At 43.1% G+C, this 60,329-nt stretch overlaps 1 protein-coding gene across 1 annotated transcript; it reads left to right on the forward strand.

The window, feature by feature from the left end:
* Window positions 1–9,086: 9,086 nt before the first annotated feature.
* Window positions 9,087–47,120, forward strand: C3H1orf198 (chromosome 3 C1orf198 homolog). The gene is made up of 4 exons (XM_030556851.1): window positions 9,087–9,557; window positions 17,113–17,163; window positions 39,462–40,004; window positions 44,301–47,120. Exons 1-4 carry the CDS (start codon window positions 9,213–9,215, stop codon window positions 44,355–44,357), a joined length of 996 nt encoding a protein of 331 aa, XP_030412711.1. The 5' UTR covers window positions 9,087–9,212; the 3' UTR covers window positions 44,358–47,120.
* The last annotated feature ends 13,209 nt before the right edge of the window (window positions 47,121–60,329 follow it).

Genomic DNA, 60,329 nt, shown 5'->3' on the forward strand with positions numbered 1-60,329 from the left:
CGCCTAGACAAAGACAGGACTTTGGCAGGCGGTGCGGCCGAGGTGGTCGTAGACGACAATCAGGACCCCAAGGGGGCCAAAATCAAGGTCCCTCGAAACCACCAGCTGGACCAAAGATGAACTTTTTGAAGGTGCGCCCGAGAGCGGTGTACCAGTTACAGGCCAGGATCCTTCTCCCTTCTCCAACCGTCTCTTCTACTTCCTCCTGGCGTGGTCCCAGTTAACTTCAGATCGCTGGGTCCTATACACAGTGGAGTATGGGTACCACCTCCAATTTATTTCAACCTCACCCTCCCACCCTCCAACCCTGTCCCTCTTCAGGGACCCCTCTCACGAGCAATTCCTCTGGCAAGAGGTGGGGACACTCCTCGCCATGGGAGCTATAGAAGAGGTACCAAAGGATGAAAGGGGCAAAGGGTTTTACTCCTGTTATTTCCTAATCCCCAAGTCGAAGGGAGGTCTCAGACCTATCCTAGACCTGCGAGGACTCAACTAGTTTATGACAAAGTTAAAGTTCTGCATGGTATCCCTGGGGACCATTATCCTGTCCTTGGATCCTGGAGACTGGTTTGCTGCCCTCGATATGAAGGACGTGTACTTTCATATCGCCACTTTTCCTCCACACAGGAGGTACCTCCACTTCGTAGCCAACCGTCAGCACTTCCAGTTTACGATCCTGCCGTTTGACCTTTCTACAGCCCCAAGGGTATTTACAAAGTGTATGGCCGTAGTCGCCGCCTATCTCCGCCGACGTCAGATACACGTTTTTCCGTATCTGGACGATTTGCTTATCCGAGGGGCCTCCGAGACACAAGTCACCCAGCATGTGGGCATCGTCAAGGACCTATTCACATGTCTAGGCCTGATGATCAATATAGAAAAATCCACTCTGGTTCCCACGCAGAGGTTAGACTTCATAGGAGCTATCCTGGACTCCAGTCTAGCCAGGGCCTCCTTACCGCAGCTGCGGTTTCAGGCGATGGCAACAATCATCTGAGGTCTACGGAATTTCCCGACGACTTTGGCTCGCACTTGTCTCGGTCTCCTGGGTCACATGGCTGCCTGCACGTTCGTAACCAAATATGCCAGATTCCACCTCTGTCCTCTCCAAGCTTGGCTCAACTCAGTATACCGCCTGGGCAGGGACCCAATAGACATGATAGTCACCATTCCCCCGAGCACCCTAGGCTCCCTAGACTGGTGGCTAACTCCCTCCCTCGTGTGTACAGGGCTGTCGTTCCATCTGCCCCAGCCCGCAATGTCCCTGACAACGGATGCATCATCTCTCGGCTGGGGTGCTCACCTCAAACACCTTTGTACTCAAGGCTTCTGGTCATCTCAGGAGCTGGCATTACACACACATGTCCGAGAACTGAGAGCAGTCTGCCTGGTGTGCCAGGCGTTCCAGCAACATTTACAAGGCCGTTGTCTCTCAGTGTTCACAGACAACACAACGGCCATGTACTACATAAACAAGCAGGGAGGGACACGATCCTCCCCCCTTTGTCAGGAGGCCATCCAATTCTGGGACTTTTGCATAGCCTACTCGATAGACCTGGTAGCGTCCTTTCTCCCAGGGGTTCGGAACTCTCTGGCAGACCAACTCAGCAGGTCCATCCTGTCTCACGAGTGGTTGATCCGCCCGGACGTTATTCATTCTGTTTTCCAGAAGTGAGGATTTCCCCACATAGACCTGTTCGCTTCCCGCGTGAACAGGAAATGCCAGATGTTCTGCTCCTTCCAAGGTCTCTCCCCGGGATCAATCTCGGACGCTTTCCTGATGCCGTGGAAGAGCCAGCTGCTTTATGCCTTCTCACCATTCCCGCTGGTTCACAAGGTCCTGCTAAAACTCCGCAGGGACAGAGCGCACCTAATCATGATCGCTCCAGCATGGCCCAGATAGCACTGGTACACCACGTTGCTCGACCTGTCGATAGCCGACCCAATTACCCTGCTACTCCACCCAGACCTCATAACTCAGGACCACAGCAGGCTTCGCCACCCAGACCTGCAGGCCCTTCACCTCACAGCGTGGCTGCTGCATGGCTAAACCAGTCAGAGTTACGTTGCTGTGCATCAGTATGACAAGTTCTCCTGGGTAGCAGGAAACTTTCCACCCGGTCAACGTATCTGGCCAAGTGGAAGCGTTTCTCCTGCTGGTGTGAAACGCATAATCTTACTCCCACGGAGGTCTCGATTCCCTCTATTTTGGACTACCTCTGGTCTCTCAAACAGCAGGGCCTAGCAGTATCATCACTGAGGGTACACTTGGTAGCCATCTCTACCTTCCACACAGGGGAAGATGGACGTTCTGTGTTCTCACACCCTATTGTTTTGAGGTTCCTCAAGGGCTTGGAGCGCTTATACCTCCAAGTACGCTGCCCAGCCCCGACCTGGGACCTCAACCTGGTTTTAACCAGGCTTATGTATCCCCCATTCGAGCCGTTAGCAACCTGCTCACTACTCTACCTGTCTTGGAAGACAGCTTTCCTTGTAGCCATTACATCGGCCAGACGAGTCTCCGAGCTTAGGGCTCTTACGGTGGATCCGCCATACACTGTGTTCCACAGAGACAAGGTGCAGTTGCGGTCACACCTGGCATTCCTCCCTAAGGTGGCCTTTCATGTTAACCAGGATATCTTTCTCCCAGTCTTCTTCCCGAAGCCACACTCAACGCAACGGGAGCAACAGTTGCACTCCCTGGGTGTCCGTAGAGTGCTCACATTTTATATTGAGTGGACAAAACCCTTTCATAAAATGTCCCAACTCTTTGTCGCAGTAGCAGACCGAATGAAAGGCCTACCTATTTCCTCTCAGAGGATCTCATCTTGGGTGACGGTGTTATGATTTGGCTCATATTTCCCCAAGCCACATCACCGCACATTCTACCAGGGCTCAGGCTTTGTCTGCTGCCTTCCTGGCTCGTGTACCTATCCAGGAGATATGTCACGCAGCTACCTGGTGTTTGGTCCACACCTTTGCTTTGCATTATGCCCTGGTTCAACAGTCCAGAGATGATGCAGCCTTTAGCTCAGCAGTTTTGCATTCTGCAACATCTCACTCCGACCCCACCGCCTAGGTAAGGCTTGGGAATCACCTAATTGGAATCGATATGAGCAAGCACTCGAAGAAGAAAAGACGGTTACTCACCTTTGTAACTGTTGTTCTTCAAGATGTGTTGCTCATATCCATTCCAAACCCGCCCTTCTTCCCCACTGTTGGAGTAGCCAGCAAGAAGGAACTGAGGGGCGGTTGGGTTGGCAGGGGTATATATCCGACGCCATAGCGGCGTCACTCCAGGGGGCGCCCAGCCGAGCCACTGAGTGTTGCTAGGGTAAAAAATCTTCTGGTGAACGTGCACACAGCGCGTGCACACCTAATTGGAATGGAATGGATATGAGCAACACATCTCGAAGAACAACAGTTACAAAGGTGAGTAACCGTCTTTTTTCCTTAGAGCTATGCTCTCCACCCATTCCTGCCTATGTGCAACAGGAACATTTCTGAGTTGGATATTCAAAGAGCAGAGCTCACTTGAGGGAGCTTATTTTTATAAAACAATTTTTGGGACTAGGTGTGACTTTAGAGTACTGAACTTCAGCATCCTAAACTCTAGAATCCCCCAGGAAGTCTACAATAATGGACAAATATGGAAATTCGGTGTATAGTATATTTACTAGGGAGTATTTGTCCATCTCACAAAATTATCACAGCATTTGGGATGATTGGCATTTCTTGCTCAAGAGAATGAAGTGAGAGATTGGAACAGCAGCAGAAGTTAAAGTGCAGACCTAGGTCCATTAGCAAAGCTTGTATTATGGGAAAATTTGCATACAGCCTTCCTGCACTGTCTGGCTCTAACTAGTATTAATGATCATTCTCTTCAAAGTCTTATGATCAAAAGGGAGTACGTTTAAAATCCTAAAATAAGTATAATGTTCCCCATAAGAGAGATGGGAGCTGTTACAGTAATTTGCTGCCAAATTGTGGTGTGGGGGGGTCTTATCTTGTTCACCCTCCTGCTTGAACGTATTTTTTACCTCTTCTTGTAAGTACGTACTACCCATTTCTATTGGACCTTCTATCTAAGGGTCTCAAACTTTTTCCAAACAATAATAAATTAAATAGAATATCCCTATGATAAAAGTAATTATCTTTAGCCTGGTGAAAAAACTGAGGTACAGCAGCTTTGCAGCTTTCAGGAGTAGAGCTCAGATCTCTGGACTGGCTTTATTATAGCCATAAAATATCTTTCCTTCCAGATTGTAAGTTTTCCTATGATTGTATCATTTAGGCAGAAGAGGGAAACATATACTAGGGCTGGCTGGCTGGGAAGTTACCTTTGTGCTTTCTCTTATTCTGTCCCTCATGCCTGGGAGAAACTCCTCATAAAACATCTGCAAAGCTACCTCAATATTCTTCAAATCCCTCTTAAAAACCCTTCTCTGTTTTGATGCCTACAAAAAGCTTGACAACTTGGTTGCTGGTGGGCTGACTAGTACTGTCTTAACATTTCCTTATATTCACGTGGCTGTTTTTCTGTGTCCATCAGTTGTCTCTTGGCTGATACTTAGTCCCTGCCCCCGAAGTGCTTAGTCTGTCTTTTTATTGTGTTTGTACAGTGCTTACCATAATGGGATCCTGGTCCTTGACTAGGGCTGCTAGGTGCTATGATGATGATAAAGTCAAAGGTAACTATAGCAGGACCACTTGGAAATAGTGACCATAATACAAGAGCATTCAACATCCCTGTGGTGGGAAGAACATCTCAACAGCCCAACACTGTGGCATTTAATTTCAAAAGGGGGAACTATACAAAAATGAGGGGGTTAGTTAAACAAAAGTTAAAAGGTACAGTGACTAAAGTGAAATTCCTGCAAGCTGCATGGGCGCTTTTTAAAGACACCATAATAGAGGCCCAACGTCAATGTATACCCCAAATTAAGAAACACAGTAAAAACTAAAAAAGAGCCACTGTGGCTTAACAACCATGTAAAAGAAGCAGTGAGAGATAACAAGACTTCCTTTAAAAAGTGGAAGTCAAATCCTAGTGAGGTAAATAGAAAGGAGCATAAACACTGCCAGCTTAAGTGCAAGAGTGTAATAAGAAAAGCCAAAGAGGAGTTTGAAGAACGGCTAGCCAAAAACTCCAAAGGTGGTAATAAAATGTTTTTTAAGTATATTAGAAGCAGGAAGCCTGCTGAACAACCAGTAGGGCCCCTTGACGATCGAAATACAAAAGGAACGCTTAAAGACAATAAAGTCATTGTGGAGAAACTAAATGGATTCTTTGCTTCAGTCTTCACGGCTGAGAGTGTTAGGGAGATTCCTAAACCTGAGCTGGCTTTTGTAGGTGACAAATCTGAGGAACTGTCACAGATTGAAGTGTCACTAGTGGAGGTTTTGGAATTAATTGATAAACTCAACATTAACAAGTCACTGGGACCAGATGACATTCGCCCAAGAGTTCTGAAAGAACTCAGACGTGAAGTTGCGGAACTATTAACTAAGGTTTGTACCCTGTCCTTTAAATCGGCTTCAGTACCCAATGACTGGAAGTTTAGCTAATGTAACTCCAATATTTAAAAAGGGCTCTAGAGGTGATCCTGGCAATTACAGACCAGTAAGTCTGACATCGATACCAGGCAAATTAGTCGAAACAATAGTTAATAAAATTGTCAGACACACATAAAAACAAAAACTGTTGAGCAATAGTCAACATGGTTTCTGTAAAGGGAAATCATGGCTTACTAATCTATTAGAGTTCTTTGAAGGGGTCAACAAACATGTGGATAAGGGGGATCCAGTGGACATAGTGTACTTAGATTTCCAGAAAGCCTTTGACAAGGTCCCTCACCAAAGGCTCTTACGTACATTAAGCTGTCATGGGATAAAAGGGAAGGTCCTTTCATGGATTGAGAACTGGTTAAAAGACAGGGAATAAAGGGTAGGAATTAATGGTAAATTCTCAGAATGGAGAGGGGTAACTAGTGGTGTTCCCCAAGGGTCAGTCCTAGGACCAATCCTATTCAATTTATTCATAAATGATCTGGAGAAAGGGGTAAACAGTGAGGTGGCAAAGTTTGCAGATGATACTAAACTACTCAAGATAGTTAAGACCAAAGCAGATTATGAAGAACTTCAAAAAGATCTCACAAAACTAAGTGATTAGGCAACAAAATGGCAAGTAATGCACATTGGAAAAAATAAACCCAACTATACATACAATATGATGTGGGCTAATTTAACAACAACAAGTCAGGAAAAAGATCATGGATAGTTCTCTTAAGATGTCCATGCAGTGTGCAGAGGCGGTCAAAAAAGCAAACAGGCTGTTAGGAATCATTTAAAAGGGGATAGAGAATAAGACTGAGAATATATTATTGCCCTTACATAAATCCATGGTATGCCCACATCTCGAATATTGTATACAGATGTGGTCTCCTCACCTCAAAAAACATATTCTAACACTAGAAAAGGTTCAGAAAAGGGCAACTAAAATGATTAGGGGCTTGGAGAGGGTCCCATATGAGGAAAGATTAAAGAGGCTAGGACTCTTCAGCTTGGAAAGAGGAGACTAAGGGGGGGAATATGATAGAGGTATATAAAATCATGAGTGATGTGGAGAAAGTGGGTAAGGAAAAGTTATTTACTTATTCCCATAATACAAGAACTAGGGGTCACCAAATGAAATTAATAGGCAGCAGGTTTAAAACAAATAAAAGGAAGTTCTTCACGCAGCACACAGTCAACTTGTGGAACTCCTTACCTGAGGAGGTTGTGAAGGCTGGGACTATAACAGTGTTTAAAAGAGAACTGGATAAGTTCATGGTGGTTAAGTCCATAAATGGCTATTAGCCAGGATGGGTAAAGAATGGTGTCCCTAGCCTCTGTTCATCAGAGGATGGAGATGGATGGCCGGAGAGAGATCACTTGATCATCGCCTGTTAGGTTCACTCCCTCTGGGACACCTGGCATTGGCCACTGTCGGTAGACAGATACAGGGCTAGATGGACCTTTGGTCTGACCTGGTATGGCCATTCTTATGTTAAAGGGAAAAAAAAAAACCTTTGAGGTGGGAGCGGGCAGGAACATTTCCCTGGCTGCCTCCACAAACAAATTCCTGCTGTTGATATTTTTATCTACCATTCTTTTTTCCACTCTTCTGACTTTATGCCCACCCTTTCTTTCAAAATAAAGGCATCTAGAAGAAAAATTATATTAATTGAAAATGAATAGGCAGGTGTGGTGTGTCAACTTCCTTCTCTGGGTGTGATATACAGAGGTAGATTAATGAAGAGTGAGCTTTAGTCAGATGCTTCCAAACTAGTTTAACAAACACAATGATTGGGCTAATGGAAGACACCTATTATATGGTAAGAAGTTAACCTCCCTCCTTTCCCCTATCAGTCCAGACAAGGTGGGTTTTGTGGCAATATCATTTTCAGCTCAGAGATTAGTACATTTGGAAATGACAGCACAAACCCTTGCAGCAGCAGAGAATCATCAGCCTGTAATCATCAACAATATGCATGAACCTATATGGATACTGATTAGAATTAACGTGTTTACCTTGCAATCAGTACCTATAGCAGATAGAGCTCTAGTGATGTGAGTTTCTGTGCTGGCAACTAGTACCTCTTTTATTTTTAATGAAACAGGATTCTCCTTGTGCACTTTTTAACCTGTAGGACTTTGTGCTATTGGAAACATTCCTCTTGAACCACACCAAACAGAGCAAAAGTTTTATTTATTGTATTTGTTTGTAGAAAAATCATTCATTCATCCATTGCTCTGGGTACTTTCACAATAATAGAAATACTTTCCAATATTTCTATATATTTATGTAATAAAATATAATTATTCTAATAGACTGCCCACTTACAGTCAAGCGACTGAACTTTCACTCATCTTAAAAAAAAAATCCAAACACTACGACTGAGCCTGTTTTAATATGTTGAAGTAACCAACTCCACACAGCATAACTCAACGAGTAAGCGCTTACTAAATCTCTCTACTGGTGGGGGGACAAAGTGAGAAGGGTAAATTGATTAGGAGGCAGGAGATCTGGATTCTATTTCTTGCTGTGTCACTGACCTGCTGGGTGACTCTAGGCAAGTAATTGCCCCATGCTTCAGTGTCCCCATCAGTAATTACCTCCTTTGGAAAGCACTGGGTATTATTAATAATTACTGTGGAAAAAGCAATAGCACTAAGACTACCTCCTCCATGAGTCATTGGGTTTCCTCCAATATGTTTCTTGCACTGAATAAAATAATACTGAAATAGAATCATGAAAAGTACATGAGACATGCCAGGAGTGCCTGACTAAAACCACACTCTTACAAGTCACTTTGGATGAAATTAAAAAAAAGGTTAGCTAGCCCCATATCCCTGAACACACTTCCAAAATGAAATGTGGAAAACTAATGTAAAATCACACCAAACAGAGAAGCAGAGGGTAAATTCTAAGGGTGGGGGGTGACCAGTGTGACAGAGAAGTAAAAAAAAGAGCAGCGTATACTCCAAAATACAAAGGATGTGCAAGAAACATTTCCTCAGATTATCAGAAATGGTCAAATTTACTAGTAACAAATAAGTGAAAAACTGCAGAAAAGAAAGGAAAGAGACCTGCCCTTGAACCAACCCAAGGGCAATGATGGCAAAGATGAATAGGCGCTAACACCCAAACAGACTGGGAAGTCCTGGGGTAGGGCTTGAAGCAACCATGCTCCGCCAGAGAGAGGAGACCAGAGATTTCTGCATTTTATTTTTGCAGGGCTTGTCATGCTGACACAAAACACTTTGACTTGGGAGTAGGGTGACCAGATGTCCCGATTTTATAGAGACAGTCCTGATTTTTGGGTCTTTTTCTTATATAGGCTCCTATTACTCCCCACCCCATGTCTCGTTTTTTCATATTTGCTGTCTGGTCACCCTACTTGGGAGCAACAGATAGGAGGTGAGCGAAGGGAGGAGCCAGGAAAAGGGGAGTGTACAGAGAGCGGAGGAGTGAGAGAAAGGGGGCGTGCAGAGAGAGGGAATAGACAATATGCAGGGAGGAGACGAGGAAAGGGGGAGTGGGTAGGGAGGAGTGAGGGACTAGACAGTGTGCAGGGAGCAGCGAAGGGTGCTGAGGGCGCTGCTCGGGCCGGAGGAGGCGGTTCTTCCCGGCGTCTCTCGGGGCTCGGTGTGTGTGGGGCAGGGGCACGATGGCCTCCATGGCTGCGGCGATCGCCGCCTCCCGCACCGCGGTGCTGAACGGGAACCGGCCGCTGGACGAGCGGGAGCGCAAGCGCTTCAGCTACTTCTCCTCGCTGAGCCCGATGGCGCGGAAGATCATGGCGGAGAAGGAGCGGATCCGCGAGCGCTACGGGCCCGACTGGGAGCGGCTGCCGCCCCGCCAGCAGGACGAGATCATCGACAAGTGCCTGGTGGAGCCGCACGTCCAGGCCCGCTACGCGGCGCATCGCGGGGCCGCCCGCGCCGCGCCCCCAGCCTGCTACCCCGGCCTGCGCCTCAACACCGGCCAGAAGGTGGTGCGCTTCGGGGACGAGGTATCGGCTTCGGCCCTGGAAGGGGGGGGGGCGGCGGCAAGGTGAGGGGGAGGAGAGCTGGGTGTGGGGGGTAAAGAGTGAGGGGCGGGGGCTGGGGGGGAAGGGCAGTGTGGAGGGTATGGGGAAGAGTGAGGGGAGGAGGCTGGGGGGAGGGGGCAGTGTGGAGGGTATGGGGGTGAAGAGTGAGGGGCGGGGGCTGGGGGGAAGGGCAGTGTGGAGGGTATGGGGTGAAGAGTGAGGGGAGGAGGCTGAGGGGAGGGGGTAGTGTGGAGGGTATGGGGGTGAAGAGTGAGGGGAGGAGGCTGGGGGGAGGGGCAGTGTGGAGGGTATGGGGTGAAGAGTGAGGGGAGGAGGCTGAGGGGAGGGGGTAGTGTGGAGGGTATGGGGGTGAAGAGTGAGGGGAGAAGGCTGGGGGGAGGGGGCAGTGTGGAGGGTATGGGGGAAGAGTGAGGGGCGGGGGCTGGGGGGGAAGGGCAGTGTGGAGGGTATGGGGGTGAAGAGTGAGGGGAGGAGGCTGGGGGGAGGGGCAGTGTGGAGGGTATGGGGTGAAGAGTGAGGGGAGGAGGCTGAGGGGAGGGGGTAGTGTGGAGGGTATGGGGGTGAAGAGTGAGGGGAGAAGGCTGGGGGGAGGGGGCAGTGTGGAGGGTATGGGGGAAGAGTGAGGGGCGGGGGCTGGGGGGAAGGGCAGTGTGGAGGGTATGGGGGTGAAGAGTGAGGGGAGGAGGCTGGGGGGAGGGGGCAGTGTGGAGGGTATGGGGGAAGAGTGAGGGGCGGGGGCTGGGGGGAAGGGCAGCGTGGAGGGTATGGGGGTGAAGAGTGAGGGGAGGAGGCTGAGGGGAGGGGGCAGTGTGGAGGGTATGGGGGTGAAGAGTGAGGGGAGGGGCGGGGACTGAGGGGAGAAGGGCAATGTTGAGGGCATTGAGGGTAGGGGGTAAAGAATGAGGAGCGGGGCACTATGGGGAGAATGGTGGTGTGGAGGAGAAAGGGTAGGGTAGAGTGGGGTGGGGTAGAACCGTGGTGTCGGGGAATGGGGGCAAAGAGTGAGGGCATTGTGGGGGAGAAGGATGGTGTGCAGGTATTGGAAGGTACAACAGGAGATAAGGTTGGGGACATTGGAAGCTATGGGAGTTGTGGAAAGGGGGCCCCAGGGGGAAGGAGCCTAGTGGGGATTATTAATAAAGAAATGTCTGCAGAGATGGTAGTGGCCAAAGCTGTGCTGTTGTTAATTTTGTCGTGATATCGTCTTTCAACACTTCATGCTGTTGCCAAATATGAAGACTGTGTTAAATGCAGTTATGAGTCCTCTCCCTATACTTCTGGGACCTGTGGTCTTGTCTGCTCTAAGAGAATGGAGACCTGTGATTCTCGGCTGGTGGCAGCAATGGTAGAAGGTGTGGAACTAGCCAGGGCACAGGTGTTCTTACCAGTGTGTTGTGCAGCAATGCACTGAATAGGGTTAGCCAACATAGTTGTGACAAATGCCTGATCCTTGTCAACACTATGGCTATCATCAGCAGAGTTGGTTGGTGGTGAGTTATGGATCCTAGTTTCCTAGTGTAGGTGCAGAATGGAGAGATGTCATAGTGTGAATGAATGAAAATTTGTGAATCAATTCACAAAATATGTGATTGCAGTTATTAATAACTCGAAATAAGGTGGTCAGTGGAAAAGTTCATCTGTGCAAGTAGTGTGGATTACAAAGAGGATTTTGTAGACACTAATTTTTAAAATAATTGAATAGTGGAGAAATAATCACTAAAAGTAGAATTGAGGCAGTGTTTACAGTGCATCAGATCTTTTCCTTTTTCTGCTCATAAGTACAGTGTTGAAAATATTCCCAAGTTCTGGTCCTTTTTTAGATACCTTTTTTAAAAAGTCTTAATCAGTCTTTTCCACAGCTATTGCAGTGCCAGGAAAAAGCAAGGCTGTGGAAAGTTAGACAGTTGAAAATATAGGTTTTGAAGCTTTTGCTGTTCTTGCCTTTAACACTAAAATGTGCTTGGAGAGACCCATAGGTACTTGGGTAGTGGAGTATGGAGTAGGTGCCTTTCAAATTAAAGTCCTGTAAACAAATGTGTGTAAACCTCTGAAGCCCCCCTTTTAGTTGACCACATTCTTTATCTCTGCTTGCATACAAGGTTCTATTCTATTTAGTTTTTAAATGAATGTAACAAATCACAGCCATCCAATTTTTTAAAAAAGTCTCAGGCTATGCAAGCACACACACTGCACAACATCAATATAATTTGTTATCCTGATTTAAATTCTTAAGGCAAACTACTGTCAAATTATTTTCCTGGTTCTCTAGTCACACAATTAATTAATCTGCTTCTGAACTTGTAACCACCAATTTAATTTGAAGTGGCTAGGGCTCGTGTTAACCCCCTACTAATATCCATACATAGGATTTGTAAGCACTGCTTGAAGACTTAAATAATCACCATAGTGTTTCAGAGCTGGTTGTGTTATAGAAGACCTTCATTCTGCATCCTCTGTGTAAGGGAAATGTCAGGTTAAGCAGCATACATGTTTCATACCTGGAGTTTGATCTGAAAACATAGGGTCAACTTGACTCTTAGATAGTGCTGATGAAATCCTGAACATTTAGTCTTCATCAGTAAATAGACCATCAGTTTTTGGAGGATGGTGGAGATGGTATCTAAATTGAAAACTGTTTATTTTGGGCATTTTAGCCTTCCCCATTCCTGAGACTACATGTTTTACTTTCACTGTTTTGAGATTGTGAGGGCTTGCTGTTCTGAATTGTTTTGGGGCCAGAAGGAAAGTGCCAGAGGTTGTTCTGTTGCAACATATGGACAATATCTTTTCCTGCTTCACAAAGTGACAGGCAAAATGCCTCTGAGGTTTGACAAATATTTGTTCCCTCATTTGGCAAAAAAAGCAACAAAGAGGAATGGTACTGTGTGTTCTTTAATTGATAAACACAGTTAATCAAATGACTTGGTATAGAGAGTTAAATTTAGATTATAAAGCATATGCATCAACTGACTTCCTTTTTCACTTTCCAGCCAAAGTTTATATAAACTATCTTCCTGAAAAAGAGGTCCTGCTCTCTTCTGGCATTCTCCTGTTCCACTTTAGTCTTTCAACTGCAGTACCAAGCCTTAGGGGCCTTTCCTGGCTCATCATTCCTTGGCTTTCTCTCCCAGCCTCTCTTTCTGGTGCCAAACTTGAGTCTTGGACCTTTTCCATGTCTCCCTAATTTCTCTTTCTTCTCCTATTGCAACAGAGCCACTTTGTTCTGCTTGGGCCAGTCTGTTGCTGTTGCAGTTCAACTTTCCAGGTCGGTGAAAGCCTCACCCTATTGGGCTTTCATGTTTTCTCTTGGTCTGACTCTTGCTCAGCTGTACTACTGCAACTCTGCATTGACAGCACAATAGATCCCTACTAGGCTTCACACTTGGCACCTCTCCTTCCCTTCGTCTCTCTCACTCCCTAACAGGCACAACATGAAGGGATTCTTCCCTTCCATTTGCTAGCTAGCATGCATCTGAGAACTCCATGACAGTTTTCAAGCGTGCAGAGGGAATGAATAGTGTGAATTTGCATAGCACAATTTTTCTAATAAGTCTCTTTTAAAGAAAAAAATGAAACAGGGCTATTGTTTTAATAAGTGCAACATTCAGTTCTGCTTCTTCCACAGTAGATAGGAAGATTTACTGCAATCATTTACACTTGGTGCTGAAGATTTTAATGGTGTTCTTATGTGAAAATGATGCTGTCTAGGTAACTGGAAAAAAACAAACCCCATCCTTATCACTTCTAAATTCATTGTCTCCCTTTTAGCTTTAGTACAAGGGTTGCATCTCTATCTATCTTCCCAAGCTAGCCCTTGTCTGTAGGAAAATAATAGGATAGTGAAATTTTCCTCTCTAGCACTTCATTTGAAGTTTTAATTTTAAATGAAACACAACATTTCTTTAGCTGTTTTCATAGTAATCCTGCAAAAAGACATTGTGCAATTCTAAGAGTGAGGAATTCTTCAGCGATTTATAGTGGCCTCAAAGATTTTAATTGTTTACATTCATTGTGAAATTTGCCCAAGAGTTAAATCATTAGCATTAAATCTCAGTTGAACTGCAAAAGTGTTTCTCCAATTATGGAAACTTTCTGTCTAAACAGGGCTAATATATTGCAGTAGGTTTTTGTTTAAAAAAAGCAAATTGTCCCTAAAAGGAGGCATTTTGTATGAAGAATCTAGTCTTCATTATTCCAGTTCCTTTTACTTACCATTCATTCCTGCCTCATATAAAAACAAATGAAACATTTTCCCTTTACAAATGGATGGTGGCTCTGTATGACCATTGTCGTCTCCCCCTACTCCCCCCTCCCCCCCCCCCCGGAGCGTGTACCTTGACCAACAGATTTGGACCTTGACAAAAAATAATCGACTTCCCCTGAGAATGTCACTTGTATTCTCTGTGGTTCAGTATCTCCATCTGTAAAATGGGAATAAATAATACCTCTAAGAGTGAATTAAGTAAAGCATAATTCATTAGTCTGGGATTTTCAAAAGAGCCTATAAGTGGAGTTAGGTTTCCAAATCACTTAGAATTTTCACAGAAGCCTTAATGTGGATAAGACCTTTGTGCTCCTCAAATGGAAATCACTATAGAAGCATATGTTAAACCAGCTCACATTGTACAATATATCACCAAAGCGAGAGTCGTTTGGAATTAACCAATGCAAGATGCATTATTTTTATTTTGGAATGAATTTAGATCAAGTTAAAGGAGAGCTGGCTTTCAGAAACGGCAATGTGTGGTGATGCTACCACACATTGGGGATGCCTTGATTTCTGCTAGGGTCATCTTGCGCTCTGCCAAATATTTAGGGCCTGCTCCAACTCCTGTGACATTAGCGGAATCTTTCAGTTTACTTCAATGGGAGTTGGTTTAGACTTTTTATTATAATTTTTTTAGGTGAAAACTTAGCTTAAAAAAAAAAGGCAAACAAAAATGTGACTCACTTAAGGCCTGATTTTTAAACAGGGTTGGACAGCTCCTGGGAGCTGAGAACCTTGCTGGATTGGACTCATAATAACCAAATGTATGTTTCAGATATATTATCACCATGTAACTTGGAAAATTGTTAAATTGGGGTTAAGGGGAACAGCTGAAATGTCCAGTTGGCTTGGTGATATGATGAGCGTTTAACATGGAGGATGTCTGACTTTTCCATAGATACCTGCAATATTTTCTGTTTTGTATCAGCCTTCAGTCTTTGGCTTGGTGACGTGAAGCAATTGACCACCTGACTTTTTTTTTTTTTCCTGCTTACAAGTAATTATTATAATCAAAATTTTATGCTTTAAAAGCTTTTTAAGTTGAACTGCTATAGATTTGTTATCAAGAGCCCTGAAAATGCACTGCAGATTTTCACTAGAGTTAACCCTGTCCTCCGACTCCAACCCTTTCCCCTCAATAGTACTTATAAAAGATGTAGTGTTGCTGTTCATTTTTGCTACAGTAAGATATTCAGTTACCAGTACAGGAGCCCTTTTGTTGTGGATTTGTGACTGGACAGTTGCTGTCAGATGCTCTGCACAATGTTTATATCATGTACAGAGAATAAGGAGCACAGAAGAAAGATACTAGTATGTCTTCCATTTTGAAAATCTGATGCCATTTTGCAACAAGCTGCCTGAATGTAACAACTTAGTTTCATGCTTCTCTTTTGTCTTTGATATTCTGCAGCTGGCTGCTGAAGTCAACTGTGTGACTGAGTTCTTGTTTGTTTTTAATTTTTTGTCTTGGGCCAAGAATTCCCACAAGCCAGAGTATCTGTCTCTTACATCAGTTCTTTAGTGGGAGGAACAAAAGGCTATTTACCTCTTTTTGGGAGAAAGCTCCATTTGTTGTTGCCTGTTGAAAACACAAGCTGATCAAATGTGGATCAATGCTCATTCATGTTGATGATGAATAACCTTAAAGCTTTTGTTCTGTGTTTAATATTTTTTAAAGCAGTATTATGAGCATAATTTTATTCCACTTTCCTTTTCCCTCTTGGGTGACGGACATGCAAGAATTTAGTGATCATATAGGAAAGACATGGTTACTTAACTGATGTATTTCCAGTATAGTAAGTAGCTTGGGGGCTGAGGACATATTTCAGAAAAATAGTTTCAGTTCTGAGATTGTCACAGAGCTTTGAGTTTATCAGTTAGCTTCTAAGCTTTCTTAGGTTTAAACCTCTGTTGTGGCTCTAAGCCAAAAATTATGTTGGCCTAGGGTGGGGTAAAAAGGGGATTGTGAGGAGAACATAGTGTGGTGAGTTTATAGCATAAAAGCCTCTGCCATGTGTTTACAGGAGAGTTTCCCAGACTTAAAAAGTACAAAATGTGAGGAGCATTATTTGTCTAGGACAGAAGCCATTCACTTTAATGTATTTAATATAAAATGGGACCGATCAGTTGCTAGCACCACATATGCCCAACATAAGGCTTGTTTGTCATTAATTTATTATTTGTAAATATTGTTTATTTTCCAAAACATCAAAGTGAATGAACGAATTTTGAAAATATTTTGTTTATGGTATAGGAAAAGCATACTTTCTCATTTTGCCCCTCCTGTCTTGGTGCATGTGGTACATGTTTGTGCTAGGTTTGCTAGCAATTGCATGTACAAATGTAGATTATGCAGGTAGCAACTTTATTAAAATGGAGTTATGCTCAGATAAGTAATTGTTTTAAAATGGCACGTTACTCTAGAAAGTATTTGTTTTGAGTGATTTCAGCTTTCTTTAAATAAATATAAGTGTGTGTACATATATATCCATTCCTGTTTGCACTGCAGAGCCAGCACAACTGTTGGAAAGGAAGACAGATTCTGCTGCATCAACATCAGGATTGATAATTAGCTTCCAAATGAAAAATATTTGTTGTTGGTGGTGGAGTGTGAGCCAGAATGAGCCTAGTTTGATTGTCAGACCCCAGGTTGAGTCTGCAGGACTGACGCTATTAAAAAACATTTTTCTTTCTAAACTGAGCCAATTAAAAATGGAGTTCCTAAGTAGCAATTAACTATGGAACCCCCCCTTTGCAGTTTTTGGTTTCATTTCTCAGAATATAATCGCCATTTAACTTTTGACCTTATATGGTTCCTTACGCTCCATAGGATATTGATTTCAGTCTGATAGCCATTCAAGTAGATATAAATATTTGGCTATTGTGTCTTAAATAACGTAATTGGTAAAGATCAGACATACGGTACATTTTTAATATTCTTCTTTGTATAGCAATGGCATGTAGAGGCCTAGACCAAGTTAATACCCCCATGTTGCTGGGCAGTGTATAAAAATTTAATAAATGACAGTCCTTGCCCCTAAGAATTTACATTCTAAAAGAGAGCTTTCATTCGCTCAGTGACCTCTGTCTGTCTGTCATTCTTTGGCTGGTTCAAAGTTGATATTGTTACTATTTTACTGTTTTGTTACACTTCAACTTCACTATGCAATATAAGCGCATCTCTTTGATATTTTTATTAAATAAGGCTGCTTTTTTGATTTTTAGAGAGATTCTTGAATTTCATTTCAGGACATAACTTGGCAAGATGAACACTCGGCTCCTTTCTCTTGGGAAACCAAGGTAAGTTTGCTACATTTTTGTTTTTATTTTAATGTCAGTTTCCCTTGGAATTGATCCTACTCCATTTGAGAATTGATACATTTAAGGTGTCTTTACACTATGAGAGCAGTGTAAAGTGACCCGTAGCATAAATAAAAAATAGACTAAGTATGTTTTCATTGACTTAAATAGAAGCAGGATCATATCCTTCCTGAGCTAATACTTAGCTTCCAAATGTACCAGATTTTCATAGTTTAGAAAATTTCTATTCAAATCGGGACAGAAAATCAAATTTCTCTGTTTAGTGAAGAAAAGAAACAATAGGATTAAATAAATGTGAATTATCTACCTTGTAGGTAAAGAGGTGGATCCCATTTAAAATATATTTCTATGGTGGATGCAAGTGGTTTGTGGTGAGGAGAGAAGCGTGCAAGTAGTTGGCAACCCCAGTTAATTTTATAAAGCCTCTTTAAGACTTTATCTGATGTCCAGTGCACCAGGCTGTGGTGAAACCTTCTGAACTTGCTGCTTCTGTATGAAGCCCAGGGGTTGTCTCCCTTCTTCCCCAAAAGAAGGAGTACATTGTTAAGTATCTTACACTCTGTTGGATTTATTCTGCTTATTGAAGATGTCAAAATTGTGGCAAAAGTACTAGCTACACTGTGGTTCCCACAATACTAAAATAAAGCTAGTGACCAACTTCTCTGTGCAACTGCAGCGTGAGGACACAATTCAGAAATATCATGTTTGTCAGGGTGTTTTAGTTTTAGTTTCTGATGGTGAACCCTAATGGCAAGCTATTTTAATTTCCCATCTTGGAAAATACAGGTACAAACACATTGACTGTGTATCTCTTTTATGCTTAAAAAACAAACAAACAAAAAAAGAAGCAAAGTTAGGCACAGATTCAGACTTCTGTCCTCTGGCTGCTGATAGATTGCAAGGGGAGTCCACATTTCACAAATGCTTGGGGTCTGGAGCTACCCAGACGGAAGCCATCATGCATAAACTTAAAATGCAATATTGATCAAGTACTGCAGAAGTTATACAGGGATGGCAGGGAACAGTTGCCTCAGATTAATTTACTCTAGTCGCCCCCCTCTAGGAAGGAACCACTAAGTTGTTGTTTGATTCAGAAAAGGCCTTTAGTTTGGATGGACCTAGTTGGTGGGTATTATGCATAAATTGGCGTGTGGCTGTCAAGAAAAGAGTAGCAATGATACAGAGAATGATGAACGCTTCTCTTTACTGTTAATCAGTAATAAATTGTACTGCCATTGACCTTTACTTTTGGTGGTACAGTCACAGACAGCAGAAATAAAGAGTGAATGTGGACTTCATGGAGGTATGTTACATTTACAGTTTCATAAGTTAATGTTTGTAGGCTCTATCTTGATACCTCTTAGTATATCTGTTTATATCTATGACCAGCTTCCTGAAATAAACTACATCTTGTGGTAGCTTGTCTGTTTTTAAAGTCAAGATAACTTATAAACCATGATGGTTGCACAGTAAATCTAGGGAAGAGAATCTCAGTTTAAAAGTAATTGACACTCTTTGTTTTGTTCTGAATGTTCCTGTATATCTAGTAATTAAAGTTTCGATTATCCACTGATGAAACTACTAAAATGTTGGGAGCAATAAACTAGTGAGTCTGGGTGAATGTGTCAACTTAACTAAAATAAAGTGTTTACCTAAGTTACTGTATCTGTTTACAGTGTTGTCTGTTAGCATCCTTCATCTTTTTCTTCAAGAAATTTCTATCTCTGGCAAAAGGAAGATCTGAGAATGAAGTGGAAATGCCTATTTTTGCTGGAGAGGAGTAAGAGAGGAGAGGTTGTCATCTACCAAATTTTAAGGAATATTAGTTTCCTTCAGTTAACCAGAGTGATGGCACATCAGTTGTCCTTTCTTGCACACTTATTTGCAGCATGTTAAAATGTTAGAATACTGTGTAGATTGGTCTCTTCCCCAAGGAGCTTACATCTTTTTGGTTTGTGTTTTATATAGCACCTAGCACGATGAGGGCCTGGTCTGTGACTAAGGATCCTAAGCACTATGATAATACAAGTTAAATAATTACTGGGCTACAAGTTGCTTTGAAAAAAATAATCTGAACTGATTCAAACTCCCCCCCACCCCCTTTGTAACAGCAGCTCCTCAACTGTTTTTGCTCGTCTGTTTTTTGAGTTTTATTAAAATTTGATTAAATTGTTATCAAAAAGAATTGGTTTACAAAAAAAAAGAGCAGGGGGAACTTGTTAAAATTTTCTAGAAAACTTGTTCTCTCTTTGCCCCCCTCCCATCAGCATTTTTCTAAATTCAAGATTTTTCGACCTACTCTATAACTGATCAAAAAAGGATGACTTTTACACACACATTTTCACAATTCATCCCACTTTTTAAAAAATAAATCCTTTTATCCACTATATATGAAATACTAAATTTATTTTTTAGTTGCCGAGGGAGAGCAGATTGCTCTTAAGTGAAAAATTGAATGAAGCATCAGATCAGAGTCCCTTTCTTCCAACTCTGGCATTTTTTGTTTTCCCCTCTTATGCAGCATTTTCCCCACACCTTGCATTTTGTCAGGTTTCTTCCTTCAGCTGACTCATTAGACTTTTTTGAGTCTGTTTGTTTAGTGTTCAGTCTTTCATCTGCAAATAGTTTATATTTAAAAACAGACATAAAAGGATATTTTTAATTCCATTAGAAGGATTTACATATAAAATTAAATAAGGACATAGGATTATCACTGTGTCCCTATGTACATCTAGAATCAGACACTATATGAATACGGTATTCTTGTTCCACTATGAGTAATAAATATAGGAAAATCAAATTAAAATCCACACGAGTGTCTGGCTCTTTCTTAGCCTGTAATACAATATAAAAGATACATAGTTTCTTGCCTCTGAATTTTAGGAGGCATCTTGAAGAACCAGCACTCCTACCATGTGTAATGAGTGAAATACTCCATTATTACCAAATCCTAGACATACACATTAAATTCTCTCCCCGCCCCCTAGAGTTTCGATTGTAAGGAGTCATTTTATTGCCTCTCTAACCAATCTCTTCATAATTTATTACTGAGATGAAATTTCTCTATTTTACTGTGTGGGTAACAATGTAACTGAAGAGGCTGTAAGTACCTTACTTATCTGTGCAGTAATGGAAGGTTTATACCTGGAGAGCAGAGTAACAGTGTGAGTTCCAATTCATATATATTTGAATCTCGCTTCTTGTGAATCAGTCCTGCTTTCTTAGCTGGTTTAAACTGTGACTTATTTATGTGATTAGTTCTGTCTCATTCTGAGTTGCTTGTGTTTAAAAAGAATAAAAAAAAATCCATATTTCATCTTGCATTCCTCATTTCTATTCAGTCGTCCCCCTGCCTGCTCATTCCTGTCGCAGTTATTTTTAGAGCTTTGTGGTGAATGGCATTCTTAAATCTTTTCTGCTTGATGTGAGTGGGCGTTGGTTTACATGAGGAGAATAATGTGATAAACTTAAAGTTTGATGTTTAAGGGGGGAAAGTACTGATTTTTTTCTTTAAGCATATGCTATAAAAATAATACAAACTGTGTGAGAGAAATTATAAAGTAGTCTTATCAACAGTCATCATAACCTTTATTAATAAACTTTGAATGATAAGATTTTTATCGGTAAATATTAATAACTGTCAAGTTTGTACACACAAACCGATGGAAAAAGTACTTCCATCAATGATGATAGAAATTTACAGATTGGTAAAGTAAGAAAAATGCTGCCTGACAATTTTAGAGTTAAGAATATTTATTTTGTATATTTTGATATGTGATGTAGACAATTTGTGTTGTAACAGTTATAAAGCTTTAACTCTTTGAGTCTCAACATCTCCTGTCACTAAATAATTAAGTGACCCTCACATAATTTCCTGCAGTAGTAAAAATTAAATCCATAAAAATAAAAAAATTAAACTAATATTATCAATTGAAATAATATTGTAAAAATTATTTTTCCCAAGCCTGTTTGTTATGAAGGATACTAAGTGTATGGCTACACTACGAAATTAGGTCAAATTTATAGAAGTCATTTTTTAGAAATCGTTTTTATACAATCAGTTGTGCGCATCCCCACACAAAATGCTCTAAGTGCATTAAGTTGGCAGACTGCGTCCACAGTACTGACGCTAGCGTCGACTTCCGGAGCCTTGCATTGTGGGTAGCTGTGAGTAGCTATCCCACAGTTCCTGCAGTCTCTCCTGTCCATTGGGATTCTGGGTTGAGATCCCAATGCCTGATGGGGCAAAAACAGTGTCGTGGGTGGTTCTGGGTACATGTTGTCAGGCCCTCTTCTCCCTCCCTACGGGAAAGCAATGGCAGACAATCGTTTTGCGCCTTTTTTCCTGGTTTACTTGAGCAGACGCCATATCACGGCAAGCATGGAGCCCGCTTAGCTCACCATCACCGTACGTCTCTTGGGTGCTGGTAGACGTGGGACTGCATTGCTACACAGCAGCAGCGCATTGCCTTTTGGCAGCAGACGATGCATTACGATTGGTAACCATCGTCGTAGTACTCCTGGGTGCTCTTTTAGCCAACCTCAGTGAGATTCGTCAGGGGTGCCTGGGCAGACATGGGAGTGACTTAGCCAGGTCATTCCCATCTTCTACCGAACGCCCAGGAGATGACGATGGCTACCAATCATAATGCAGCATCTTCTGCTGAGCACCCAGGAGATGACGATGGTTTGCAGTCATACTGCACCGTCTGCTGCCAGCCTAAGATGTAAAAGATAGATGGATCAAAACAAGAAATTGACCCGATTTGTTTTGTAAAATCAACAGCCTGCTAAACCCAGGCTTTTGAGTTCAATCCTTGAGAGGGCCATTCTGTGTGACAGTTGTTTGTGTTTCTCCTTGATGCAAAACCACCCTTTTGTTGATTTTAATTCCCTGTAAGCCATGTCATCAGTCGCCCCTCCCTCCATCAGAGCAATGGCAGACAATTGTTTCGCCAGGTAAGGAGGCGACGGCAGTGCGGTGATGAGAAGGACATGGTCATAGACTTCTCACAAAGTACGGGCTGGGCAATGTGCACATCATGCTGATGAGCTCTGCATGAGCTCTGCAAACACGCTGGCTAAACAGGAAGTGAAATTCATAAGTTTGCGAGCTTTTTCCTGTCTACTTGGCCAGAGCATCTGAGTTGAGAGCGCTATCCAGAGTGGTCACAGTGGAGCACTCTGGGATAGCTCCTGGAGGCCAATATCATCGAATTGCATCCACACTATTCCAAATTCGACCCGGCAAGGCTGATTTCAGCGCTAATCCCCTCGTCGGAGGTGGAGTAAAGAAATCAATTTAAAGAGCCCTTTAAGTCGAAAAAAGGGCTTCGTTGTGTGGACGAGTCCAGGCTTAAATCGAGGTAATGCCGCTAAATTCGACCTAAAGTCGTAGTGTAGACCAAGCCTAAGAGAGTAGGGAGAAAGTTGGAAGGAATTGCTTTATCTCAGAAGGAATTGGAGTAAATGGTGATTTCCCTCAGGCCTTAGGTTACAGTATGATGTTTCCAGTTTTGAAACATGGTTGTAGGCAAGCAAATACCATAATATCATTTAACTTTGAGGCCAGTGTATATAATGATTTGGAAACTTTTTAAGACCCTTTCTATTTCTAGATCTCTCTATCTAACTGCACCTAGTAATTTAGCAATCATTTTATAGGCTTAGCCCAGGAGGCTATGAGGATACTGTAGGTTGTGGTATGGTGGAACAAAAGTTTAGTCAGTATCCAGGCAAATTTCATTGTTAGCTACACTCTTGTTTGTGAAAACAGAAAGCTTTTTTTCCTGTCAGTTGTGTGGTCTGAATACAGGCTTGGGAAGTAGAAATTCATTAGATTAAATCCTGGCTCTGACTTTTTGGCTTCCTTTTGTGGTTTTGGGAAAGTGCCTATGCCAGTATTTTCAAACATGGGTGCTAAAACGGGTATCTGAATCCATATTTAGGCACTTAAATATGTAGCTTGATTTTTTTTTCCCACAGGCTTATGGCACAGCCAGTTGAAGTGCCCAAATATGGAGTTAGGTGCCTGTCTTTAGGAATTAAAGTTTGAAAATCTTGTCCTTCTGTTTTCTCAAAGGTTTTTGTGAGAATTGACTAATGCTTGTAAAGCAATTTGAAAATAAACAAACCCTTCTTAGAGCATGATGATTATTATCAAGACATTGGAAATGGTGAGGAAGTTTTTAATCATATAACCATCCTTTCCTGTCACTTATATTTTGCCTTTATATGATTTTTCTGGTTTTATAAAATTGTCTTTCAAAATTTCAGTAGAGGGTACCAAAATGGATTAAAAGTTCTCAGCATTTCAGCCTGTATTTGTATGATACACTGTTTGAATAGTTCTCTCTCCTGAGGTCTCAGGCTGGAAAAGGAGGATCATTGCATATTGGGAGCAAGTCATGTTCTAAGAGCTGAATAAGGGATACTTGTACAGCACTTGTCAATGTTATACCTCATAATAGCATAACTATTAATGCTATAATTCCATCAGTACTAATTTCAACCACAACAGCATTTATTAGGGTGACCAGATGTCCTGATTTCATAGGGATAGTCCTGATTTTTGGGTCTTTTTCTTAAATAGGTGCCTATTACCTCCCACTTGTCCTGATTTTTCACATTTGCTATCTGGTCACCCTAGCGTTTGTGAAGTGATACGCTTTTTGCTTTCATTTCAGAGAATTTTGTGAAAGACTTGATAGATCTACCTGTTTTCAAAAGTAAACTGGTGTGGGAGTGTGTGTGTTTAAAACTTTTTTCTTGTCAAGGCAAATGAATGTTAAGTATTAAACAGCTTCAGAAGTTGTTGAAGTTTGTGAAAGTGCCTGAGCCATTCTTAGGTATGTTTTTGATGTGTGTTTACCCAAAAACTAGTTAAGTTCTTGCCTTGTCTTTTAAAACTTCTATTGGGTTACCAAAGCGAAACTGCAATGTACATAGTAAAGAAGGTTGATCATAGCAACACTTGGAAGCTTTTATATAATAATCCTCTAGTAGTGTTATTGTTCTCTACTAAAAGAAGAAATGTGTGCTCCTATATAGTTTACCTGCTGTATCATTACAAACTATGTAGTGACACTTACAGGTGAAAATTGCCTGCTTTATGTGGGGTGAATTGAGTCATGGCCCATGTGAAACTTCAATATGCAACTTGAAATATTGGTTTTGTTACAAAACTGAAACTCAGGTCAAGTTTGTGAATTTGAGTCTGTGATGTTTCAGGAGGAATCCAGACAAAAATGTGAAGTTTTGACTGAGTTTGGCTTTGAGTTTTTTGCTTTGTCTGAACTAAAAATTCATAGTGAAATTCAGGGAGCAATAAACTCATGAGAATGTAAATAGAACAAGTTCATGTGAACCTCTGTAAAGTAACATTGTGTATTGTATTGTTTCTGAGCCCATAGGCCTCCTGATTTAACAATGTAGTTGTGGATAGAAAAGTGCCAACTTCGTAACTTCTTACCTTAATTGTGTGTTTTGAGTCATACTTGATTAGCTTACCGTCAAAAAAACATTTTTTACTTCGGTCTGCCATGTTGACTTAATACATTCCATCTTGTTCTTTCCATCCCAATATATTTGCCATCTGCATTGTCAGCTAAAAAAACAAGTTAGTCCATTTCCAGAATCGTTGCTGTTGGTGATAGGATGGTGCAAATTTGAAAGTGTTGCATGTAGACTAAACATCAGTGATGGATAATAAATGGAAGGACGTTGTCACTTTTTTGTACCCAAATTTGAGTCTTTCTTTCCTCTGTCATTCCCCTATTACTCTACATGCACATTCCAGACCTCTTCTTTATTTAAAAATAAACTGTTCTAGGTGTATAGAAGTAATATTAGCAATTTCAGTAGGATACATACCACTTTTCCTCCTCTGGAGGCAGTGTGGATCAGTGGCTAGAGCACTGACCTAGGAAATGGGAAATCCAAGTTCCATTCCTTACTCTGCCACAGACTTCCTATGTGACCTTGGGCAAGTCACTTAGTTTCTCTGTGCCTCCGTTCCCCATCTGTAAAAGAGGAGAAACATACATTAAATTAATTGTGAAGCACTTTGAGATCTGCTGATGAGAAGCACTATACAAGAAAGTTATTATTTATTATGTTATTATAAGGATCTCAAAGTATGTTAATACACAACTAGGCAATGACCTAATCCTAAAAAACAGTTTTAACCAAATTATTATTATTATTATTATTATTATTATGCATTTATCCACAAACTGTACTCTTGTACACTGGAGCTAAAACCAGACTGGCTGAAGTAATTTTTAAAAAAATAGATGATGAAGATGGTATTTTTGGTAGTGGTCGGGGCTGGCTTTGATCCTTTCCTGCTGGTATTAGAACAATGCCAGCTACAAACAATGTTTTACATATTGGTTAAGTATCAGAGGGGTAGCCGTGTTAGTCTGGATCTGTAAAAGCAGCAAAGAGTCCTGTGCCACAGATCCAGACTAACACGGCTACCCCTCTGATACTTGACACCATGCAGAGCACTGCATTTAACCTTATGGAGTGGAAATCCATCAACCTCATGATATCTGTCTGTATTTGTGTAAGTTTCTTCATCTTCCTTTCCAAATGCAAACGGATGGACATCATACCAAACGGACTAAAGATAAAAAATCCACTGCTATCTATATACTACACAGACCACAGTCAGAGATTATGCCATACTCTATCAAAGAAACTGAGGAACCACCTGATCAGCATCCTGTACAGCAAACAGGAAAACATCGAAAAAGAGCTCTCCAACCTGGAGACTCTCATAAATAACCAAACTTCCATACAAACGGACTTCACTAAAGTAAGACAGGAGATCAACATTACTCACTTCACCTCTCTACAAAGGAAAAATGACTGTAAGCTGTCTAAACTCCTACCTGCCACATGGGGCCACAACCGTCGTACGCCTAACCCACCCAGCTATATCGCCAATCTATCCAACCACGCACTCAGGACAGACTTTTCTTCTGGGCTATCTCGGGGACTCTTTCTGCCCTGCCACCCCCATAAACATGATACAGTTCTGCGGCGATCTGGAAGCCTACTTTCGCCATCTCTGACTCAAAGAATACTTTCAGGATGACACTGAACTGCCCACTGATACACAGTTACCTTCCCACCAACAGCACAAAAAGAAAAACTCCACGTGGACTCCTCCTGAGGGTTGTAATGACAGTCTGGACCTATACACAGAATGCTTCCGCTGACGTGCACAGGCAGAAATTGTGGAAAAACAACATCGCTTGCCTCATAACCTAAGTCATGCAGAACGCAATGCCATCCACAGCCTCAGAAACCACCCTGACATTATAATCAAAGAGGCTGATAAAGAAGGTGCTGTTGTCGTCATGAACAGGTCTGACTACCAAAAGGAGGCCGCCAGACAACTCTCCAATACCAAATTCTACAGGCCACTTCCCTCAGATCCCGCTGAGGAATACACTCAGAAACTGCACCATCTACTGAGGACACTCCCTACACCAACACCGGAACAAATCAACATACCTTTAGAGCCCCGACCAGGGTTATTCTATCAACTACCCAAGATCCACAAATCTGGAAATCCTGGATCATCTCGGGCATTGGCACTCTCACTGAAGGACTGTCTGGATATGTGGACTCAGACCCTATGCCACCAGCACTCCCAGCTATCTCTGTGACACCACTGATTTCCTGAGGATACTACAATGCATTGGTGACCTTCCAGAAAACACCATCCTAGCCACCATGGATGTAGAGACTCTCTACACAAACATCCCACACACAGATGGAATACAAGCTGTCAGGAACAGTGTCCCTGATGATGCCACTGCACAACTGGTTACTGAGCTCTGTGCCTTTATCCTCACACACAACTATTTCAAATTTGATGACAATATATATCTCCAGATCAGTGGCGCCGCTGTGGGCACCCACATGGCCCCACGATATACCAACATTTTTACGGCCAACCTGGAATGCTTCCTCAGCTCTCGTCCATTCATGCCCCTTCTCTACCTGCGCTACGTTGATGACATCATCATCATCTGGACCCATGGGAAGGAGACTCTGGAAAAATTCCACCACGATTTCAACAGCTTCCACCCCACCATCAATCTCAGCCTGGACCAATCCACATGGGAGGTCCGCTTCCTTGACACCACGGTGCAAATAAGTGATGGTCACATTAACACCACCCTATACTGAAAACCTACCAACCACTATACCTACTTTCATGCCTCCAGCTTCCATCCTGGGCACACCACAGGATCCATTGTCTACAGCCAAGCACTGAGGTACAGCCAAGCACTGAGGTACAACCGCATCTGCTCTAACCCCTCAGACAGAGACCAACACCTACAAAATCTCCACCAAGCATTCTCAGAACTAAAATACCCGCATGAGGAAATAAGGAAACAAATCAACAGAGCCAGACGAGTACCCAGAAGCCTCCTACTGCAAGACAAACCCAAGAAAGAAACCAACAGGACTCCACTGGCCATCACATACAGTCCCCAGCTAAACCCCCTTCAATGCATCATCAGGGATCTACAACCCATCCTGGACAACGATCCCACGCTTTCACAGGCCTTGGGTGGCAGGCCAGTCCTTGCCCACAGACAACCTGCCAATCTGAAGCATATTCTCACCAGTAACTGCACACCGCACCATAATAACTCTAACTCGGGAACCAATCCATGCAACAAACCTCGAGGCCAACTCTGCCCACATATCTACACCAGCAACACCATCACAGGACCTAAGCAGATCAGCCACACCATCACCGGTTCATTCACCTGCATGTCCACCAATGTAATATACGCCATCATATGCCAGCAATGCCCCTCTGCTATGTACATCGGCCAAACTGGACAGTCTCTATGGAAAAGGATAAATGGACACCTCCCCGGCCACACAATAGCAGATCTTAAGGTTGCCATCCTGCCACAAAAAAACTTCAGGACCAGACTTCAAAGAGAAACTGCTGAGCTTCAGTTCATCTGCAAATTTGACAGCATCAGCTCAGGATTAAACAAAGACTGTGAATGGCTTGCCAACTACAAAACCAGTTTGTCCTCCCTTGGTTTTCATACCTCAACTGCTAGAAGAGGGCCTCATCCTCCCTGATTGAACTAACTTCGTTATCTCCAGCCTGCTTCTTGCTTGCATATATATACCTGCCCCTGGAAATTTCCACTGCATGCATCCGACGAAGTGGGTATTCACCCATGAAAGCTCATGCTCCAAAACTTCTGTTAGTCTATAAGGTGCCACAGGACTATTTGCTGCTTTTAAATATTGTTGTTGCTAGTAAGTTATGAATAGCACTGTTTCCATGATCAATGTGGTAGCAACTTTGTTCCTATAAAACTTTACCATAGACTACTTAAAACAGTGCTATAAAGTCCTGCTATAGATTTAGACTAACAGTTCTTGGGCCAAAAAATTCCTGTCTGCGCTGGTGATGGAATTCATTCTCAGTACCTTGGTAGTGATAGCTGTATTCAAACTTGATTGTAAATAGCAATTTTAGTCTCAATGTAGTTAGGTCCTTTGATAGGCAGAATATAATTGTCCAAGTTAGATGTTGGCCAGATATTCTTTATTGCTAGGACTGTATTTTTACTAGATACTAGCAATATGGACATAAGACATATTTGGATTTAGATCATACTTGTAATTGATAAGTCAAAGACACATTTGTGCTGGTGACTTTGCTGTTTCATATTTTGCAATATCAACTATCTCTGAAGTTTATGTAATGTGCATCTCATGTGTTTTATTTTGGATATAGACTCAAAGTATTTTTAGTCTTGAATGACTGGTTGCTTGTTTTTTTTTTGTTTGTTTGTTTTTCCTGTGGAGTTTTTTTTAAAACCTGTTGATTCTTTGTTGGCTTAGAGGCTTTAATCCTTAACCTTTATATCATTGCTGTTGTGCACGGCTGTGCTATTTTGGTTCCATGTTTGTTCTGTTCCTTCAGCAAGTTGAAGTCCTTATTTTAATTAATTTAATTATTGTTGTCTTTTGAGTAAACTGAGCTTTATTATTTTGCTTCTTAATATACTAGGCACTGCTCAAAATGAGTTTTCTTTGACAGTGTTTCTGAAGCCTTTCTCTCAACAACTTAGATATCTTGAGACTGCTAAGGTAAACAGTTTATTTTGGCGATGTGCTCATCTGTTTAGTAAAATCCTACACATTTCTGGTAAGTGAATAAGATGTAAAAATAGCTCTTAGGTGTCTTTTAGTCTTTCCGGTTTTAGTATAGACTCTATGAACTAAGATCTAGTTTTATACAGTAAGATTATGTCAGGCTCTATAAGGGTATCGTGCACTTTTAACATGCACACTATGTGCCTGATAATCTCACCACCAAAACTGGTGTTTATCACCTTGTGCTTATGGCTGCATTGTGCTTATGTGGATTCTTGCCTCTCTTTTAAGGTCTGCTTGCTTCTTTCTTTCTTTATTTAAAATTCTGGAGAACTTTAATTTCACTTTCAACTTTTTTGGAAAACTCTGACTTAAAATCCAGGCATATTGTACTAATACTGAGCACTTTTATTGCCATTCATGCAAGGATTAAAAAATATTTTACAAGTATTAATATTTGCCAGACTCTTGAGAAACAAAAGGTGGTATTCAGTTGTACTGAGAAAATGAGGCCTGGATAGGTTGACTGGTATAAAATCGCATCATGATTTGGCGGTGGAAATAGGAATAAAGTGAAGGAATCTTGACTTCCAGTCTCTGCTCTAGCTGCTGTAAAGCCACTGCTTTCCATATGTGGCCATATTTTATACTTTGCTTTTTAATATGAATTAATTATAACATATTTGCTTCAGTCCATTTTCTTTTATTCTTACACTTGGTGACATTAAGCTTTCCATTGTCACATCTGTGCATGCATAAGATTATTTATTATTATTATTTGAATGATTATCGCATCCAGAGTCCCCAACTTGAGATTGGGATGCCATTGTGTTAGGCATGTACAAACATGTAACAAGAGACAGTCCCCAGGCAGAAGAGCTTACAAAAATAAGCAAAAAGACAAAGGATGGAAGAAAGGAAGTATTTTTTCAATTTTACTGATGAGGAACTGAGGCTCAGAGACTGACTTGCTCAAGGTCACACAGAATCTTTGGCAGAGCTGGGGAATGAATCCAGGCTTCCTGACTAGCCCTGTGCCTTAGGGCTGGTCTACACTGGGGGGGAAATCGATCTAAGATACGCAACTTCAGCTATGTGAATAGCGTAGTTGAAGTATCTTAGATCGAGTTACCTACCGTCCTCACGGTGCGGGATCGACTTCCGTGGCTCCCCCTGTCGACTCCGCTACCGCCGTTCGCATTGATGGAGTTCCGGAGTCGACAGGAGCTCGTTCGGGGATCGACATATCGTGTCTAGATGAGATGCTATATATCGATCCCTGAGAAATCGATTGCTACCCAACGGCCGGTAGTGAAGACGTAGCCTTAGGCATAAAACTTCCTTCTCTGAAGCCAAGTCTCCTAACATCCTGCATTGTTTACTAGAAGAAAGAAAGATGGCCATTAGCATAATGATTTTACATGTGCCAGTCCTTCATTGTAAAAACATCTTGTTGAGAATAGCTTGGCCTCCAAAGTGTTTAACACAAACCTAAATGCACAGTAGGTCTGTCTTGCAAAACTAAGAAAGGCAAACATAGAGTGTCCTCTTTTGCAGATGATCTACTACAGGAAACTTGATTGAATGTAATAAAGAGCCATCTCTCATGTCATTAAGGCTGTGATTCTTTCATGAAGGTTGCGGAAGTCACGGATTTCTGACTTCTACAACCTCCATGACTTCCACAGCAGCTGGTGTGGCTGACTTCAGGGCCCCCAGAGCAGCTGACCACAGGGCCAGCTGCTCGGGTGCCCCATGGCCAGCTGCACCAGCCGCTCCTGGAGCCACACAGGGCCAACCAGTGCTCAGGAGGCCATGGGCAACTGGCTCTGTGGACCACCCTAGCAGAGATCAGTGCAGCTGGTCCTGCGGACCACCCAAGCAGTGGTCGTGGGGGCACCCCCAAGGAGTGTCTGAGCGGATCACCCAGCTCCAGGGACCACCCAGAGGCCATCCGAGAGTGGTCCCTGGGAGCAGCAGCGAGGGGTCAACCGCCAGCACTGGAGTTGGGCGCTGTCCCAATAGGTGTCTCCCTGAGCAGTGGGACCCCAGAAGTAGAGTTTTAGTCACTGGTGTTTTTGGTAAAAGTCATGGGCAGGTCATGGGATGTAAATTTTTATTTATTGCCTGTGACCTGTCCCTGACTTTTACTAAAATACCAATGACTAAATCTTAGCCTTAGTCATGATTAGGGCCCTACCAAATTCACAGGTGTGAAGAATGCATCATGGACCGTGAAATCTGATCTACCCTGAGACCAGATTTTATAGAGTTGGGCAGCCAGAGAGCAGTGGCTGCTATAGGGAAGCCCAGCTCTGAAGGCAGCGTCACCGCCAGCAGCAGCACAGAAGTGAGGGTGGCATGGGATGGGGGCGGGGGAATGGCCTTAGATGTGGGCAACCGCCAGTGCCCCATGGTCAGGGCCCCTTTAATTATGAAGTGCTGGGTCTGGAGCTGAGGAGGGGCAGAGCTGGGGGTGCCCCAGCTGGGGGCTCCTACTGTGTGCCGGCCTCCAGCTGCTTGTCCCAGATGGGCTGGGGAGGGTTAGAACCACAGGTTGCTCCTGAGGCTGGATCAGACTCATTTCTGGGAACCTCTCTCAACTGCTGACTGGGAGCCCAGCTCTGAAGGCAGTGCTGCCACCAGCAGCAGCACAGAAGTGAGGGTGGCAGTATCACAGCCTCCCTACAATAGCCTTGCCCCCCCAACCCCATTTTGGGTCAGAACCCCCACAGTTACAATATCTGAAATTTATTATTTTTAAAATCCTGTGACCATGAAATTGTCCAAAATGGACCATGAATTTGGTAGGGGCCTAGTCATGATGTTTGCGTTACAGGATTGGCAGGGCTAAATTGCAAAAGATTTGAAAATGAAATGCATAGCTGGAAAATAGTCTTGGTTTTTTTGTTTGTTTTTAAAATCCTTCTATAACCTTTGTTCTGGTTTTCAAAGTGATGGGTTTTAAACCAGAAACCTGATCTCCTGAAACTTGAAAGAAGTTCTTGGGGTATGCAGGACTGTGTGTCATGTTGTTACCTCCTGCCTCCAGCATGAGGGGGTCTTGCCTGTGCATCAGCTTCCTAACACCACAATCCTTTTAGCCACTCAAGTACTCTCCTCTGGGCTATGCCCAGCTTAACAATAGGTGAAACCTAGTCCCCGAGTCTCATTGAATCATTCCCCTGTAGTATGCAGTCCCTGACATGGGTTACTCACTGATCTCTACTATCAGAGTAGTGTATCTCAGTTTACTAGTTTTACTTTAAATCACCAATCCTGTAAAAAGAACAAGAGTACTTGTAGCACCTTAGAGACTAACAAATTTATTTCAGCATGAGCTTTCGTGAGCTACAGCTCACTTCCTCAGATGCACAGAATGGAACACGCAGACAGGAGATATGCATCTGAAGAAGTGAGCTGTAGCTCACGAAAACTCATGCTGAAATAAATTTGTTAGTCTCTAAGGTGCTACAAGTACTCTTGTTCTTTTTGCAGATACAAACTAACACGGCTGCTACTCTGAAACCAATACTGTAAAGTCTCACACCGCTTGTGAGTACTCATGGTAAAACAAAAGTAGCTTTAGTTAAGAAAAGAATGGAGAGTTACCTGGAAACAAATGATTACTGTAGAAAACAAAATCATAAAACAGGAACCTGGGATTCAGGATTGTAGAATCTCTCCAGGACAGTATTCCTGGGGGCTTGTCTACATCAGAAAGTTGCAGCGCTGGTGAGGGAGTTACAGCGCTGCAACTTAGGAGGTGTACACATCTGCAGGGCATCACCAGCGCTGCAACTCCCTGTTTGCAGCGCTGGCCGTACTCCCGTTTTGTCTTGGGTGTAGAGGATCCAGCGCTGGTAATCCAGCGCTGGTAATCAAGTATAGACACTTACCAGCGCTTTTCTTGACCTCCATGGAATAAGCAGATATCCCAGCATACCTGAGGAAGCCTCTGGTAATCAAGCTGGTCTCCTTCCCCAGCTTGCTCTCGCGTTCCCCGAACCCCGAGCAAGCGGGTCTCCTTCCCTGAGGTTTGCTGGGTGGTTCCGGGAACGCGAGAGCAAACCGTGGCGAAGCTGGTCTCCTTTCCCGGTTTGCTCTCTCGTTCCCCGAACCCCCGAGCAAGCAGGTCTCCTTCCCTGCGGTTTGCAGGGTGGTTCGGGGAACGCGAGAGCAAACCGCGGCGAAGCTGGTCTCCTTCCCCGGTTTGCTCTCGCGTTCCCCGAACCCCCGAGCAAGCAGGTCTCCTTCCCTGCGGTTTGCAGGGTGGTTCAGGGAACGCGAGAGCAAACTGGGAAAGGAGACCAGCTTCGCCGCGGTTTGCTCTCGCGTTCCCCGAACAAGCAGGTCTCCTTCCCTGCGGTTTGCAGGGTGGTTCGGGGAACGCGAGAGCAAACCGCGGCGAAGCTGGTCTCCTTTCCCGGTTTGCTCTTGCGTTCCCCGAACCCCCCTTGAAGCCGCCCAACAGCGCTGCAATGTGGCCACATCTAACACCACTTGCAGCGCTGGTTGCTGTAAGTGTGGCCACTCTGCAGCGCCGGCCCTATACAGCTGTACTAATACAGCTGTAACAACCAGCGCTGCAAAATTTTAGATGTAGACATGGGCTAAGTGACTTTGTAGAGGCACACAAGGTGAATATCCTCAGTGCTATGTCAGTAACAATCTGCTTCTGCAGCTTTTACCTTTATTATTAATGGGGGGAAATCTTTTACTAATAACACAGTGATGTGCCTTTAAAAAAAACAACAACAACAACAACAAAACCTTTTGCAGCATTGTAAGTTTTTTTGTTTGTTCTTTTGCTTTTTCATTGAGATATTTGTTCAAGTGGCACGATCAGAGCCGTTTGTCATTTCACTCTTACCCATGGTAACTGTTCTATAGTTAGTCCCATGTTGATTGTGTTCTGCATTGTTTGTTTGATAAGACAGAGCGGTCCATTAATTAATCGTGGAACTACAAGACTGAGGCTATCAGTTGAGTGTTGCTCACCTGCATGTAAATTGTGTAGGATATGTAAAGCCACTAAATTGATCCAGTTCTCTGGAGAGTTCAGATGCTAATTCATGAATCAGTTCTGTATAGTAGACTGCTGACCAGTTCAAAGCAAAATGTGCACTATTGTGACAATTAGTTATCCCTAGTTAAAATTCACACTTTTAATTTTACAGATCTCTGAAAAATAGGAGTTGATCTTGCATTTCTTGCGCAAAACTAACACACTCTCCCTTTGACCTCCAGGGAAATTTCATGTGTACAAGGAGTGCAAAATTGCACCCCAGCACATTCCCTGTGAAAATGAGATCTTATGGGATTATATTTATGCCTGAGGACACCATCTCATGTATTTAAAAAAGATAGACTGACACATGACGTGCAATGGGAATAATGTTAATGCATATAATCTTTAGTTAGCCTCAAAAGTAAGACTTAAATGTAATTTGGAATAGCTGATCAGTGCTCTGGTACACCAAATCTTTAGGTCGGGGTGGGCAAACTTTGTGGCCTGAGGGCCACATTGGATTCTGAAACTGGAGGGCTGGGTAGGGAAGGCTGTGCCTGCCCCAGCAGCCTGACCCCTGCCCCCTATCCAAACCTTCCTACTTCCCATCCCCTTTACCCCTCCCCCCCCGGGACTCCACCCTCATCCAACCCCTCACTCCCTGTGCTCTGACTGCCCTGATCCCTAGCCACACCCCCACCCCCTGACAAGCCCCCTGCTCCCTGTCCCCTGACTGCCCCCTGGGACTCCCTGCGCCTTATCTAACCCCCCTGCTCTCTGCCCCCTTAGCATGCTGCTCAGAGCACCAGAACTGGCAGCCGCACTGCCCGGCCGGCAGCTCTCACAGCTGTGCTCCCCAGCAGGAGCTCGCAGCCCAATCACCCAAAGCGCTGGCGGCATGGCAAGCTGAGGCTGTGGGGGAGGGGCCGGGGCTAGCCTCCCTAGCTGGGAGCTCAAGGGCTAGGCAGGACAGTTCCGCGGGCCAGATGTGGCCCGCGGGGCGTAGTTAACCTAAAGCAGAGATGGGCAATCAGTAATGTGACAGGTGTAAAGGGCTGAAGGCACTTCAGCTGCTAGACATTGTAGGCACTAGCCCTAATGGGTCACAGTAAGCAATAGCAGTTCTTGTTTTGGCCTCTGGGGCAGTCCAGTCGAGGTTAGGGCTCTTCAGGGCTAGTGCCTAGGGTGTCCTCTCCAGTCCAGTCTCTATTCAGAGCAAATAGGAGCTTGCACGTTTCCAGGCCAGGATCAGTTGTTTGTGCATCCTCATTGAGAGATCTCTGTACCAGCTTCTTGCCCAGCCTCTGCTCTTGCCCATATATCCCACACAGACATGGTCCTGGCTACATTTTCAACACCCTGCTTCACAGCAGTTCCCTGTCTTCTGATGCAGCCTCGGCCATATCTACACTACAGACTTTGGTCGACGCAAGTTACGTTGGCATAAAGCCACTGCAGTTAGTATATCGCTCATGCATGTGCATTCTTGGCATGTTGCGCTGATGCCGTGCATATTCACCAGGAGTGCTTGTGTCAATGCACAGTGCAATGTACCATCAGTGTGCAACTTTCCAAAATTTCCCAGAATACAGTGCGCTTGATGATGGCAATTTGTGGTGGGACAGAAATGAGTCATGCAAGTATGACTGGCAGCAAGGGGTCAACTTGTCTCCACCCCATAATTTGTGTGTTTTGTTGTTTTTTTTTAAATCCCACAAACCTGCATGGCACTGTCTGCTGTCTGCCATCTCTGACAGAAGCATTGAGCCCACACAGCTCTGCACTATTGTCATGAGTGTTGCAAACACAGGACACGTGATCCTCCAGTATTTGCAAAGCAGTAGAAAGAGCCACAGGACGATTTTGTGGAGGACAGATGGCTGTGGAACATAGTGAGAACCAGTTCAAGGTGGTTGTTAGTGTTCACGGAGCAGCTTCAGGTGATGGAGCACCACTTCTGGGCCCAAGAAATAAGCATTGACTGGTGGGATCGCATTGTAATTCAGGGTTGAGATGAAGAGCAGCAGCTGTAGAACTTCTGGATGTGCAAGGTTACATTCCTGGATCTGTATACTTAGCTCCCCCCAGCTGTTCAGGGCAGGGACACAAGAATGAGAGCTACACTGATGGTTGAAAAGTGAGGGGAGATTACTCTGTGGGAACTTGCAGTGTTGGATTGTTACCTGTCAGTGGGAAATCATTTTGGAGTTGAAAAATCCATTGTGTAGTCCATTTGTCATGCAAGTGTGCAGAGCCTTAATCGTCTCCTGCTATGTAGGACTGTGACTCTCAGCAACGCATAGGATGGTGGATGGATTTACAGCAACTGCAATGGAGTAGTTGATGCCCTATTATTTGAAATCACTTGAATCCTACTTTTTATAATCACTTTTTTGTTTGTTAATGAACCTAGAGTGATTAATACCTGGGGGAACAAACAGCTGTGCATATCTCCCTCTGTGTTTTAGAGGGGCGGACAATTTGAGTTTACCCTGTATAAGCTTTATACAGAGTAAAACAGATTTATTTGTGGTTTGGATCCCATTGGGAGCTTGGTGTCTGGGTGCTGGAGTCAGGTAGACAGAGCTGTTTTCACTTAAAGCCTGCAGCTTTGGGGGCGTGGCCCAGGCCCTGGGTCTGTGTTGCAGCAGGCTAGTGTGCCTGGCTTAACAAGTCAAGGTTCTGGAAGTCCCAAGCTGGCAGGAAAAACAGGTTCGGGGTAATTTCAGCGTGTCAGGTGACCATCCCAAGGGGATCTCTGTGACCGAACCCATCACGGCCACAAATATTCCTATTTTTACACCAGCTCACCTTGCCACAGTACATCAGTAGAAAGAGCTACTTTTCTATGGTTATGCAAGTATGGCTCATGGGGGACACTTCACCAACATCAGTGCTGGCTCGTCAGGGAAGGTGCATGACGCTCACATCTTTAAGAACACAGGACTGTTTAGAAAGCTGCAAGCAAGGACTTTCTTTCCTGACCAGTGGATTACCATTGGCGATGTTGAAATGCCAATAGTGAAACTGGGGAACCCTGGCTACCCCTTGCTCTCCTGGGTCATGAAGCCATATGCCAGCCACTTCAACAGCGCCAAGGAGAGATTCAACTACCAGCTCAGCAGTGTAGAATAACAGTTGAATACTCTTTTGGTAGATAAGATTGAAGGGAGGCTGGTGTTTGCTTACAAGATTGGATCTCAGTGAGAAAAATACCCCAGTAGTTATAGCTGCCTGCTGTGTCCTGTATCATATCTGTGAGGCAAAGGAGAAAAAGCTGCTGCCGGAGTGGAAGGCAGAGGTCCAGTGGCTGTCTGAGTTCAAACAACCAGACCAGGCCTTACTCTGGCTTCAGCTCCCTCTATGTTTCACCCTGCACCTCCATTCCCTGCAGCTCCTGGATAACCATGCTGCTGCTGCTTCCCAAAAGTGTCCAGTCACTTCCTGGTTCATGGTCTTTTCTTGGAGTTTCTGAATCTGCTTTCTTTACTTATCTGGCCAGAAGACAACAAATGTGCAGTGGGGTAGGGGTTGGTGGAAATGTTAGTCTAATGCTTAGCAGATTTGTCACAGAAGGTTCGTGTTGGAAGAGGGATACCATCCATGCTTTTCTAAAAACTCATTTTACAAAACTCCTTACTTTTTCCATTAAGACGATGTAGTGTTAGGTTTGTAATGATTTTATAAATCTAATTTACTTTTCACTTTTTTTGCTGTTTGTTTACTGTTGCGTTGGACAATATAACTAGACTTGTTTCTCTTCCTGGCACTCATTACAGTACTGTTGTGTTCTGGATCATAGCACTGCAAAGAAATATTTAAGTAAAAACATGTTCACTGAAACATGACATGAAAGCATTTTAATGTGTAAGTTTTGTAAAACCAGTTTTTTACAAAATCTAAATTGTCTCTCTCAAATTATTTGTGCCCTCTGGAGTACTGTCGGGGTACCAGCAACATATTACAGTAATAAACTACTCATAAGTAAAGTAACTAATGCGATTGTTGCTTTTCAAAGTCAGATCACTGCTGACAATCTACATTATTTTTGAAAGATTACTGGTCACACCAACTATAGCTGTGTTTTCTTTATCCATTGATAAAATTAGATCTCTTGGTAATTAATTATACTGAGGGTAGTAGTACAAAACAATATAACTACAAAGTTACAAAATGTTGTAACTGAAATAAGTGTACATTTGTTGCTTTTTATAAAGCTGTTGCTCTTAATTGTAAAAACAATGAACTGATAAAATGCCTGTTACTATACATGCTCATTAAATAGTTAAATATGTTCCACTATTTCAGAATTAGATGAAGTTGTAATGTCTAACCCATTATTGGACCTTCAGCGAAGGTAATGGAAACTTGTTTGCCTGATACACAGAATTATAAAGTTTCTCAGCTTAGAAGTCGTATTAAAGGTACATCCCTACCTTGATATAACATGACCCGATATAACACAAATTCAGATATAACGCGTAAAGCGGTGCTCGGGGGGCAGGGGAGAGGGCTGTGGATCTCAAAGCAAGTTCAATATAACGTGGTTTCACCTATAACGCAGTATGATTTTTTTGGCTCCTGAGGACAGTGTTCTATCACGAAAGAGGTGTACTTTCTGTGCCTTTCTAAACATATCCATTATCCTTTAAATAGTTTTATGTGGATTTATAACACTTTTTTTCATTGGACTATACTGTCTGCATATGCCACTGTCTATTCTTGAACAGAATCAGATTATTCAAATGTATGTGATTACTTCCCCTCTAGTGTGTGTCCTGCAAAGGGGTTCTAAGACTTAATTTTGTCAGTTTCTTCATTCAGTAGTTTAGGGGGGGTAGAGGCTTGGAAGAAAACTGCCTTTTGTTGGTTGATCCTGTTCTAAAAGCCCTTTGGCACGGGTGCAAATGTTACACACACACACACACACACACACACACACACACACACACACACACACACACACACACACACACACACACACACACACACACCATCCTTGTAGTAACTTATATAGCCAATTACACGCCTCTGATCTCAAACATAATGTAATTATTTTTGCCTTTCTAAAGAGATTTGAAATACATTTTTTTTCCTTTAATCCCTACAGAGTCAAATGGAGTTCAGTGTTGCATCTCTGTCTATACAAGAACAAGGTTCACAAAATGAACAGAGGCAACTAGTCAAAGCAGCTCCCAGTGTCCAGGCCCCCAAATCTTCTCAGGGTAATAAGGCACCTAGCTCTGACGGGCTAATACCACCCAGGAAGGAAGAAGAGTCATCTTTCTGGAAGATAAATGCAGAGCGCTCAAAGGTTGAAGGTGAACAGTCTGAGTTCCAGTCCTTAACCCCGAGCCAGATCAAATCTATGGAGAAAGGAGAGAAGTCCCTTCCAACATATTACAGGCAAGAGTCTGCTCCAAAACTGACAACTAAAGCTGAGAAGTCCGGCATAGCTAAACAAGAAAATTTTGTCACCCCAAGCCTTCCTGCCACATCCCTGGAATGGGAGAAACCTCAACCCCATCAGCCCTCTACTAGCACTCCAGATGACATCTTTCTTCCTGAGCAACCGGAACAACTGGCATCTGCAGGGTCAAGAAATGATGATGCCGATGGCACGATGCTTTCAGACCCACAGACATTTGGACAGGTAAGGACAACTTGTGACGATGCGGTTTTGGCGGGACCCAACTGAGAGTGCCAATTCAGGACCAATTGCTTAAACAGGGCAGTCACAGCCCAAGGCTGGGGTTTTTCCACCTCTAAGGCAAACAAAACCAGCCAGACAAAAATGACTTCAGTTTTACCCCACTGGCTAACCACAAGTCTCACAAGCAATTTCCTTAGACACTCTAGTCTCCCAGTGTCACTACCAGTGCCACTCATTCTGGGGATGAATGGTTATGAAAACCAACACCCCAGTAAAAGAGAGAGGTTCTCTCGATCCCAAAGGACCAAGCCCCAGACCCAGGTCAATATACACATCAGATCTTACCCACAAATCACGCTTTTGCCAGTCCTTTAGAATCTAAAATCTAAAGGTTTATTCATAAAAGGAAAAAGATAGAGATGAGAGCTAGAATTGGTTAAATGGAATCAATTACATACAGTAATGGCAAAGTTCTTAGTTCAGGCTTGTAGCAGTGATGGAGTAAAATGCAGGTTCAAATCAAGTCTCTGGAGAACATCCCCAGCTGGGATGGGTCATTCAGTCCTTTGTGCAGAGCTTCTGTTTGTAGCAAAGTTCCTCCAGAGGTAAGAAGCAGGATTGAAGACAAGATGGAGATGAGGCATCAGCCTTATATAGGCACTTCCAGGTGTAAGAACACTTCTTTGTTCTTACTGTGGAAAATTACAGCAAAATGGAGTTTGGAGTCACATGGGCCAGTTTCTGCACACCCTGCTGAGTCACAAGGCATATCTGCCTCCTCTCAATGAGTCAGTTGTGTAGCTGATGGTCCTTAATGGGCCATCAAGCAGGCTAAGCAGAGCTAACACCCACTTGTCTGGGATCTCTCCCAGTAACACAGCACAAGTTTGAAATATAGACAGTATACAGCCAATATTCATAACTTCAACTACAAAATGATACAGACATACAGACAGCATAATCATAATCAGTAACTCATAACTTGGTCTTGGACACCTTATATGACCCCCTTTACATAAGATTTGGTGCCACTACAGGACCTTGGTTGCAACCCATTTTCTATATGGTCCCAGTTTATATCAATAACGTCACACCACTATTTAATCCATTATCTTTAATTTTTGAGAGTATGTAACATAAGTCTAATGAGGTCATTCAAGAAGATTAGGGATTCTATGGAGCACTAAACCCTAGCTAAGCTTGTTGTCTTTTTTTATTTTTTTATTTTTTTAATGCTGTGGATTGAAGAAATCCATTCAACTAATGCACTAATTTGTCTGTTTCTGTAATGGGTATTTTTAATATAGTAATACCTAATATCGTATAGTTACATATGCCTCTTATCCAGTAAACACTCAAAACCAATTCACCTCTGAAATGGCAACCCTTTCTGAATAGCACACAGCAGCTGATTAAAGACAAACTACACAACAGTTAGGACAGTAAATGAGAGTTTACCATAACCAGTTGAAACTAAGGAACATTTAGGGTTATTTTTCACTTGGAATAGCAAGTCTCAAACTCATTTGATACTCCTGTAATTTAAAGCTTTTCCAAGTGAAACTAGGAGTTAGAGGTACTTGAGTGAACAAGGCAAGTTCTCTAAACTATAGACAATATAATAGAGAGATGAGTTGCAGCTGCTGGGAAGCAGCTAGGTTTGTTTTTAAAACTTTCCCCCTCCCTGTGCTGCCCAGCCATCACTTCCTCAGTGGGGCTGCTTCCGAATGCATTCTGTTGAAAAGGCTAAAGCAGGAATAGAGCAAGTTCGTGATAGCCTTTTCAACTCAAAAACCATCTTGAAAGCAACTCAGCTGCCTGCTAGGAACTATTCAAAAAGCAGCTGCTCGTCTGAGAAAAGGAAAGGCACAGCAGGATATGATTTTGGTTAGCATCCAACCTAAGTAATGGGGAGAGGAAGGAAAGAAAATAAGAAGCTTAAAAACCAAAGACTAGGAAAGATGCCTCCCCTTTTTCACTGTTACCTCTTCCTGCTTTGTGTAGTGTGTGGTGATGTCCCCTGGAGGTGGCTACTTTACAAACAGGTATACAAGTTCTACTATACAGGAATCACTTCAACTACCATTGTAATGAATTTTGTATCCTTCAAGGCAGAAGGCCCTCAGATTAATATTACATATATAAAATTTTATATAACAAATACTGTAACAAATTATTTTGGCACTGAACAGTTTTCTTTAAAAACCACACTTAAGGAGATGTTAGTAACAATTCAGTAATTAAGGTTGCATTGAGATTTGCACTTAAAGCAAGATTAAAACCCCAATTTTGCATTTGTAATTTTTGAATGTAGACTCTAAATTTGACACAATAATTCTTCAGAAGACAATTGAATTTTCTATGTAAAAACCCTCACTTGAAATTTCACCCTGTTTTCTCTCATTTCTTTAGGTTTTTTTAGCTAAACAGCCACAGTTCCCACAAACTCCAAACTTCATAACCTTACATTCTGATAATAGCTCAGATGTAGGCCACTTTTGAAGCGTTACATTTAAACAGCTATTTCGGAGAGCCAAAATTAGATAACTGCTCAGGTCTATCAGCTAGTGCAGTTTTTTGATGCAACCAGCCTGGCTCACTGACTTAAAGCAAGTCTGAAAAATGAGATGGGGAAATTCATGAATTTTTGGGGAGGCCTGTTTGCCAAACATGACTCACTTGCTGTGCTCTGCATCTGAGGCTGGAGAGCCAGGGAGGCAGGTTGGGCAAAGAGGAGATATGGGGGTATTCTGTGGGGAAGAAATGGGGTTTTAAGAGGTCATGGGGGGCATGCAGGGAGGTTGGGAGGGAAGAAGCTCATGGGCAAATGCCAGGGTGATGAGAACCAGGGCTGTGGTCAGAAGCTGGTTTGAGAGAGGAGCCTATTGTGTTTGCATCAAGGTATTGGAAGAGGTCCTCTGACACTGTTTCCTTTTCTCCTGGGTGCACAAAGGCAGCAGTGTTGGGAAAGCCAAGTGTCTCTACTGAGCTGTCTGCATTAAGGGCTCTTCGTGGCACAGTTGGTGTTGAAGCACCGGGTTCTGAGGCATTTCACATGGCCTAAATCCTTTTTCACCCCATCCCCTGCTCTTCCAGATGGCCATCCACCATCTGTCTGTAATCCCAAAGTTTTGTGTGTGCTATGGGTGGCAGAGGAGACTTACATGAAGTTGAGAAGGCAAACTGGAGTGTAGATGTGGTAATGAATGTCTTAACTGCTTATTTCATTGCTTGCTACAGCTTGCCTCAAGGGGGTATGCACTAATACACTCTAGTATTTGTTTGTGGTGCATCACTATACGCCTCAGGTAGTGAAGGTACTTGGTTTACAGCCTCATTCCTTACAACAGATCAGAGATAAGCCATTTTATTTGTGAAATTTATAGGGAGGTGATATGAGGCCACAAAAGTCAAGGTTGCACCCCCTGCTCAATATTTATCCAACTGCCAAAAGTTATGAAAAATGTTTAGGAAGCTATTTCTTCTTTTGAAAAGGGAGGCATGGGAGTTTCTTGGAGTCTCCTTGCAGATAAATACTGGCAAAAGTGTGTAGTAATGGCCAGTTATAATGTACCCCGTCATAGTAACTTGTGTTGGATTTTTTTTTTCCCCTAATTGGTTCAAATATGATTGTCTTGACCCCAAAGTGATTCTTCTTGGTCGAAATTTCAGTGCATCAACAGGGAAGTCAGTGTGGGGAATCTTGTGTTGCACTGGTTTTGAAAAAAGATGACATCTCCAGAGTAATTGACTTTCATAAACCCTAAATTCATTTTAAAATGGCAGCAAATCTTAGGGGTACAAAAATGTAATACTCACACATTTTCACACTGCAGAAGATTTCAATTAAATGTAATAGTAGTGGCCTTCTGAACTTGGACACAGGTCGGTAGATAATGTTTGTTCTTACATAAGTAATCTGTTGATGGGTTATGTATGTTTTCACCTCCCCCACCCTTCTGTCCTGAAAAATAATCATCATGTGAATTAGCAAGAAGGAATAAAGAAATCCTTTGACCAATAGAACACACAGTATTACTCTGATGATTGGAAATACCTTTTTGCTCCTCATTCATATGTGGGTTGCATATGTCTAGTATTTTCCAGTGCAGATGCTTTTCAAGCATGCAGGAATACATGGGAAGAAAGTGAAATGGTGGTAAACTCTCTGCCTTAATTTATGGGCTTTAAAAATTGTATTTACACTCTTGTAGATCTAAGGGACAGTCAGTTCATTAGATCTTGTTAATTGCAGCATTTTCTTTAAATCATCTAATTTTTGTGTTTCTCTTACAGATTAATACAAGCAATGTTATCTTGAAGACTGGCTTTGATTTTCTAGACAACTGGTAAAGATACTCCAAAATAGTTCAGATCAATTTTTGGAAAGAAAAACTCTTTGTATGTTAAGTTACTAGCATCTGTGTTTTTTTTAAAAAAAGTTTCAAACTCATGTTGGCTTTGTATAAACATTTTTATAAGACCAGATGCAATTTTGTATTTTAAAATGATTCAGTGATAGAAGTGTGGTCTCATTTTGGATATTTTTAATGTCTGTTACAAGTTGAATAGTTATTGTATTTGGAAGGGGAATAATTTTCTACCAATTTGTGTATTAGGGACCAAAAAAAAACCCTAATCAAAACCTCGATATTTAAAAGAGTGAATCTACGAAGAACAGGTTTCTGTTTTCAGTAGCAACCTAGCAAGCATGGCTCAAACAATTCCATAGGTCAATACAAAAATCAAAATGTGATATTACTCTAAATAAGCTACCAAAACAACAGTCATGCCTCCTTTAGGTAACTGTATAATGAAAAAAGCATGGAAAAATAAGCATATTAAACACTGTATTAACTTTGTATATTTTATATTTAGCTTGTCAGTAATTTCTGTACCACTAATTTTTGAGAAGCGGGAAGGGTTTTGCCACAAGAATTTGTCTAAAATAGCACTGCAGCTGTACTCTGGAGGTGCAATAAAGTCTGTTTTGGGGGAGATATTTGTAAAACATGGGAATATTACTTGGTTTGGGTTACAGAGTGGAAAAAAAAATCTTCAGGGAAATGCAAACCTACAAACGTCACTGCTTCCCTTGGTTCGGTACATAACTCCTGCTAGCAGAAATGTTGGTATCTCCAGAGTGACACTCCCACCTAAGTTTGTTCGGTAAACTGATATAAGTTGTGGCAAAGCTGAGCAGTAAGGCTCTTTGTACTCTTTTAAAGCAGCCATTCTGCTTCAGGACAAATCAGTCTAGTTTCTGGTGCTCTTTCCCCTTGTGGATACATACCATCTCTGATGTCCAACATCCAGATGATATTTGCTCCTAAGATAGAAATAGAATTGGGGCGGGAGGAGATGGGGCACTTGGCAAGCTGGTTTCCGTTCTATTTTTGAATGATTTTCAGCTGGTGTTGAGTATAGAAAACAGACTATAGCTTTCATTTGAACTGCCATCTCTGAAATGCAGCATAATTTACACACTGACTCTCACTGTGTTTACCTTGCCTTGAAGCCTTAATTCCCCTTACGCACAACCAGTGAATGGTCTCTCTGATGCCCAAGGCTTAACGACCTTTCACTTTTACCTCAGTAAGTGGTTCCCAGAATGTTTGTTTGCGGTAGCTGGCAAAACCTGACTCATTTTATTTACTGAGTACATGCCAAAACTATATCAAGGCTAATTGATGGGTAGTCTCTACCAGATAGATTATAACTCCCCTAAGCCTCCCTTGGGCTGACATTTGACAGTTTGTAATCTTTAACAGTGGCAGTTAGACTGAAATGTACTGGTTCTTTCTGGGAATGTTGTCCTATATGATCTAAGTGTTTTAAAAAAAAAATTCCAACTCTTCCAGTACCTAGTCTACAAATTAATGTACTCCTGTATTGCTTGCTTTGTAGACAGACATATGTTGGTATCAACAGCAATAAAAAGTTATTCAGTACAACCTAATGGAAGACTAATTTCAAAATCTAGCCTTGTTCAAAACAATTACCCACTTCTAGTAATAAAATGAACTAAAGATGAAACCTCATTCAATTTTGTTTAAGAGGCAAATTGCCATACATACTTAGGTTAAGTGTATTTAGTAGCATAGCCTTATAATAGTTCAGAAGTTTATTTACTTTCTTTCATTCCTCTCTGATATGTACCCCAACCCCCAAAAAAGCTATAAAATGGGTCTTGTATTAGTACTCTGCAGTTCCTTTTATTTTTGCCAGATTCCTATGATCCTGGATTATACTTACATTTGCTGTTCAGTTTAATGTTTCTAAATGACTTTTGTTGGAGCTGTTACAGTAATCTGGCATTAAAATTATGACGAGCACAAATTCTACAGATGTTTAAAATAGTGCAGATTTGTACTTTTTTTTTTTTTTGTAGACTAAGTTCTTGGAATTTTTTTTAAACTGCTGAATGACACTAACATGCATTTCACAGGTTTTAATAGAACTTCAAGTCTAAGTGTTTTCTATTCATTGAAATATTTAGCTACACAATATGTGCTTTAAATCCAAGCAGGAGGCATAAACTTTAACTTTACTTCAATAGTTGTAGCTCTTTAAGAAATTTTCCACAATGTTGGGAGGAGCATTCTTATACATCTCTGCTAAAACGATGAAAAATATATAATCTGCTTTGATCTGTGCTCTTTCTTCCCCTCCTTTGGTGTACTGCATATTGTATATTTTGGGACCAGCCGGTAGAACATACTGCAAAAAATTTGCTCATCCCAATAGGTTTTTCCTTGCTGTGCTCTGATGAGAGTTAATGCTCCTCCCTTTCTTTGATATGTTTTTTTATTAAAAATTCTTACAGAAAAAATTGTACTTGGTCACATTTTATATTAATAAACCTTTAATAAATCCACTTTAAACAATGTTTTTATTGCTTGTTTTACTGTACCTTGCTGGCTCCTTACCTCCCCTCCAGCAGAATAGTAGAATGTATTTGGTAACTGTACATTGTATTGTAGGGGGAAGATGACTTAGAATTAGCAGACTTGAAAAATTCTGAACTTTCAAAATATGGGTATTTTATCCTGCCATCCTTCTGATTGTTGTATGTATTTAATACTACACAAATGTAATAAAAATTTAGAAAAAGCAGTAAAGTGTTTTTTTTAACTTTAGAATGATGCCTCTTTTTAGGAACAGCTGTGATGTTCTCCAGTAGGATGAGGGAGGAAGATAATTAAATGCAGAGTTTAGTACAGATCTTGTTTAATTATAATGTGGACTGAAATACTAATGGAAATTATTAGAATTTGCTACTTACACAGCCTTCCGAAGCAAGTTTAAAAAAAAACCCAAAACCTGCAGCTATTCTATCCATTTAAATCAGCAGTCTGAATGAAGATACTGCAGCTGCATTATGCAAAAAGAGAAAATATATTTGTATTAAAAAATAACTTACTTTATCCATAAGCATCACTATTATGAATGGCTAAATACAGATCTCAAGCATGTCCCATTAAAACAGAGATATCACTTATGCCCCTTAATTGTTTTCATTATGAGCAGTAGCAATGAAATGCAGTATAGCATTTTGGACACACAATTATGTCTGCAGCTGCTGCTTTAACATGTCAGCAACTCCTTTACCAGAAATATGCCTATTCGGAGCTAGATTACTTAATTACAAAACAAATGAATGTCTGAATTTTTACCAACATCAGGAGGGTTCTAGAAATCATTGAGGAAACCGAGGGAGCTGGCAGGTTCTTTCCACAGTTACAGGGAGGCAGAGCCTCAGCTGGCATAAATTGTCCTAGGTCCAGTGCAATCAGTGGGTCTAGGACAATTTACACCTGCTGAAGATCTGACCCCTGACAGAGAAGAGAATAACTTTGTATTTGATAGGATGGATGTCAGTACGTGAGTATGAGGGTGGTTCCATTTTTAAAAAAATTTTTAATATAAAGGAAAAAAGGGATAAATACTTGCTGGTACCTCATCGTAGTCTCTCAAAGTCCTACTTAGCTTTTACAGAGGGCATGATGGCTGTACCAGTCAGAAAGGAGACAGATTTGTCAAACAGATTCTTGGCCACATAGAATAATACAGTAGAAAGTTTGTGGTCTAAGCTATCGGGTTAAATAAACCCCCTATTTCAGAACACATGGGATTCAAATTTGGGGAGATGTATGCCAAGGACCAGGGTAGTTTGCATGGAAGTCCTGTGGCTTGGCTCAGTTTATCACATTGGTGAGGCCTCTTAATGCTGTCTCAAAAGGCCACCTTGGGGTTCCAGAGCATGGGGCAAGTACTATACAAAAATGAGTGCTGGGGTGATCAGTATTAATGTGGGGAGGAGAGAGAGTGATGTGTTGGTTCATTCCTTGTTCATCTGTAGATCTCAAGCCACAGAGGGACCACTGCAGAAGCCAAGAGGACAATGGGCTGTTATTCCCCTTAGGCTTTGTTTACACCGGCACTTTGTCGGCAAAACTTTTATCGTTCAGGGATGTTTAAAAAAAACAACCCCAAATAAGAGTTTTACCAATGAAAAGTGCTGATGTGAGCAGCGCTCTGTTGGCAGGAGAGCTCTCTCTCCTGCTGACAGACAGCAGCTACACTGTGTGCCTTTTAGTGGCCATAGCCTTAGTGTTTGAGGTTACGCCTCCCTCTTCTCATGTGGGCTGCCCAGCTGGGCTATTTCATGTCCCCCTTTTTTCAAAGAGATGCCAGGATCAAGAGTACAGATACATACCCCCCCCCCAAAAAAAAAATACAGGATAAGCACAAATGACACAGCTACCTTTGAGTCCTGCATAGAATTACCAACTTATTCCCTAACCCTACTTCCCCTTCACTGAGCACAAAGAGAGAGGTGTAGCAGGAATTAGTGGCTACTGATCTCTGCTGTGTAACAGGTATTAACTGTTTGTAACCTTGGCCCAGCTCATGTGCCTGGGGCAGGAAATAAAGTTTAGTGGCTTACTACTGCATTGCCCCTACATTATAGAAAGATCAGAGCCCACATTTCTCCTGACTTCCCTCCACTAACCATCTAATGCAACAAAATAAGACCATTCCTGTGTAACAGCCTGAACAACTTCCCACTCAGGGCAGTCATCACTGAAGCATCTGGCTGAGCATAAGGTAGTGTTGAATGCACATGTCATGGTATAATTCCCCATCTGAACCTTAGCGTCCAAAAGATGGGGTACCAGCATGAATTCCCCTAAGCTCAATTACCAGCTTAGTACTTGTAGCGCTGCCACCAACCAGGAATTCCAGTGCCTGGTACACTCTGGTCCCCCCAAAACCTCATTTCTCCCCACCAATTCCCTGGCGGCTCTAGACCCAGTCCCCTGGGATCTCACTAGAATTACAAAACAAAAAAATCAGGTTCTTAAACAAGAAAAGCTTTTAATTAAAGAGGGAAAAACAGTAAAAATTATCTTTGTAAATTTAAGATGGAATATGTTACAGGGTCTTTCAGCTATAGACACTGGGAATACCCTCCCATCCTAAGTATTCAAGTACAAATTAAAATCTTTCCAGCCAAATACACATTTGCAAATAAAGAAAACAAACATAAGCCTAACTCACCTTATCACCTAGTACTTACTATTCTGGACATAGAAGAGACTGTATCAGAGAGATTGGAGAGAAACCTGGTTGCACATCTGGTCACTCTCAGAACCCAGAGAGAACAACAACCAAAAACTAACAGCACACACAAAAACTTCCCTCCCTCAAGATTTGAAAGTATCCTGTCCCCTGATTGGTCCTCTGGTCAGGTGATAGCCAGGCTCACTGAACTTGTTAACCCTTTACAGGCAAAAGAGACATGAAGTACTCCTGTTCTATTAACCCTTAACTATCTGTTTATGACAGCACATAATCATCTCTGTTCAGTCTGACACAATGTTTTATATAAAGACCTTTGAGATTCCTGCAGAGCAAAAGGTACTAAGCTAAACCTAAAAGAAGCAAAACTGAAAGAATTTACAGAACACATTTAAAATTTAATGCTACCACAGCTTAGTAGCTGTAAACCCAAGACATATTTTGCAGCAAAGGTGAATGGAAACAAAAACAGAAACCTAAAGTGAATGCCCTCAAGGGATCATAGAGGAGAAGTACAGGTGCAGTTGCCCTGAAATAGGCAGAACCGTGAAAGTTGGTAAATCTGCACAGCTATACCCAGATGAGGCAAAGACATCTGTACACATACACTGTTGTCTTTTACATTATTTTGACAACAGATGATCAAAGGTAAAAGCCTGGCCTATTGATAGCAAAGGAAGTTTTTCCATTAACTTCAAAAGGGCTGTGATTTCACCCCTTGTAATTCAGAATGCTCACTTAAGAGAAAAATCTTTCTTAACTTTCCCCGCTCTACTTTAAAAAAAAAATCCCCAGCTTTTCTCACCTTAAATATTGTTCCAAAAGGAAAACACCTCTTACTGTATTTTGTTACAGTTTTCATAACATTATATTTGTATTGCTGTAAAGTACAAAAACTTTTAATATTGCTTACAACTATCTGTATTAATACTTTTGGCAGAATTTCAGAGTCTGGTCTCCCTATTCACATATACAATTCTATGCAGGCACAGTTGAGATAATTATCACGTCTCAGGCCAGTCTACTCTAAGAAGTTAAGTTAACATTGAGCCTCCAATTTAAGCAAGTCCATCTTGGGTGTCCGCACGATGCTCATTGTGTTGGTAGAGTGCATCCTCACTAGCAGAGCTTGCATCAATGCACAGAGCACCGCACTGTGGGTAGCTATCCCATAGTGCATTTAGCGAGTGGAATGTTGAGTTGGGCTTGCAATGCCTTAGGGACCAAAGCATTGGCACAGGTGGTTATGGGAACATTGCATTAGCCTCCCATGATGCATTTACCTACCTTCCTCCCTGAAATCAACAGCAAACAAACCAAGCTTTTTCCATGCCTTATTTCATAAACCTGGGTTACCTGTGAAGATGCCATAGCACGATAAGCATGGACTCTGCTCTGCTGTACACTGACCTCATGCCTTATCTTGCAGTATTTACACAGCCGATACAGGAGCTGCTGCATGGAACATTGTGATGCCACGCAAGCAACCCTGCTAGAAGACAGAGTTGCTGGCAACAGCTGACGTGGTTAAGCTCCATTTCTGGGCCCGGGAAATAAGTATTGACTGGTGGGACTGCATCATTATGCAGCTGTGGGATGATGAGTGGTGGCTGCAGAACTTTTGAATGCATAAGGCCACTTTCCAGGAACTGTGTGAAGAGCTTTTCCCAGCCCTGAAGTGCAGTAATACTAAAATGAGAGCTGCTCTGACAGTGGAGAAGCAAAGTGGCAATAGCTCTGTGGAAGCTTGCAATGCCAGACAGCTACGGGTCAGTGGGGCATCAATTTGGAGTGGGCAAATCCACCATGGTATCTATTGTGATCCAACAGGGCCATTAACAGACTTCTGCTAAGAAGGGTAGTGACTCTGGGTAACATCCAGGACATAGTGGGTGGCTTTGATGCGATGGGATTCCCTACGTGCGATGGGGCGATAGATAGACCACACATCTCTATCTTGGCACCAGACCACCTTGCCAAAGAGTACATAAACTGAAAGGGGTACTTCTCAATGGTCTTGCAAGCGTTGGTGGATAACAGAGGCTGTTTCATCAACATCAACACGGGATGGTCGGGCAAGGTGCATGACGCACGCATCTTTAGGAACACACGTGTTCAGAAAGCTGCTTTCCAGACTGCAAAATAACTGTTGGGGATGTTGAAATGCTAATTGTGATCCTGAGAGACCCAGCCGACCCCTTGCTCCCATGGCTCATGAAGCCGTACACAGGCAGCCTGGACAGTAGTAAGGAGCAGTTCAACCATAGGCTGACTAAGTGCAGAATGGTGGTGGAACATGTCTTTAGACATTTAAAAGGTCACTGGCATTGTTTGATTACTAGCTTAGATCTCAGTGAAAGCAATATCCCCACTGTTATTGCAGCCTGTTGTGTGTGCCATAATATCTGTGAAACAAAGGGAGAAAAGTTTCTGCCAGGGTGTGGGGTTGAGGCCGATTGCCTGGCAGCCAATTTTGAGCAGCCAGACACCAGGGCAATAACAAGAGCACATCAAGGGGCTCTGCGTCTCCATGAGACTTTGAAAACCAGTTTCAGCAATGAGCCAGAGTAATGTGATTCTTATCTGTGTTGTTCCTTATAAAACTGTCCCCTCCATTGCATTTTCTCCACTGTAAACTCCACCCCCACCAACCACAATATCTTGAATGAATAAAAAGCCTTTTCTCCTCAATCCGTTAAGTTTTATTATGCAAAGAAAAACACAAAGACAGCAAAGAAAAGTATGATAACCTGGGGCAAAAGGGCTGATAACACCGTGGGCGGAGGGGGGGGAGGAGGGAGAAACAAGGAAAGCTTGCTTACAGATGCACTGCAGTAACAATCATAGGTGTGGAAATGGGCGCCTTCTGGTCCCTGAATCCTCCCCTGGTGTTGAGTGCAAGTGATACCGAACTTCTCTTCCCCTTCCCTATGCCCCTCCCCCCGCCTCATAGGATGTTTGGGGGAAGAGAATGTAGAACTGGGTGATGATGGCAGCAGGGACTCTAGCATCCAGCTGCCTTTCTCAAACCTCAACCATACAAACATGTCTGATTGCTCCATCATAATCCACAGCATCTCACCTTGCGTGTCACGCTCATGTTCCCTGCATGATCTCCTGTCCTCCCTGACCAGATTCTCGGACAGTGTGATCCTCCATGCTTTAAGCTCCATCTTAGTCACTCTTGGAGGCCACACGATCTCATTGAACATGTCCTCCCGAGTCTTCTTTTTCCACCTTCTAATCTGGGAAAGTCTCTGTCCTGGTGTGGACGATCTGCTGACAAACAAGGTTTCAGCTGCAAGGAATGCAAAGCACAAGGGTAGCATTGACAGTGCATACATTGTTTCTGGTGCAAGGTTAATTTTTTTTTAATTAACAAACACCCCTCAGTACACTTCACTGCAAGCCACAATGTGAGCACAACTGCTGACTATTGCAGAGATCAGTTTTCTGCCCCAGGATCCCACGCTGTCTGTCTCCCCATACCCCCTGTCTCCTGACCTGGCCTGACAGGTGCTGTGAAGAAGGCAAGCTCTCTCTCTTTCCTAGCTGGCTGGGAGCTGCTGCTGTTTTCTATCACCACAGCACACTCTGGTGGGCAAAAGGTGGAACTGAAGCAACATTTTGGCAGAATTTTTTTTCTGGAGAAAAAAAATTAAAAATATGCACAGCTTATTAATTATGCATGCACACAGTAGAACAGATTTTCCCCTGGAGTAGATAAGATGTTGGAACTTGAGAAAACCCCCTTTCTCCTAATAACCTGGATGGTGCTTGAGGACAGTCACTAGTGTAAAGCACCCCAAATAGTTTGGTTTTTTACAAAAGCAGGACCAGTTTGAGCAGGAAGGGAGACAAACAGGAAGCTACCACACACTCCCCTACTTTTCCTCCTCCCCCAGTGCTGCTTGCAATACATGGTGATCCCTTCCAACCACAACCACGGCACGTTTGGGAAAACGTGATTGTGTGACCCAGATTTCACCAAACAGGGGGCAGATTACTTCTTTAACTGTTGGTAGATAAAGGGCTAGCACTGAAAATGTCCCCATTTCCCCTAGGTGACTCTATGTGATATCACTCTCCTGAGGGTAACAGAGGCTGCAAGATGCTGCAAGTGTCTGGGTATTGAGCTGGTCCTTATGCTGAAATACTGTGTTTGCAATGATGCTAGCAGAGTTAGTAGAGTGGCACAAGAAAGTGTCCTACTGGACTGGATGAAATAAGGCAGCCCTTCCCAGGACTGTAAAGTACCTTCATGAAAGCTTCCTAGAGATCGCCATAGAGGATTCCCAGGCCATCCCCGGGCACATAAACAGTCTTTTTCGGAGAGTGCCGTCTGCGTAGCTGGAGTAGCCACTGATACCCACTACACCTTTTTTGTTCATATTGAACATAAAAAAATAATAGCATGTAACCCCTACAGTTTGATTGGAAATGTGTGCTCACCAAAGGTGCCTTCCCCGGCATCCTACTCTCTGCTGCCAACTAGTCCTGTGAAGGGATGGGCTCCAGGGTTAAAAACAGTTTCCTCCACTTGCCTGCCTCACATTCTCCTCCTTGTCAACAATGTTGCTTGGGGTCACCCGGGGCTCCTGGGAAGTATCCATGGAGTGTTTTGGGGTAGTGGTTGGGTCACCGCCTAGACTCGCATGCAGCTCTTCATAAGAGCAGCATGTCTGTGGGGCAGAACCAGAAAGATTGTTCACTTCCCTTGTCTTTAAATAAATTAAATTAACAGAGATATCCTATCTCTTAGAACTGGAAGGGATCTTGAAAGATCTTCAAGTCCAACCCTCTGCCTTCACTAGTAGGACCAAGTACTGATTTTGCCCCAAATCCCTAAGGGGCCCCCTCAAGGACTGAGCTCACAAACCCTGGATTTAGCAGGCCAATACTCAAACCACTGAGCTATCCCTCTGGTAGACTTGCTGAAGTGTCTTTATTTTCACATGGTACTGCTGTGTGTCCCTGGTATAGCACTTCTCCCCCATGCCCCACATGATCTTGCCATAGATGTCAGCATTTCTTCTGCTGGATTGGAGGCAGGGCCGGCTCCAGGCACCAGCACAGGAAGCAAGTGCTTGGGGTGAGCAATGGAAAGAGGCGGCACGTCCAGATGTTCAGTGGCAATTCAGCAGCAGGTCCCTCAGTTCCTCTCAGAAGGAAGGACCGGCCACTGAAATGGCAGCAGTAGAGCAGCCGCCGAAGTGCTGCCAATCTCGGCTTTTTTTTTTTTTCCTTCCTCTTCAACACTTGGGGTGGCAAAAAAGCTGGAGCCAACCCTGATCGGAGGTGTGCCTGCACAGACGTCTCCTCCCCCACAGCACTAAGATCCATAGACTCATAGACTCATAGGTCTGAAGGGACCAATCTGATCATCTAGTCTGACCTCCTGCACAAGGCAGGCCACAGAACCCCACCCATCCACCACCATGCTGGGGCGCATTTGTGGCCTTGAGTCTCCATGATCAGCTGTGCTGATGAGCTCTCCACACTGATCAAACCGGAAATGAAAATTCAAAAGTTCCAAGGGCTTTAACAGGGGAGCAGCTGTTTCCTATGTACCTGGCTGACATACAGTGGAGTTGAAAGTGCTCTCCAGAGAGGTCACAGCAGAGCACTGTGGGACACCTTCTGGAAACCAATTCATTTGAATTACACAAGGCAGTGTCTACACTATCCCTGTGTTGACCCATGGATGTCAATGCACCCATCCACACAACAAAGCCCTTTATATCAATATAAAGGGCTCTTTAAACTGATTTCTGTACTCCTCCCCGATGAGGGGAGTAGCGCTCAAATCGGTATTGCAATGTTGGCTTAGGGTTAGTGTGACCGCAATTCAATGGTATTGGCCTCCGGGTGGTATCCCACAGTGCACCATTGTGACTGCTCTGGAAAGCAATCTGAACTCAGATGCACTGGCCAGGTTGACAAGAAAAGCCCCGCAAACTTTTGAATTTCATTTCCTGTTTGCCCAGCGTGGAACTCTGATCAGCCTGGGTGGCGATGCAGTCCCAAATTCAAAAAGAGTTCCAGCATGGACCGTACGGGAGATACTGGACCTGATCGCTGTATGGGGAGACGAATCTATTCTATCAGAGCTCCGTTACAGAAGATGAAATGACAAAGCATTTGAAAAAAATCTCCAGGCTATGATAGATAGAGGCCACAGCAGGGACTCAGCACAGTGCTGCGTGACAAGTGTAACGGAAAGCCAAAGAATCAAAGGGACGCTCATGGAGGCAGGGAGGGGAGACTGAGGACTCCAGCTATCTCACAGTCCCCGCAGGTTCCGAAAAGTATTTGCATTCTTGGCTGAGCTCCCAATGCCTGAAGGGTCAAAAACATTGTCTGGGGTGGTTCAGGGTATATCTCGTCCATTTACCACCCCTCCCTTCCCTGTGAAAGAAAAGGGGAAAAAATTGTTTCTTGCCTTTTTTCAATGTCACCATATGTCTACTGCATGCTGCTGGTAGACACGGTGCTGCGGTGCTGAACAGCAGCATCCCCTCCCCTCCCTTTTCTGATGGCAGATGATACAAAATGGTGGAAAACTGTCCTCATCATCCCATGAGTGCTCCTGGCTGGCCTCGGTGAGGTCGGCCGGGGGTGCCTGAGTAAAAATGGGAATGACTCCTGGTCATTCCTGGCAGATGGTACAAAAGGCTTGGTAACCGTCCTCATCATATCAGCTGGAGGCTGAGCTCCATCCACCCCCCCCCCTTTTCATGTCTAAAGAAAAGATTCTGTACTGCCTGGACTATCATAGCAGCGGGAGGCTGCCTCCCCCTCATTTTATCTCGCTAAAAAGTCAGTGTTTCTTATTCCTGCATTCTTTATTACTTCATCACACAAATGGGGGGACACTGCCACGGTAGCCCAGGAGGGTTGGGGGAGGAGGGAAGCAACAGGTGGGGCTGTTGCAGGGGCACTCCCTAGAATGGCAGTGCAGTGCAGTGCCGCATCCAGTACACATACGGTGACAGTAACAAAAGGCAAAACGGGCTCCACGGTTGCCATGCTATGGTGTCTGCCAGGGCAATCCAGGGGAAAAAGGGCACGAAATGATTGTCTGCCATTGCTTTCATGGAGGAAGGATTGAGTGACGACATTTACCCAGAATCACCCGCAACACTGTTTTTGTACCATCATGCATGGGGATCTCAACCCAGAATTCCAATGGGCGAGGGAGACTGCGGGAACTATGGGATAGCTATAGGATAACTACCCACAGTGCAACGCTCTGGAAATCGACGCTAGCCTTGGTACATGGACGCATACCGCCGAATTAATGTGCTTAGTGAGGTCGCATGCACTCAACTTTATACAATCTGTTTTAAAAAAAACCGGTTTCTGTAAAATTGGAATAATCTCGTAGTGTAAACATATCCATACTTTATTAGATTGACTTAATGCAGCTTATGTCGACCTTAGTTTGTAGTGTAGGCCAGGTCTAAGTGCCTGCCTTTAGGGCACAATCAAGTACTGAGACATCCAAGTGATGTGTTACATTCATTTGCACATACATCTGAGGCAAAAGATAAGTGACTGCGCTGAGGCTGAGATGAAAGTCTACATTTTTAGGTGTCTTTCATTCCTTTTCATCCATTCTTCTTGGAGTTCAGTATTGTAGGAGAATCACTGACCCAGTTTGAAACAGAATGTGTAAACCTCTACCAGGGGGCACTCCTTCTCTGGAGGTGTTTTAGGTGAATCTCTCAGGTTGTAATCATCCCCCACTGCTTGAGTTCCTGAAGCTTCAGGAGGAGGATCCCCACAGCTGAAGAACATAATCATACATACAACCTTGGCCCAAAGCAATGCATAGGCTTCATACAAAGACACTGTATGAAGTTGTAACATCTGGTCACAAAACCCATTCCACCACGGCATGTGAGGCAGGGGCTTTCTATCTCTAACAAATAACTGTTTGACCAGGCAGCAGTTAAAGTAGCATTAACATCCAGTTATCTTTGTCACATCCTTCAAAAGTTCAAGTACCGTAAGATACAAACTTCCAGTTCACAGTGTTCAAACAGGCCTCAGTACAATGCAAGAGTAAATAAAAGTCTCCAACAAGTTTTATAAAATCATAGAAATTATAGACAAAAAATGGGGAGGGGCATTTCCCTGAGAAATCAGGTTCATTCCCTACCGCATATTCTTTGGTGTTTTGTTCTGGCTACCCTCAATCACTAAAGCAAGGAACTTCTATCCATTTACTTGGTGGTGGGAGGAGGTGTTGTTCAATGGCCTAATACAGGGGTCGGCAACCTCTGACACGCAGCTCACCAGGGTAAGCACCCTGTCGGGCCAGGCCAATTTGTTTACCTGCCGCGTCGGCATGTTCAGCCAATCGCAGCTCCCACTAGCCACGGTTAGCCGCTCCAGGGCAATGGGAGAGGTGGGAAGCTGCAGCCAGCACATCCCTTGGCCTGCACCACTTCCTGCAGCCCCCATTGGCCTGAGATGATGAACCACGGCCAGTGGGAGCCGCGATCATCCAAACCTGCCGACGCAGCAGGTAAACAAACTGGCCTGGCCCGCCAGGGTGCTTACCCTGGCGAGCGGTGTGCCAGAGGTTGCCAACCCCTGGCCTAATAGATGTTAATAAATTGTTTAAAGTTGTAAGAAAACATAGTAACTGTTAAAAGAAGAATGAGTTAGACTAGTATTTACAAATAACCTTATTTGATTTTTCAGAGCTTATTCTTGATATTGGACACTAGCTCTACCGGGGGGTAGTTTGAGATTTAAGTTTCATGTAGATACTGTTCCCATTGGTTCCCAATCTTGGCACGGGAGGAAAAGAAATTCGAAAAAAATAAAGCAGGTCATTTGGGGGTCGGCATCTCAGAAACCCATTGACACCTAATTTGTAGCATCTACTCAGCCCTGGGCCCTGAATTGATATGCCGGTTTACAAGATGATCTGCATTTATATGAGGATTTTAGAGAGTCATGAACATTTGGCTTTAAACAATCACCTTCTTGCAACCTTTACTATGGAGCAAATACAGTCCACCCCCTAGCATAAGCCTAATTAACAATACTAAGTGTGGAGGACTGGATAGTTGATTAGTAAAGGCCAGATTATTGTCCTTAATGGACCAATGAGCTTTTTCTCCTTTCCAGTAGCCAGTTCAACCTCACCAAGGTTGGCAGTGAGTAAAGACTATTGATGGTTTATGTGAAATGAGTTCTTTAAATACTTCTATGTACTCAAGTATCTGAGCACCAGTCATTAATGGACTCTATCCTCACAACACCCTTATGAGGTAGGGAAATGATTTTCCTAAGGTCAGAATGGAAGTCTGTGGCTGAGCTGGAAACTGAAGCCAAGTCACTCCAAATCCAGTCCCGTGCTCTAGCCATTTAGGGTTCATTTACACTGCAAAACAAAAACCATCACCATGCCCACAGCAGTGAGTCTCAGAAGCTGGGTCTACAGACTTGGGCTTGTGCCACAGCAGAATAGGTGTTCCCACTTGGGCTGGAGCTCAGGTTCTGAAACCCAGTGAGGGGGCAGGACTTGTCCATTTGCTGAATCAAAATGAAGGCCCTGTGTCAATTTAACTCAGCCTTTTACACCAAAAGCCCTTTATTTGCTGGTCTCTGGAAAACCCAGTTTGAACCAGTACATGCAAACCTCCCCAGGCAGTGGTATCTCCCCGGAGGTGTTTACAACCAGCGTCATTCACCTTAAACCCCCCACCACTACCCTCTTTGGTTCCTGGAGGTAACTCTCCCTCCTAGAGTTGTATACAGTCCCTAGCCCACAGAGATACATAAGCCATTCACAAACTTAATACAACATGGTCCCCAAAGATGTTGCCTGCAGTTGCAATTTCACCACAGGCCCCCATCTGAACACGAGCATGGAAAAGGGCTTAGAATGGAGGTTAGCAATTGCTGCAGGAGAGGTAAAAGGACAGCGAAGTGCATTGGGATGTGCACCAGGACATAATGAGTTCGCTCAGGCAACCAACTCAAGTGTTGCAGAGCATTATTGACCTACACCAAAGATCTCAGGCCCAGCAGCCTCTGCAATCCTTGGAGAACTCGATGTGCAGCTATAACACCAACAGACCCCAGCTGTTGTTGGGCAGGATTGAACTGGATACCTCGGGAGCTTAAAGCATGAGCCTCTACCACATGAGCTAAAAGCCAACAGCTTCTTAGCTAAGGCTGAAGAGCAGACTCATTTTCTCTCTTGCTAAGTGGTCTGGTGCCACTAGATAGGACAGAACACCACCCCCAGGAGGTGTGTGAGTTACACAGTGCTCATTGCACTTCTCACCATACCCCATGGCACCACTCTGTACATCACTCCACGTTGGACAACAAAACTAGCTACACATACACCTACCTGTAAACCCCATAGGTCAGTGTATGTGCAGCTGCAACCTACTACAGTGTAGTAGCTTTAACAAATAGGGATGTAAATGTTCACTGTTTACTTTCATTTTTGCTAGGAATTTTAAAGTTACATTTTGGCAAAAGTTTTAACCTTTTTTTTGTTGGCACTTGAAGGAAACAAAACTTAGTTTGCACACAACAAAGTTCTAATTTTGGAAATGCAGAGTCTCTTTATTAGTTTATGCCAAGCTGTTAAGCTGTCCTAGCGACTCAAGAGCATGAGTATCAACCTCTGGGCAGACTGTTAGGGCACAAACCCCAAACTGGTTGTGAGTTCCATACTTACATTTCACCAATCATCACGTGTAAGCT

This window comes from Gopherus evgoodei, chromosome 3 (genome assembly GCF_007399415.2).
Source record: "Gopherus evgoodei ecotype Sinaloan lineage chromosome 3, rGopEvg1_v1.p, whole genome shotgun sequence".
NCBI lineage: Eukaryota > Metazoa > Chordata > Testudines > Testudinidae > Gopherus > Gopherus evgoodei.

What these genes read in the sequence shown, in the direction of transcription:
- C3H1orf198 (XM_030556851.1), top strand. Translation starts at nt 9,213, where the DNA reads ATGGCCTCCATGGCTGCGGCGATCGCCGCCTCCCGCACCGCGGTGCTG. An exon ending in TGGTGCGCTTCGGGGACGAG is followed by an intron (nt 9,558 to 17,112) that starts GTATCGGCTTCG and finishes ATTTCATTTCAG; the next exon opens with GACATAACTTGGCAAGATGA. An exon ending in CTTTCTCTTGGGAAACCAAG is followed by an intron (nt 17,164 to 39,461) that starts GTAAGTTTGCTA and finishes TAATCCCTACAG; the next exon opens with AGTCAAATGGAGTTCAGTGT.